At 50.2% G+C, this 69,078-nt stretch overlaps 2 protein-coding genes and 2 long non-coding RNA genes across 13 annotated transcripts; 1 reads left to right on the top strand and 3 right to left on the bottom strand.

Moving 5' to 3' along the window:
* Positions 1–11,523: 11,523 nt before the first annotated feature.
* Positions 11,524–13,433, bottom strand: LOC135303979 (uncharacterized). The gene is made up of 3 exons (XR_010365409.1): positions 13,048–13,433; positions 12,148–12,319; positions 11,524–11,693 (listed from the first exon to the last, which is right to left on the bottom strand). It is a non-coding gene; the product is annotated as an uncharacterized LOC135303979 (long non-coding RNA).
* A 377-nt stretch (positions 13,434–13,810) lies between these two features.
* LOC135303978 (serine/threonine-protein kinase PAK 3-like) lies at positions 13,811–31,144 on the bottom strand. Of its 6 annotated transcripts, XM_064426293.1 has the most exons (13): positions 29,711–29,990; positions 26,904–26,967; positions 26,044–26,092; positions 24,693–24,802; positions 23,748–23,865; positions 22,814–22,913; positions 22,191–22,387; positions 21,726–21,860; positions 19,997–20,199; positions 19,677–19,816; positions 17,342–17,432; positions 16,641–16,961; positions 13,811–13,877 (listed from the first exon to the last, which is right to left on the bottom strand). In XM_064426293.1, the coding sequence occupies exons 4-9, from the start codon at positions 24,734–24,736 to the stop codon at positions 20,155–20,157; spliced, it is 639 nt and encodes a 212-aa protein (XP_064282363.1). In that variant the 5' UTR covers positions 24,737–24,802; positions 26,044–26,092; positions 26,904–26,967; positions 29,711–29,990; the 3' UTR covers positions 13,811–13,877; positions 16,641–16,961; positions 17,342–17,432; positions 19,677–19,816; positions 19,997–20,154. The 6 variants fall into 6 exon arrangements, with proteins under 6 accessions (XP_064282363.1, XP_064282361.1, XP_064282359.1 ...); XM_064426291.1 differs by lacking the exons at positions 26,044–26,092; positions 29,711–29,990 and adding an exon at positions 31,056–31,144; XM_064426289.1 differs by lacking the exon at positions 26,044–26,092 and having other exon boundaries at positions 29,711–29,991.
* Positions 31,145–32,509: 1,365 nt separating this feature from the next.
* On the bottom strand, positions 32,510–35,089 carry LOC135303980 (uncharacterized). The gene is made up of 5 exons (XR_010365410.1): positions 35,002–35,089; positions 34,816–34,914; positions 34,258–34,371; positions 33,464–33,629; positions 32,510–32,934 (listed from the first exon to the last, which is right to left on the bottom strand). It is a non-coding gene; the product is annotated as an uncharacterized LOC135303980 (long non-coding RNA).
* A 10,391-nt stretch (positions 35,090–45,480) lies between these two features.
* On the top strand, positions 45,481–57,954 carry LOC135302231 (uncharacterized). Of its 5 annotated transcripts, none has more exons than XM_064422657.1 (14): positions 45,481–45,549; positions 46,187–46,258; positions 46,565–46,678; positions 47,307–47,472; positions 54,003–54,074; positions 54,176–54,247; positions 54,335–54,439; positions 54,739–54,837; positions 55,006–55,077; positions 55,721–55,807; positions 56,010–56,081; positions 56,168–56,266; positions 56,841–57,006; positions 57,537–57,954. In XM_064422657.1, exons 5-14 carry the CDS (start codon positions 54,041–54,043, stop codon positions 57,637–57,639), a joined length of 909 nt encoding a protein of 302 aa, XP_064278727.1. In that variant the 5' UTR covers positions 45,481–45,549; positions 46,187–46,258; positions 46,565–46,678; positions 47,307–47,472; positions 54,003–54,040; the 3' UTR covers positions 57,640–57,954. The 5 variants fall into 5 exon arrangements, with proteins under 5 accessions (XP_064278727.1, XP_064278725.1, XP_064278729.1 ...); XM_064422655.1 differs by having other exon boundaries at positions 54,170–54,247; XM_064422659.1 differs by lacking the exon at positions 56,168–56,266 and having other exon boundaries at positions 54,170–54,247.
* The last annotated feature ends 11,124 nt before the right edge of the window (positions 57,955–69,078 follow it).

The raw sequence follows: 69,078 nt of genomic DNA, 5'->3' as shown, positions 1-69,078 counted from the left end.
AAACAGCTGTTATAAACAAGAAACCTTAGGGTTACAAACCAATCAAACCAGCAAATAATTGAATCCTTCTGAAGTTTCTGTCAAGACAGAGATTTTCTAAACACAGCACACTTCTTGAATTCTCTGCTGGAGTATTTCTGTAATAATAATAAAAGAACCACAAAACTGGCAATTTGGATAAAAACCCTCAGAAACATCTAAATAGTTAGGAAATAAAAAGACAGGATCTTGAAGAGACACGTGTCTTGCAGGTGATCACACAAAAAAAATAGAAAAACACATGAAAGCCGGCTGCAAACACCACAACAACACACCAACAACAACTCTCATCACAAAAATCTGAAAACTCCCTAACAAGAAGTGCTTGAAGGGGTTAAGACAACCTTCCCAAAGTATTCATCTAGTATTAACAACAATCGCTATCTATCAGCATTACTTACAAAAACCGAAAATAACAAAGGTTATAAACTTAATATAAATAATTCTTAAAACTTTGAATCATTGGGGAATCGACTGATGACCCCACAACAGGATCTGATTCACCTTTCCCAAATGCTTTGTCTTCCAAGACACCTTGAGTAATTAAATCTTTACTAATACTTTCATCTTTACACGACATTTTGTTTCCCAGGGAATAATTTTTTATAATAAAAGCAGTTCCCCCTTTTTTTTTTTAATTTTGTTTTGTTGCTTTTTGTTGGTTTTTTTTTGTTTTTTTGATGAATCCAGGTGGCATTTTGTTACACTGAGATTTCTTACTGATTGACAACAATCATTAACTGAAGGATAACAGGCTGGTAAAGCTGGACAGTTCGCAGAGATATTTTAAAACAAAACTGAGAAAGATGACAGATAATTTCAAACACAAATAATTTCACTTAAAATAAGGACAGTACAAAAACAATTCGCACATTTACATCCATTTATCTAATGCCATCTCTTAATGAATAGAAGAGAGCAAAGACCATAAAGACCATAGTATACAGAAATATTACAGTTTAAATCTTCTCACATGTAGTCCAAACAGAAACTAGGAAGTTTATTTAGATTCTGTTCCCTTAAAAGGTTGTTCCCGCCTCAGGTAAGGGAAAGGCAATGAAGTCATCAAACTTTAAGCCATCAAACCCAAATACTCTACCACTTTTAAAAAAGCAAACACATTTACAAAAAAACCACAAAACGGTAAACTAACTGTAAAGCCTGTGGAACAGTTGGGTGAAGTGCCCCGTGAAACATCTGCTGCATTTTCTGTGGAGTTGCCCTTTTTTTTTTTTTTTTTATGAAAAGCTGGATAAAGCACTGTGTGAATTTTCAGAAGTTTTCCATCCTGATCTTGAAGAAAATTCCTGACCTGTTTTTTCTCAGACACTTGTTTGAATTGCTGCGATGGGCTGGCTGCTGTGGTTGCCAGGCAGCTGTGACAGGGCGGTGCCTTGAGGAATGTCAGCTCCCGCCCCGTCTCCACCTGCTCCAGCACAGCCTCAGCCTGTGCCACCTCGGGGGTGTGGAGAGGAACGCCCTCGCCCGGACCCGCGCAGCCCCGTCTCCTTTGGGCTCCGCTCCGCCTGGATCTCCACTCGGGCTGGTTCCTCCTGGCTCTGCGCCAACACCCACAGCCAGCAGGAGAATGTCCCACACCGCTGGTGCTCTTGTGCGCTTGCAAAAAGTGAAAAAGCCCTCCCAGCTCCAGCTTTCGGGTTTCGTGTTACTGGTGCACGTCCGCGCCGCTATCACTGGCACTGCGCTTGTCGCTGCCGTGTATTCGGCCCCCGCGTCTCACCTTGGCTGGCCCGGCCCTGGCTGGCACTTCCCTCGTGATCTGTGCGCTTTCTCCACGGACAGCTGCCGTGTGAGTTTTTGTCACCGTGCGCGTCACTGGACCCGCGGTGCGCGTAACTGCCGCCGGCACCGAGCATGCCACCACTGCCACACGCGTTCTCGCCGCCGCGTCTGCCCCGGGCTCTCCCGCGGCCCCTGTCGCACTCCTGGTCCCGAACTTATGCCACTCTGTTAATTCATGTACTGTATAAGGATTTTGAGAAACTCCTTGTGCATACCCGTAAGCTAACAACTGTGGGAGCTCGTTCTGCAAATCTATGTCCTTAACCTGATGCTTTTTTAAAAAGCAAGTAAATAAATCATATTCTGCTTGCCTTTCCATTTCCATTTTTGAGAACATCAACGTTTTTGCAGCCCTTCAAGGTCTCGGCAGCACATATTGGCCGGGCTCTTCTATAAGGTCACCCAGGGCACGGCACCTTTCCCTTTTTCAGCAATGCTTATTCGCCGTCCTTGCTGCTGTAGGACCCGAACTCGTTCACCGATCCACCGTGGTTGCCGTTACCGGTTTCACGTCCAGGGTCACCATTTGTGGTAATCGGTGGAAGAAATGCGGCACTCAATATGAGTGATCAGCAAATCTCAAAACTTTATTGATAGGCACATACATTTATATTGGTGCTAATGAGGCCAATACATATTGCAAAAGGCGAGCTCATCATTGGTTAGTTACTTATCAGGTAACTACACCTACCTTAGCATTCTTGTGGCTACTATGTTGCAGCTGTCCACATCTTTTCTTCATATTTCTAACTAACCATCCTCTCCCCCATCCTGATGTTGCACCAAGGGCACAGTGCCCTTGCCAGGTTTGGACACTGACTGCTGGCTCCTATACCCATCTCCTTCATCCTTAACTAACGGTATTATATCAGTGTGACCTTTGTCAGCTAGCCAGCTGTTCACAAAATCCTCCACAGTGGAGGGCTGAAGGGGGAAGCTTTGTCCCTCAGCCTTGAAGTCTTGTTGAGGAGCTGCTTGTGCTCTGGGGGACGCACACCAATGATGTTTATCCAAGCCCTGCAGATTCATTCCTGAGCTTCCTGACTCGCCACAGAGACTTTGAGGCTGTCATGTTGGGGCACAAATTTCAGTCTGGGAACTTCTTGAAATGCTTCAATTACTCTGTTTTTGTTTGGTGTTTTTTTTAGGGGTTTTTTTGTTGTTGTTGTTGTTTGTTTGGTGGGTTTTTTTGTTTTGGTTTGGTTTGGTTTTTTGGGTTTTTTTCCTTGCAGAATTATTGCCATAATCTTTTGCTTCCAGAGAATCTTTTCCATGTCTTTAGGAAACTTCTCTCTGCTAGGCTCCCAGATGAGGCCAATTCCCAGGTTCCTTCCCACACTGAGGTGTAGGCCATGTTTTCCACTCTCCAGCTGGAACAGAAGAAAGCAGAGAGTTTGCTGTTGTGGGAGAGCAGCTTCTCTTTCCTGCCTGCTTTCTCTTTGGGACAGGTCGGTGTGTGCTCATTAGATAAAGGCAGGTTTAAACTCTGGAGGAGTTGTGTTCCAAATTGCTCCCTCCTCGAGCTCTTCTGTGGGCATCCTTGGACAAAAGGCCTCTTGGTGGGAGCTCCCAGTGGCAGGTTAAGGAAGGAGGTTGATATTTCAGGGCTGTGACTGCTGAAAGCAGCTGGTTTCCAGAGGTGTCCAGAGCTGGGAGTGGCTCCTTTTCTCAGCTGCCTGCAGAAAAGGAAGTTGCCAAGTGAGAATTTCCTTTGCAGAGATGGCCATCAGGGATTTTTCCAAGAGAAGGGCTGGCAGAGAGGCAGGTCTGGTGCTAAAGTGGCTGTGTGTTTGTTTTGATAGTGGGGAGGGTCGGAGATGCAGACACAGACACCAGCTGGAGGAATAGTGTCATTTACTGCAATGCAAAAGTGCAAGAAAGAGTCAGAAAAGGAGAAGCCAAGCAATGCACCCCAGCATTATTACAAAAGGTTGCCTCTAGTGGTTAAGAAAGATACATCAGCAGATACCCCAATGCTTTCCCCTTCATCCAGAGCGGCACATCAGCTGGGGGAAGCTGTCCCAGCCAAGCCCTGGAGAGCCACGGCCGGGAACTGGGAAATCCTGCAGAGCCTCCACCTTTGCTGGCCACGAGGCTTCCGAGTGCGCTGTGAGAGCAGCCCGGCTTTGACAGTGCTGGACAGGCAACGTGACAGAGCTTCTTCTGGGGGACATCTGATTTCATTCTCCTCTTGGTTTTCTGCCCGAGCCTGCCCAGGGCTCAAGGAGGAGCCAGGGCCAGGTGTGGCCTTGTCCATTTTCCTAATGCAGAAAGGTGCAGACGTGTTTCCCCAGTGAATGGATGCATTGATCCTTTTGATAGCAATACTTGGTTAAGGAGCAGATACACAGCACATTTGGTTGGAAGGGTCACCTAGAGGGCAGCTTTGGCTCAGGTCCTGTTGTTGAGGCTTCAGGCAGGGTCTGAAGTTCAGGCTTCAGTCCTTCAGTATTTTGTGGTGCAAATCATTGCTGTGCAGAGCTGGAAACAAACAAGTCTGTCTTTAGCACATTTGAGACAGGGAAGAGGATTAGCCCTGCAAGGCCAGGCTAGGGCCAAGAGCAGAAGGCCAGCAGCCTGCATTTGCCCACAGGGAGCCCTCCAGAGCACGAAGCCACTCCTGGCCAGGGGCTGAGGTGCCCGAAGCTGCCTCCCCGCTGTGCAGCTCTGCAGAGCTCGCGCAGCGCCGGGTCCTGGGCAGCTGGACAGCCCGACTGCCCTGGAGCACAGGGAGTGTCCCAGAGAGAAGCTGCTGCCCTTTGCTTTGCAACTGTTTCACAGGGTCCTGTCATTAATCCATAGTGTCTGATATGTTTTCCTTTTGTCTCCCGTATTTAACACAGCTTTTTGATAAAATGGACTGATGTAGCTACTGCTGGTGGTGGTGCTTTTGTCTTCAGGTGAGGGCAGGTGATTTGAGCCAAGGACAGAGTCCACTGTTAACATCCCAGCTTTGCCAAGTCAAGGAAACCTCTCACAATTGGGCTCATGGTGCTGAGCAGTTTTCCTAGTTTTTGGAAAGCTTTGACCTTAAGAAACCCAGCAGATTTTCCTCCATGAGGATACCAGCAGTAGCATGATGCCAATTTTTTCCACCTCTTCTCTGTGTCTTTGTGCTTTTAGGAGTTCCTCAGTGCCCAGCAGGAATGAAAGGACCTGTGATGATGTGATTTGAGAGCTCTGTTGTTCCTTGCCACATGAGTGTTCATGACAAGCTGGACACCCCACTCGTGGCTCTGTTGAGTTAAATTCATCCCAATTCTGTGCAAACAGCAGCCCCGAGGTGCTGAGGAGAGCAAGGACAGTGGGTGGGTGTGCATGCACACAGCCGGGGCTGATTGCTGTGTGGGCAGAAGGTTTTGGACTGCTGTACATCTTCACTCTCCCAAGTTGGAGGAATATATCAAATCTGTACAAAATAAAAACATTTATCAAAATATACCAAAATGTATCACACAACACATATGAATTTATTATATATGTAATTTGTCATCTGTAGACTACATACTATATATTTTAATATAGATACTATAATAAACAGAAAATATAAAATATAGACTTGGTCTTTTTCTCAGCCATTGCCTGTGGGTCATACAGACCATCTCCTGGTGTTACTGCATTTGTGTCTTCTGGTACTACTTATTATAGCATCCATATCCCTGGTAGTTCCTTCAGGGAACTTCACACAAAGGGCTTCCATCATTTCAGTGCTTGTCAGAACTTGTTCCTTCCCGGTTCTCCAGCCTCTTTCTGGATTTTGGAGCATCTCAGCACTTGTGTCCATGGCCCTTCCTTCATCCCCAGCCTGCAGCAGTCACAGTCACTGCTGCCTCCCCCTTGCTGCAGCTCATTTGCCCAAGTGCTGCCAAAGGCAGCGGAGCTGGCTCAGGATCCCTGTTGGCTTCTGGGCTCTGGGATGAGCTTCAGGGGGACACTTGGAGCTCTTCCTGAAGAGCTGCCCGTGGGATGGGGGGTGGATTTGTCCTCCCCAGGTGGCTCCTGCTTGGAGTTCTGCTCTCAGTGTAGCCCCGGAGTTTTCTCAGCAGACCTTGGCAGCGAGTTCTGAGCCAACGTGTGGCTCTGCTGCCATCCCAAATCTGCGCTGCCCTTGCCCAGCCTGAGTGCAGGTGGGGCCTGTGCTGGGCATGGCCGGGGATTTCCATGGCCCAAATCCTGCAGCATTTCCATCTGCTCCTGGCTTTGGGTAGCACAAATCTACAGTTCCTTCAATTGAATCATTACATTTATTGCAGATAGCTACACCTGCACTAGTAATGTACAAATATGCAAAAAACCCTTTAGTTTAAAAATGAAATTTGTTTTAAATTGCTACACTTGTGCTGCCAATGTATAAACATGCAAATATCAATTTAAGTTTAAATCTAATTCTTTTTGAGATAATTGTGCTTTGTAAATATATACAAATATCAACTTCAGTTTAAAAAATTAGTTTATTGCAACTCTACAACTCACTATACACAAATATGAATTGAAGTTTAACAATTAAATTTTTTACATATTACTACAACTGTACAGCCCATATACAAATACAGGAATGTGGGAACTCAGTACATCACTCCGGATGTCCAGAGCTACCGAGACAACCCTTGGGGGGCTCGGAGGCCCTGGAATGTTGCCAAAAGTACCTGGTGGCTTGACTTTGATCCTTTTAAAGAAATGACACCTGAAGGTGAGGAGATGAGAGAATTTCATGTCTGAATGGTGAGGGGATGTTATTCACTTGTTAGAACTTAAGTTAGAATGCACTGTACAGGGGGGTTTTATGTATTGTACAGGGGGGTCTAGAATTCTGTACATGGATCAGGAGTCCCAAGATGGAGGAATTTGGGCGTGCCCTGTCCTTCTTCTTTCTTCTCCTTGGCATCCATGTTCAAGATGATGTTGGCATGTGTGGATTGGTTCATAGAAAGAGTACACTTGCCAACAAGGGCAGAAAGTATTGGGAAGTAAAGGTAAATATCGAATACGTAATTTTCATTATAAAAGAGACAACCGCCTCGTGGGCGAGAGAGAGTGCCTTTGGCTGTCTTGCTGATCTGACCTCGGCTGGACAGACAGAAAATCTTTGTAGATAAGAAATAATAAACTCGACTGAAGACCTAAAAGCAAGAGTCCAGACTCCTTCTTCAAGAGCGCGGCCTACCCAGAACCACTTTTTCCCGTGCTGGGGCAGAGACAAGCAACAGCCGACCCCAGCACAGGAATATCAATATCCCTCTCTAAAGAATCTCAGATCCAGAATGAAATAAATACAATTTTAGAACTATGCAACTCCATATATATTTAAGTAGAAGTAAATACATATATATCCATAAGAATATATAGATGTAAATATGTATTACGTATTTCATTCCATATATGACTTATAATACACACATAACAAACATATCTATAAATATACAAATATCAATGGATCAATAAAAAAATCCATACAACCCCAGCAATAGAACTACACAGCTACAAAAATGTACAAGTATGTAAATATAACTACAGGTGTAAACCCATCAATATCCATGCATCAATATAACAATATACATACACAGATACCTACACAAATATCAGTCAATGTATGTAAATATCCCTACACTTGTAACTATCCAAGTCTAACTCTACCCATCCATAAACAGAACCAGATCAGCAGGGATTGCAGCCCCCCATGTTCCCAGGCTCTCCCTCGGTCTCCTCCTCCCGTGCAGAGCAGCTCTCCTGGACAGGGACAGCAGATGGGACATCTGGGAAGCAAAGGGAACACTGAGTCAGTATGGGGACGTTTCCCTTGGCAGCAGCTGCACTTCCATCAGGGAAGAGGAAATGTCAGAGCCTCCCCAGGAGGATCAGAAGGAAAAGCAGCCGAGCAGGCCAGGCTGTGCTGAGCTGTTCACTTCTTTCAGGCATCCCAGTTGCCCTGGGGGAACTCCCTCATGTCACGTTATTGAACCACCTCTGCACTTACCTAGACTGTGGCCCCCAAATCAAGCAGTATTTCTGTCTCCAGCTGCTTGCACCAATGACAGGGAACGTCCTCTGACAGCGCTGGGGCACAAAGTTACCTTCCACAGCTCATCTGACAGGGCCTTGCTCTTCCTCAGCTTCCTGTCTTTCTCCTTATCTTCCACTTGGAATTTTTACAGCATTTCTTTTTCTTTCCCCTTGATCAGTGCTAAAATGAATATTTCTCTTCTAAGCTTGAGTTTGTTCAGTGATCCTGTCAAGCATTTTCTCAGAAGCCTTTCTCATGGAATTGAGTGTTAATTTCAGCAGTTTTGGTGATTTTCTGTGTGATTTCTGCAAATCTTCTGTTCATTATGGCACCACTTAGGAAGGTACAAAGAGAAAAAGGATGTTTCTGTAAGTCAGTCCACTGGTGGAATATTCATGGGTAGAGAGAGTGATTAGCTGCATTTTACATGTACTCCTAACCTGAAAGTGCAACAGGTAACTTGGGGAGAAATCAAAGCCAGATCTCTCCTTCTACCAGCCTGTATTCAAATGTAAAGTAAGTAGAGCAGGGTGAGAATGTTAGTGCTCCATTAGTGCATCCATAGATTCCTGCTATGCCTGGGAACCTGATGCTCGGAGTCTTCCGCGTTTAGGGGAACTGCATTTCAGCGAACTGCATTTCAGCAAAGAGAGTCCCTGTTCACAGGCACCAAAGGGAAGAGGGTCCCACGGAGAGTTGGCCGAGGAACGACACTCACAGCCCATGTGGCTACATGCTGCTCCCCTTTTTTAAGCAACTTTGGCACATTTATCCTTCTCTAGACACTGTCTCAGGCCACTAATGCTTAATGCTCCTTGGTTCAGTAGCTGCATTCACACATGCATGTTAATTACTGATTGGCTGTCACACCATAAGCATCTTTAGCTAAGGTGTGCCAAATTAGCAGTTCCCACTTGTGTGTGCTTGGCATTTGGTTTCATCTGGGCACAATGCTCCTTCTTCCTTGATGTATCTGTTGGAGGACAGTACATGGTCTGTCTCGTTCTGGGGACAGTACATGGTCTTCAGAGTAACTGTGTAAACTGCAGACCAGATTTTCCAATTCTCACAGGAGAATGCCATGGCCTTGTTCAGCCAGGAACCCTTCTACAGTTTGTGGACCCATTTTCTGTATGGCCAGAGGCTTTTCCTTGCCACAAAAAAACCCCAACAGAAAAACAAAAAAACCCCACAAACTTTCAAATACAAAACCAAACCAAACAAAAAAACAAACAAACAAACAAACAAACAAAAGACCCAAAACAAAACCACCACCCAAAATCAACAATAGCAACAATAGCAAAAAACCCAAACAAACAAACAAACAAACAAAAACCCAAAAAACCAAAACAAAACAAAAAGGTAAAAAAAATAAAAATCAAAAAACCAAAAAACAAACCAACTCAAAGAATTACCTCAAGTAGTAATAAAAGAAAAACTACTAAGATTAGGATTCATTTATTCCTTTTGGAATGTCATCCATAGAGATTCTCATTTCAGAGCTGAAACTGTACAAAAGTTATCTAAAACACTCCCAGTTAAATGGGACCTACTCAGCCCATGGAGGTCATTCCCAGCAGCAAGACTGAGAGAACAAATCAGAGTCTAAAACCAGAAATGAATAAAAGTGGCCAGGAAAACTCACTGAAGTGGCCACCAGTGCTTCCCCTTGCTCTCTTGAGGTGCAGAATTCCAGTGGCTTCTAAAGAAAAAGTGAGCCCATAGGAAATGCTCTATGGAAGGCACTATAAAGTTCCAATGCTTTCTAGAGAAAATCATATGATAGGAAATGATAATTTCAGTCCCTTATCATCTTCTTGGAAAGTGCTCTCATTTTTCCACAAGTCTCTGCTGTGACCAACCCTGGTGACTTTGGATACTCAGGTACATCCTCATCAGCCTGGGGACTGTGTCTTATGTCAGAAAGCACAGCAACAAGCCACCTAAAGAAAAGTGGAAAGGACCATTTGAAGTGTTCCTAAGCACTCCTGCAGCAATAAAAGGGGATGGGATCAGTACATTGATACACCTGTCCCCAAGGGAAGCCAGCCCCAACACATAAGGGACTGGAGGGGAAAATATAGATGAGAATTTGAAGCCTCAATTTGTTAAGCATGGAAATAAAACTTTCTAATGCAGTCTAGAGTGAGTTAGAAGAAATCCCATCAAGGGAAAGATATATCATGAAGGGGTAACCATGAAAAGTCCTCAGTCTCAGCCCAGCCTGGGCAGCAGCACTCTGGCACGCTCTGTCAAGCAGCAGCAGCCAGCAAGCCCAGGGGAGGCAGCCCAGCACAATTCACCCCATGCCCCCCACGGCAGCGTCCCTGGGGCTGCTGCACTGCAGAGCTGGAGGAGCACCCCTGAGCAAGGCAAAAATGGACCCAAGTCTCAGGGTTTAGGAGGTGACATTTTCTTGAACTTGGCTTGAAGGAGAGCAGAAGGGCAACAATGGCTCAGGTGTTCAATCACAAAACACCCCAAGGGCTCTCAGGTACAGGGACTCAACATCATTGGCTTGGAGACAATGGAGGAATTTGTGGAATGCTCTGCAAGGAAGAAAGGGGCATTCATAGCCACCTTTGAGTGTTCCCAAATATTATCCTCCCTCAATCAATTTCATATCCTTTCCCTAAAGACGCTTACAGCCTTGCTGGCAACAGCTCTACCATGTCAGCTGAATGAATACATGGAGGAAACTTAGGAAAAGTCTCAAACATCAAAGTCCCCATAGGTTTGTGCTGGAATCAAGATCTGTGTCTCTCTAGAAAGGCTGCTTGAGACAGATTAGTCTTAAAAATGCTAAGAAATTGACAGCATTTCCATAGGGACACTTGAACTGAATTTCCATTTAAAATCCATTGAAGTACCTTGCCTCCAACATTACTCCAAGTGTTTTAGAAAACTCTTACAGAGATCTGGATCTTTCCTGGCTCACTGACAAGGGGAGGCCATGATCTCCAAGCAGTCCTGAGAGCTGCTTCAGCTGACAGCTTAGAGCAGCCCATGTGCACTCCTCTGCAACCCTCCAAAACAAGGTCATTTGGGGACAGGTTTGTCCAACTTCTAAGCCTTTGACAACTTTGGCAAAGAGTTTGAATTTAACAAGAAAGGTCAAAAACCACCCCTACACTTATCATAAAGAATTTCCATCCACTACCATCTTTTCTTAAAATGAGCTCAACTTCATAGTAGAGGTAGTGGGCTTCCACCCTCTACTGATCAATTTATTTCAGTGGACAAACTTAGGACTTGAAGAAAACAAGTGACCAGAAGAAACCCAATGCAAATGATACAATCAACAAGGAGAGAAGGAATTACCAATAGTGAGATTTCTTTATTGTTAAATTTCAATACTATCATCTTTCAACTTTGACTTAAACTTACTAAACTTCTTTGAACTAATCCTACATTTATAAGAAATCACCTACTGCTCAGTGCTAAGACAACCTACTCTTCTGTACTAATTTAAAGAATCCTAAAAAATCTAATCTTCTAGTTGAAATGAAAAATCCTGATTTCAGAGATCTTCCATGCTGAAGCTGATGTCTGGTGCCAGTACTCCACTCACTGCTGGTCAAATTCAGAAATGCGGCTCTGAATATGGGCCAGCTTCTTGTGGAGGTACTGGCACCCACTCTTCATTTCAGAGTAGCTGGGGCTACCCTGTGAAGGAGAAAGCAAAAGAAAATCAGGGCACGCAAACACTTCTGCAGAGCTTAGAATCTGATGTCCTTTGCTTTAAAAATGCCTTGAGGCAAACTTAGCAGTTGCCATGGCCCTGCAGGTCTGGTGTCACACGTACCTGTTGTAACTGCTGATAATCTGCTAGGATTCGATAATGCAGCATCTGCAGGAAAAACAAAGAAACAAAAATAACAAATCATGAAGAATGTTTCACTGGCACCATAAAATGCACGCTTTGGTAAAACACTAAAAGTACATTCAGTCTGACTCTATAGAGATTTTCTTCTCTGTGAGCCACCACTCTTCTGGGAGCTCTGCAAAATAAATCTCCATCTCCCAGCATCACCCAAGATCTGTAATTAAGCCTCTCAATAGGCAACAGAAGGAGTCCATGCTCTAAGACTCTGCTTGGGACATCTCTCATAGACAACTGTTTCTTCATAGACAGCTCAAACAGGGGCTTTTGGGCAGGGTCTTGCAAAAATCAGACTCAGCCCAAGCAGTGTCTGAGCATATTTGCCAGTTCCACAGTTTCCCTCTGTCTCACTGAGCAGCTCCAGGGAATCCAAAACACTGCTGTGATGAAGCACAGTCTTCGTGGTTTTATCCTTCTTTACCTGATAAGCTTTGGAGCCTGGAGTCAGAGACTTCCATTGCTCCTGAAATTGTCTGAATTTCTTGATGATCTTGTCAATCTTAAAATATAAATTCCAATATTCCTCATATTCTGCATTGAAGTCGTCCTTGTAGTGCTGGCGTTGCTCCAAGGAGACAATTGCTCTGTATTTTCTAAAGGAAAAAATGAGACCATTTTTCTCTGAGTGAACTCTAAGAGAACATTTGAGTGTGTTTCTAATCCATAAAACACACATATAATTTGACACCAAGCACAGTGAAATCTCAAACACAGACACCCAAGCTTTGAGTCAGTGGCTCTGGGCCTGACAGTTTTTGCTTTCAAGCTCATGTGCATCAAGAGAATGTAGTCAGGTAACTCTGGGAATCTGCCACATTTCTATGTGGCCCATTTCTAGTTCAAAATCGCTGACATTGTAGAGGTTTCCTTCATGAGCAGGTGGAGCACATTTAGAAATTATGTGCCCTCATTTCAAATGTCAAAGGAAAAACAAACACAGCAGCTTCAGGAAGAGAAGACATAACTAAATTATAATCTCTTCCTCTGTAGGAAAAACTTAATTGAGTTACATATGACTGCAAAAATTCATCTGCAAAATATTTTTGTAAAGGAATGTATTTATGGAGATGAGTGAATTTTTGAGCTACATTCTTTTCTGCTAATGGTAAAGCAGAGTCAATGATAATATTTGATTCTTCTAGTGGAGAGCAAGTTACATCACTGACCTGGGAACTGAGGCATTTCTAATACACAAAAGGAAACAAAGCCACAAAAGCAAACTCTAGACAAGTCAGAAACTACAAGAAGAATACCCAAAGCACATCAGCTCCTAAGGAGGGAAAAACTCATTAATGCTCAAAGCCACTGATGGGAGTCAAACCTTCTTCATTTCCTTCTCCCTCAAATCAGCAGGTGTGAGGTTTATCAAGCTCATGATACAAATCCAAGATGAAGTGGCAATGAGAATAATAGATGTCACTTGCCAACACTCTCACACCAATGCTTCTGCTCCTCTGGGCCTTAAGGTCTGGTTCTTATTGGATGATAAAAACTCCCTCCACGTTGGAATCAATTCCTTCAAACCACCCTGAGATTAATTTTGACAAGCAGTAAATTGCTAACAAGTTGAAATTCAGTAGTAGGACAGACAACAACTTGTGCCAAGGATGCATGCCAGGCCTGATACACCTGACTAGCAGGATAATTTTGAAAAGAAAACCACAGATGCCTTTCCCCATTTTGGGCGGTCCCGGAGCAATGTGAGCCGGGGCCCTGCTGCGCCTGCTCCAAAGGCCGCAGATGCCCCAGAGCCCCAGAGCTGCAGGAGGCCTGGCTGCCCCTGCCAACACCACTGCCCTGACACAAGCTGCGAGCAGTTTCCAGGGCTTTATACCACACACACACTTCTCCCTCCTCTCCTGCAAATGCCATGAGGGGATGCAGCAGCACTGCTGCAGCTGAGCCTGTGCAGCTGCACTGCAGGAAGGGAGGGCCCGTCTGGGCCTAACCCACCTCGGTGTTCATCTCTGCTCTGAGCCTTGGAGGCCCAACAAAACCTGCTCAAACTCATCCTTTCAGCACAGCAAAGAGATGGACACTGCACCCCACTGAGAGTGGCAAGAGTGAATTGCTATTTGGCTCACCTCAAGTAGTCTGCTTGGTTGCTTGTTGCAGAGCATGTGGAGGCAATGGAAGGATCTTTTCTTGTTCCTGCAGAAAAGCAGAATTTTGACACTCTTCGTCAGGAGATCGTTAAAAGGCCAAAGGATCCCCATTGGACATTCTTGAGAAAAGTCCTTCAGTGCTTTCTTTTCACAATAAATTATTTAGAAGAAGCAGTAACATTTATTAATGGGGCACACACAACCCTCTCCACAGTAGCCTGTCCTGGGGTTTAGAAAGAGGGAATGGCCACTTTATCCTACAGGTTGTGCATTCCCACAGTGTTAGCCCCAGCTATATAATTTGTCATATATAAAGCATGAGGTGTCATCTGCAGAGCCATTCAATTATTGCAGCAACAGATGCAGCTTCACAAAAGACAACAGCTTGAGAGAGACCAACATCGAGGTTCTAACAAGAAATGAAGAAGGAAGCTGAGTTCTTCTCACACCATGTTTTATCCCCAATTCCCTGCCAGTTCCAGGGCCCAAAGTTTGGAGGAGTGCCTGCACTCTTGTCAGCAGGAAAGCCAGTTCCATTCTATTTGGCTTACTGGCACTAAGGCTCCAATGACCTGCAGCCAAAACAGATTAACATGGCAGGATGGGGTTGGAAACAGCTCTGCACTTGTGAATTGCCCTTTGGCTCTTTCCAAAGGCATTTGGGAAGCATTGCACACATAACCTCAAAGCCCTCTTTCCAAAGAAATGTTGAAGAGCTACGATGATAATAAAAAGAGCTGCCATAAGGAAAAGTCAGCAGAAACAGGAAGGAACACTCAGGATCTTGGTAATCTCTGCTTTCCACTTGAGGTTTTGTGCCAAGCATCAAAGACCCACAGGATCCTTTATGTTCCTTGTGAGCTTCCATTGCCCTTATTTACACAAAGTAATCTTGTTCAAACTCAGCCATTCTTGCCAATCTTTAGGCCACCTGAGCTTTAATTTTTGAGGAAAGAGCTGTCATGTGATATTCCATTTGCTTTTGTTGATTTCAGTGTTCAAACTATTACATGGTATAGCAGAAGTATAAAAAGAAGTGTAAATATAGTAATAAAGCTGGACAGAAATACCAATAGTCAGAGCATGTTCAATACAACTTGCCTTTGCTGTGAGCATTTAATTTCCAAAAGTGCAGTTGCTCTCATGGCTCAGTCCACACAAAAGCTTCAGCCTGAGCCCCAATTTGAAACACAGAACAGATTTTTCCTTCACCATCTGGGCAGAATTTTGTTACTGCCTCCTGATAAAAGCTGCTCATGTGTTTATGGATTCAAGCAGAAATCCTTCCAAAGGCTCCCAAGGTTTGCAGGTGCCGTGTGCATGTCCAGAAGAAATGTGGGAAGACCATCTCAAAGCACCTGTCTCTACAAGCACACCAGCACTTGCAAGAGGCATCTGCACACTCTAAACCTGCCTCCACGCCAAACCCAACTTGGAATCTGCAAGGTCAACCTCCAAAAGAGACAAGCCACAGATTTAACAAAGCAACTGAACTCTGCCCTACTGCCTGTGTCCCTGTCATCAGAAATCAAGTGTTCTTTATGCCTTTATGTTTAGCTTTTCAACACTGTTTTCAGTCTGTACTACTTCCACAGCTTTTGAAGAAGGAAATTCTGCAGCTGGGATGGAGAGGAACTCACAGCCCCATTCAAATCCAGATCTCCAGGAAACCACACCCCAGGTTTTGAGCCTTTGGAGTTTCCATGAAAAGGCTGAGTTCAGTGAAAAACCATGCAATCACAGAGATTTGACTGTTTCAGTAAACTAGTCTGAAATCAATGTGTGACAGGTTTGTGCATTCAGCATGCAGTCTTGGAAATCTGCTGATGGAAAAAGCGGTGTCTCAGTCAACGGTCAGTTTACTAGAAATCAAATGGAAAGAAATAACCCATTCCCTGTGGTTTTATAATGCCTGGTTCTTCATTTTAATCAGCTTCTCCCAACAGCAAGCAATTTCACATTTCTTTGTCCTCAACTGGTTTTTGCACTACTTAGAGGGAGAATTTCTAAAACTTAATGTCATTTTAGACAAGGTTCCAGCAGCACAGGTTCTGGGCTTTGCTGTTGTTGTCTTTTAAAGCAAGAGATACAATCTAATCTAATGGCAGGAAAAAAAAAAAAATTCTTGATTTTTCATGACCATACATCAGGGGTAATGGTAGAGCAGTGATGTAGAGCAGTGCCTTTGTGTATCCAGAGCCAGCTTTCAAAGCTCCCTTGTCACAAGGTGCAAGAGCACAATTAACTATTTCCAAACACTGTCAAAGAAGGATGTTTCCATATAATGAACCACCAGAAGAGGAATATGAGAGAAGCACAGATGGCAGGAAGAAAAGCACTAAACCTTGGCCTAGCAGAGATGAAGGTTTGGAATTAGGACACCAGACAGAAACTCCACTGTAGAGAGTGTGGGTAAGGAGAATCACTGCTTCCATGGCTTCTAGCCCAAGACGTGGGGACAGCTGTGACCACCCTGTGGATCCCCCAATCTTGGTCAGTATAAAGGTGGTACCCCCAGAGAGACTTGGGAACCCCCACCACCGAGAAGACCAAGGGTGAGGAAGGACCAGCTGGATGACAGAGGGCCCATGTGGGGATGATATCTTCCTACTGAATGTCTCTCTCTTCCCCTCACCCTGCCTCTCTTCTCTTATTTCTTTCTATCTCCCTACTTTGCATTTCCTGTTCAATAACATTTTTACTCTTGACTGTGGAAAGAGGTGCGCTTGCACCTTAATTGCACCTTAATAACCAAATCTTTACACCACAGTTATGAAAACAGGAGTCAGGGAAACCAGCACATTAATACCTTCATCGAAATCCAAGGGATGCAACTGCTTCAGTCTTCCCAATTCATTTTTCTTCCTGTTTGAATTGGGGATCTCCTCTGCACTCTGGCAGGTGCTGGGATGATGGAACTCTGAAATTTCTCTCGTTTTTGCACCACATGAGTGCAGGGGGAAATGGAGCCAAAACTTGGAAGCATGTCCAAAAAGCAAAGGGATGTGGAAGGCAGAAAGAAGGAAGAAACGTGGCCACCAGCTGCTGCCTGGACATGACTGGGCCAGTGACCAATTGTCCTCTTCTTCCTCATCACAGGACTGATAAATTCAGAAGCCAGAGGCCGTTTCTGCAACAATGACAACATAATTTGTTCATCAACCTAGGAGCAGGGTCAGCTTTTGCTCCCATTCTGAAAAGGCAGCATTTCTGAACTGGCCAAGGTTGAAAACACATCTTTCTTAACTAAAAAGAGCATTCAAACTAGCAAGTAAACTGCAGGTAAATACAGGCTCTATCTCATCCCTCCTTTCTCATCCTAGCACTTAGCAAGTCCTACTTCAAGTCTGGAGCTAAAATGCTTTGAGAGAAAGACATTCCCATTCAGGAGCTCCATCAAAACTTCCCGAAAAGGGAAGGTCCTGCACATTGACATCACAGCTTTTACACCACCAGCAAGTCTGCTAAAATTTACCATACAGTCCAGAAGGTTAAAAATGCACAAAATACCTGAGCAGGTCTTGCTGGAGCGTCTCTCTCAGAAGGTCCCAGAGATGTCACTTGACTGGTGTTGGTGGGGTTCTGAGATGGAGCTGATTTTCTGTATGGATGATCCAATAGTTCATGTTAAAAAGCCTGAATATCAACTGTCATAGTTCTTTCCATGCAAGGAAAACAGACCTTGAGTGTCAGGACTCAAGGAAACAGCATGAAGCTGAATTGAGGGAGCTTAATCAGGATATCATGAAAACATTCATGGCCCAGAGGGTGCTCGAGCATTGCAACAGGCTCCCCAAGCCAGTGGTCACTGCAGAAAGAGCTCAAAAAGCGTTTGGACAACTCTTTGGGCACAGGGTGTGATTCTCGTGGTGTCTGTGCAGGACCAGGATCCTGGCAGGTCCCTGCTACCTCAGCATATTCTAAGAATCTAGGCTTCATTTCCAGGGCTTTTTTTTTCCCGTTCTCTGAACGACTGAATATTAACTTCAAATTCTGTCTGTCTGTGTCAGTGTAGCCAGGCCAATCAGTCTGAAGGGTTTGAAATAGATGTTCCTTCAGACTGAAGGAATTCTCCTTTGGATTCCACTTGGCTACCTATGGGCAGACATTTCAGAAAACAAATCTTCATTATGGTTGCTGCATGCACACTAGAGAAATATGATTGTTCCTGAATTGGGTGTGAGCACGCAATTAGAGCTGAACAATGTCTTTTTGCACAGAGCTGAATTATTCCCTTGCCGCATGAGTTTTAAGCCATATTAATGTTTCACCAATTGGAAACAACCAAGTATCTCCATTCATATCCAGCAAGACTTCCATTGAAAAAAACACATTTAGTGGTTTAGTCACAATATGTAAAGAGAGGGGGTCAGGAAGAGGTGGATGGCCCCTTCTTCCCTGAGAGCCAATTCCCTTTGCCCTGCCCCTTGCTACGGACCCTGTACCCACCCCCGCTTAAACCTTGTGCAGAGGACATGGCTCATATTTGTCTCTGGTTCCCCTTTGGGGCGCTCAAATAAACCTCACTGGAAGTGACCTTATAAAAGTCCTCTCTGCCTCTCTGCAGCTCCTACTATTTGAAGCAACTCAGCTGTACTGCAGAGTCACCAAGGCCTTGGTGTGCTTTCCTCGAGTGCAGGAATCTGTGCAGGGATTAAGGCCAATGCTTAGTATTCCAAGAGTGTTTACCAACTGGGCATTAGCAGTGACAAAGTGCCTGGTACTGGAGGAACATGCAGCAGAGGGGCTGCAGGCTTCCTCCTGAGAATTGCCTGCAGGGCAGTTCTATCTGGAAATGCCATATGGATGTGTCTCTTTGATGCATCTACAACTAAAATATCCAACAGGGATTTAAAAAAAAAAAAAAAAAGTGTGGTCGTTTTCTTCTTTTGGGGCACTTTGAAAACAACTCTTCCTCTCTTATTTGTGCTGTCAACTGATATGCTCCTCCAGGAGGTCAGGCTAACCAAAATGTAGAGTTCTTATCAAACCCAAACTGTAGAAGGAACAGTAGAAGTACTAACAGTCATAAAAACAACACCAGCATTAAACCAGCCACACAGCCAATCAATTTCTTGGAAGTATTTTGTCTTCAATGGCTGGTGACAAGTCAGAGTCTAAAGGGAATCTAGGAAGCCAAGTGTTCTCATCAGTTTGGCCAGACTAGCACACACACCTTCACGGAGGCATTGGCTGGGTTGCAGCCTTCTGCTGCTTGCAAAACAATCCCTGCTTTTGTCTTCACTGCACAGGGAAGCTCAGGCAAAGCCCACCCACTCCCAGCTGCCCTCAAAGGCAAAAGGAATGCCCCAAAGTGCTGCCTGGCTGCCCCTGAGCACAACAGTGGCTTCTGTAGAGATCCACAATGTCTGTCTGACACCAAAGGCAGGAGGAACATGTGCTCCAGGCCATGCTGAGGCACACACACCATGCACTGGTCCATCAGACAGAGAACACTCAGGACGTACTCAGCAGCTTCAGGCACCTCCTCAGCAGCCTGACAGCCAGCCTGCTCCCACAGCTCCAGCCTGGCTCTGCAGGGAGCATTCTGGGGGACCTCCCTCCTTCTGAGACACAGCTCTGCCTTTCCCATTATCTTTGGGCCTGCAGTGCCATTCCTGCCTTCCTCAAACCTGCATTCTGGTAGTCTCTCACCTGACCGCTCCTTTCCCTCATGGCACAAAGGTCTCTCCAGCACTGTTTACCAAGGGCCAGCAGGGAGACAAAGCCACCCAGACTGACAGAGCCCAGAGAAACAGTGCCCATAAGGAGTGCAGAGCAGTCCAAAACAACACACAAGCTCTCTTTTCACACCCTTTGCCTTTTGACTGCCTCAGCTTCGTACCTCTTCTTGGTCACTTGCATGGTGGCAACTTCCTGCTTCATCTCAAGCAGCCTTTTCTCCTGCTCCTTCTCTACCTCTGCCAGGAAGTTTGCCCATGGTGCCAGCAGCTACTGTGCCTCCAAACGCTGCCCTTCCAGCTCCTGGTGAGGGGAGGAAGACACTTTCAATGTAGTCCCAGACAAGCTCCCCAAATAATCAGTGGAAGCTTCTTGCCTCACACCACCCCCCACCAGAAAAATGCACATCAGTAGTGACTCTGTGCCCTCCAGAAATGCTGTCCTAAGCAGAAATTCAGCAGGTGGGAGAAAAGGAGATGGCACCTTCCTTTCCTGCTCTGATGGCTCCCTCTTTCCTAGCCCCTCTCTTCTCTGGATTCCTACGTGCTCTCAGAGGCTCTGTTCTCCAGTGCTGACGTGGTCCTTCTCATTTCCTTTGCTTCCTGCATTCCCTTGCTGCAGGGATGGCAGCAATCAGGCTGTCAGAAGAGGCTTAAGAGAGGCTCTGCTGATTGCAGAAATGGATGCTGCCCAAAGGGAAAAAGAAACAAAACAAACCAAATTAAAAGAGACAAAGGAAAAAGGAACCATTCTTTTCCAAACTGATTTCCTAACAGGGTCGAGCTGGATTCCTCCAGCACCCAGAAATACACAGACATGGGGCTGAGGGCACCAGCAGCACATCTGCCTTCATGTCCAGCATGCTGCTGTCACAGGCAAACACAGCCCAGAACTGCACTAGTCCATTCCTCATGGTGTTGTCACTTGCTGGGATTTTTGTCCTCCTATAACTGTGGGATTGCTGCTTGCTGTCCTAAGGATTTATTCCTTTCAGGAAAGTCAGCAGACTTATTTAAGCTCCTTTTTTCTACAGACATGGGCTCTTTGAGTGTCCAAGAGAGATATATGGCAAAAGGCACTCCTCAAGAGACTCCCAAGAGCTCTGAAAAATGTTGATCCCACGTGTTGATCTCAGGAAAGCTGGACATGCAGGTTTTCAGCAGCAAGCCAGGAGCAAGGACACAAGCAGCAGGGTGCAGATGTGCTCAGCTCTGGCTTGCAGGAAGAGCAGTGTCTGCCTCAGCACACCCCACTCCCTCCTGTGCTGGCTGGCATCTTCCTTCACAGCAGGCACAGCCAAGGAAGTGGCCTGGTCACCAGCTCCTTGTCTGCCACCAAACCTGGCAGCAAAGCCACAGCCATTCTCAGCTACTTGATGGGGCCAGGCAGCACATGGGGCTGGCACAAATCCTGCACAGCTGTGCCTGTTTGGCTGGCAGAAACCTCCAAGGGTGGGCCAGGAGGGACAAGCTGGCTGCCCTCGGATGCTCAGAGTGAGCTCCACCCCAGCCCCCACCTTCCCACAGACCAATCTAAAACCGCTTGGCAGGGACTGCTTTCATTGTGTTCCTCAAGCCCCCGTCCCCAGCATTGCAATACTTCAGTTCCTTTGCTACCAGGCAAACCTGAATACAGCACCTGAGAGCAAAAGAGGGACACAGAAATGACCAGAAGGTGCGAGCTCTCCTCTGAGGAAGGGCTGAGAGACTTGTGCTTGTTTAGCCTGGAGAAGAGCAAGCCCCAAGGAGACTTTTCAATAGTTGTAGGGGCTCCTAAGAAAGCTGGGGACATATCTTTTAGCAGGGCCAATTGCAAGAGGACAAGGGGGAATGGCTTTAAGCTAAAAGACACTCAATTCAGATTGGCTCTGAGGAAGAAACTGTTTGTGAGGAGAGTGCTGGAACACTGGCACAGGCTGCCCAGAGAGCTGGGAGGAGCCCCAAGCCCAGCAACATTCAAGCTCCGGTTGGATGGGACTCTGAGCAACCTGATCTACTTGAAGATGTCCTTGCCAGTGGCTGGAGTTCTGGGCTAGATGACCTTCACTGGGCCCTTCTAACCTCAGCAATCAAGAGCCTACTTGGCTTTCATTTGAAAAGCACCCAAAGCAGAGATTACTCTGTGGGGGGCCCATCTGATTCCCTGGAGTTTGGCCGAGGAGCAAACCCTGGCAGGGAACAGCTGTTTGGCCTGCAGCCGCTTTGCCTTGTACCTGCAGAAGTTCCTTGGCAGAGCCTCGCCTGTCCACATCCATCTGCAGGCAGCAGCCCAGAAATTCACACAAGCCAGGGGGTAGCCTGAGCTGGTGCAGATTTGGAACCCCTTGCTTGCCTATCAGGTAGCTGGCCTGAAGCAAAAGGAAACATGAGACTCTATGTGATTCTTCCATATCCTTCAGGGCTCACCTAGACCCCATCTTTGAAGCTCCAGTCTGCAGTGGCAATTTCTTGCCTACCAGATACTTAGAGATGAGCCTTCTCTCCCAAAGGAAAAAAGGTTCCAGTGCAGCCCCAGCTATTCCAAGCTGCACCAGGTCTTGCCTTGACAGCTGATGTGAGCCCCAGAGACCTTTTTTGAAGTGGCCCTTGCTGGAAGCACTTCAAGCTGTGGGAATGGGATTTTCTCTAATGGACTCGGAGCAGAAGGACACGGCTATCTGAGCACATTTGCACCTTACCTTGTCACTGGTCTCCTGCATATAAGGAGCCTCTCCTGTGGCCATTTCTATTCCCACAATGCCAAGGGACCAGGTGTCCACTTTGGGGCCGTAAGGCTCTCTTCTCACGACCTCGGGTGCCATCCAGTAAGTGGTCCCGACCATCGACCTCCGTTTCCTGTGCTCAGGGCTGAGCACAGCACAGAGGCCAAAATCAGCTGAGGAGGAAAACAAACACTGCTTCAAGTAGGAAACCAAGGAAAAGGGTTCCTCACTCTCAGTCCCAGAATGCAGTGCTGAATCAATCTGGAAAAGCAGCTGGGCTCTCCTTCCTCAGGGCTGCAGCCAAGGACATGGGCAATTGTGCAGGTGACAACCCGCCTATGACTCCTACAAAACCTTGGCTTTTCCTCATTGCCCTGAACGTTTACACTGTAACTCTCTCCCTTTGGAAGGAACACCCACAAACCAAAGTTACTCTGGATACCTGGTTGCTCTCTAGACCACTCAGCACCTTCCAGCTGCGGCCTGGGCTTGCACAGCGCTCCCTGCACTCTCAGCAGCCACTGCTGGCACCCGGCAGCCTCTCCAAAGCAGCCCCACACCGCCTCCCCGCAGCGCTGCGCCTGAGCAGGAATACCCACCCAGCTTGACGGAGCCGTCCCGGCCCAGAAGGATGTTGTCACTTTTGATGTCTCTGTGGATCACCTGCTTGGCATGAAGGAAAGCCAGGCCTTGCAGGCACTGCCAGGGGAAAAAGAAACAGGAGGCCAAAAGTTAGCCTGATCTGATTTCATCACATGCAAAAGGAGGCTGCTCCTGAAGATTCACAGATCTCCAAGGAGCAGTGAGTGCTGGCAGGAGGAAGAGCTTGCTGCTGCAGCACTAGGAGAGCAGGATCTTTCCAAGGGAAGGCATATTCGCTTTGGAGGGGGAAACATCAGTCAGTCGTTGCTCCAGACTGTCCCCTGCAAAGCCAGTCAGAATGAGCGCTGCTGCAGCGGATGCGCTCTCCCCGTCCGGACGACAAACAATGGTTTGCCAAAAGAGGAAAACGTCCCTGCCTTGGATACCAAGGAGATCACTGTCGGGCGGGAGACTGGAGGACAAGGGTTCTACGGCTGCCTCGACAGCAGACTTGGAAGTAGCTCCTTTGTCAGTTTTCAGCAGCAAGCACCATGCTGGGTGCCATGCCATCCTTTGGAGTGGAGACCTGTGGCAGATGAGTCTCTCTTTGGCTTGGCCTCTGGTTTAAAACTCTCACAGCAGCACCTTTGCACTTACAGGCAAAGAAGGCAGTGCAGAAAGGCTCTGGGCAAAGGCTTGGGGAGGCAAAGTGCAGAACAGAAAATAAAAAGGAAAAAGAGACAGAGAGTTCAATGATGGTGGATAAGAGTGAAGAACAGAGTACAGGAAGGGCAGGGACACTGGCAGGCAGTTCAGTCCAGATGCTCTTTCTTCTCTGAAGCAGAAGAGCAACACAGAAAGAAAGCTCTGAACATGGAATCACTCACTTTGCAGTGCTTTCAAAGGACTAGCCTTGTCCAAGCCTTCGCAAGCACAAGCAGGACCCCTTACCTCCCGACACACTGTTGCTATGTGTCCTACAGCCATCCTTCTCACGGTGACCACATCAGCTAAGGAGCCTCCATCCATATATTCCAACACCAGCAGGACAGCCTCATCCACAAGGTAGCTGCAAGAGGAAAGCAAGAGCATGGAGCTGAATGTGCACAGCTAAATTGCTGTGGGGAAGAAAAGACTACAGCTGAGTTTTGTTTCCAGGTCACTGGTAAATGAAGACGGAATCAAATGAAGACACACTCCACCTAGGCTAGCCAGTGCCTGCCATCTGTGCCACCTAAAGGAGGAAGGCACATCCATGGAAAAGGAGACGGCTTAGGTGGCAAGCAGGGGAAAAAGGAGGTTTAGTGAGGAAAAAGATAAATCTGGAAGTGGACACATCCCAGCAGCTGCTTCATCATCTTCAGACACAAATTGCCGCATTCCTTTCAGGAGCAAGGAGACACAGTTTTCACAGCTTTTACTAAAGGCAAGTGGGTGTGCAGCACTGCCAACACCCTTTGGAAAACCTTGCAGAAAGGACAGTCACAAACAGGAAAACAATTTCAGACCTGGCAAATTATGTGTCTCCTAGCCTAGTCTTTTGGCATGCAAGGCTATGGAAAATAGTGGGAACAGCACAAGGTACATAATCTCTGGCATGTTTTCTCCTCCAACACTTAGAAAAAATCACGCCCCAAACCAGCAAAACCACATGCAGCAAGTGAACATACAGGCTGCTGGCTTAGTAAGAGAGCCACGTTTCTGAGATCAATCTTCAAGCTGTTTATGTCAGGAAGCATTCATGGGGACAGAATGCAAACTCCTCCCATGCCTGGTGCAGGAGTGGATTGATGTTCATTGAAAGATCCATTTTCTGCCAGAGGCTAAAGAGCTTTTAAATCTTTGCCTTGCAAGTATGGAAATGAACGTTCCCAGAAAATCACCAGAACTACTTACCTTTCTAAGTAGCTGACAATATTGGCGTTCTTATTTTCTCTCATGAGCAGGATTTCTTTTAATATTCCCTCACAGCCCTGGTGCTGGAGATAAAGTTCCTTTACAGCCACCTACAATGACATCAAAAGCTCTTAGGGACAGACATGACCAGAGCCTCTTTCTCTGGCACTCATGGGCCTGGATGCCTTGTCACCTCGGAAAAAAGGGACTCTAAACCATCAACCACAAAGCGCTAACACCACCCTCTGCACTCGCAGGCTTCTCAAACAGACTTTGTTTAGCACTACTATTATCATTTACACACGCTTTGGAAGCCAAAAGTAATTTTTCTCCTGTGAAGAGATGGCTGCCAATTCAATTGTGTGCCAGAGTAAACACATACAAACATGATGGGGAAAATGCTGTCAAAAAAGAACTGCAAAGCGACTCAAGGTAAAGTTACAATCCCAGCACATCCTCACTTCTTCAGTTTGGCTTTTGCAACTTTGAAGAACAATCTTTAGACTTGAAATTATTGAATGGGTTTAAAAATGAATACCCCTTTCTGTGGTACACTATGGATGTGCCCCAGGTTCTAAGTACAGGGCTCAGGGCTTTCGGACGCCTCCGAAACCTCCCTCCAAGTGCAGTTCCTGAGCACAGCTCTGCAGCTGGATAAGGAACTACCTTCTTTAATTCCTTACTATTAAGGAAGATGGAATGTATTTCCTGAGAGTCAAAAAGAAGAATTCAGGACTTGGAACTTCTAGCCCCAAAGAGCAGCAAGACTCTCCAAGACACCACCATGCCTGGTCAGAACAGAGAGCATCTCTCTAGTGGAACACAGGATCAACACAAGGTTGTATTATTTAAGGCTCTTCATCAACTTCTTCTCATTCATCTGTGCACGTGTCTCTCTCTGTGTGTGTGTGTGTAGGTGTGTGTGTATGTGAACTAGGTTCCCTAGGACTGAAAGGCAAAACTGTGCTCCAGACAAGATCTCTCTTTCTGAAGGGCTTGCATTGTATTTTCCAACTGAATCACGTGATAGAAAACAAAATATCTGTGTCTGATCCTGGGCTTAAGAGGAATTGGGCTGGAATGATGGCCCTTGCCATCAGCTAATCTATGCATATTTATCCAGTAAGTCCAAGCTAGCGTGTCCTCTGAAAGACACCACGGCCATCCTTGCATTCATTCAGGTAGGTAGGAAGGACAAAGTCTGTCCCAAATGCATTTTGCAGCCTGCCTCTAGACAGACTGCTTCTGCAGAACAGCCTCTGCAGCAAAGACAGGCAGGCCAAAGCTCTGGCCACAGATCACATCACAGGGGAAAGCACTCAAGAACTGCAAGATCTGCATGGGCACTCACCGCTTGTCCTGTGGCAGTGTCGAAGGCCTTATAAACAGCTCCAAAGCCCCTAGAATCAGAACAGTGGCAAGAACAGAGAAGTTGTTCAGTGCTGAGGAGCAAAAGGCACCCCAGGCAGGAGCTCTCTGCTGCCTGCAGTGTCTCTAAAACACTGGGCTTTGTCTACTCTTCAGCCAAGGCACAGCAGCCCAGCAGCCCTCTGCCATGCAGAGTGTCCAAGAGAAAAGCTGGCTCCCACAGGAAGAAAAAGGGCTGCTAGAAATCTCCAATGGACACACTAGCTTATGCATGTTGGGGGGTTTTCTTTGCCTTTTCCTTCTTGTGTCTGTGCCTGTGACGTGCCTTTCCAGGCAATGAAACACACAGTGCTGCTGGGCCTTCTCACTGCTCTCTTTTCATCCTACCTGCCAAACTCAGGAAATGCCATACAGCCTTTCTTATTTTCCTGACCACTGAATATTGTTTCCAGAAAAATACTACTAAGGAATGCTACTGAGAGCTGTTATCTGACAGCTGTCTGGTGGGAAACAACACACAAAACCTGCTCTCTCAGCTTTTCCTTCCTTCATGAGTGTGGCCATATTACTTTGAATCATACAAAACCATGTCTCCTGGGAAAATAGGCAAACTGGTGCCCCATCTTGGAGGGACAGGAGGGCTTCCAGGTCCTGCTCCTTGAGGCAGCCAAGACATTGTCAGCATCCAGTTATCTTTGATGATGCGTTGTACTGCCTCAGTAGTGAGACAGGGACAATCTGGAGCCAGGCTCTCAAGATGCTTGCAGCTTGCCTGACTTCCCACATGCTATTGCACCACCAAAATTCCTGGCCCGTGGTTCTGTGGCCCGTGGCTGCACTCACCCACTGCCAAGATGTTCCCATCCAGTGTACTTCTTTTCTGGATCTTCCACACTCACCACACACCCTGAAAGAAACAAAATGCAAGAAGCAAAGTTCAAAACAGAGAGATTGAGCTTGCAGGAGATCTGAAACCCAGCTCCACTCTCTGGGGCTCTGAGCAATTTGTGGTCTTTTGGCTAACGATAACATCAACAACAACAACAACAACAGCAGCCCCAGCAAGACAGGCAGCTCTGCACAGAGTCTGATTCTCCCACACTCCTTTGCAGGGTTGCCTTGACAGGAAACTAAGCCCATGGAAAAACCATCAGAGCAGACAGAAATCAGAAGAGAACAGGCACCAAGGCAAGCGGCTGTCATCTACAAATGGGAAGGAGGGCTGAAAAATCAGCAGCCTTCATTTTCTTGGGAAGAAACACTCTCTTGGGAGATTCAGCACAAGATTACATACTTCCAAAGATTCAATGCACCCTGGGATCTGGGATGAATTTTTATCAACATCTGCTTTTTGCAGACCAGAAAGAATATTGCAAAGTGAATTCCAGGAGAGGAGGGGATGTTCCCTTCCTCTCAGCAGTTTGCCTAAAGAATGCCTTGACATTTTCAGAGAACAGCAGCTCATGCTACATCCAAGAACAATGGCTCTAAGAATTAGAACCCTTTTCATTTAGGAGCAGGCTAAGTTCTGAAGACCACTTTGCCTGTTCCTCATTCAGTGAAGAACTACAAGTGCTGGTCTTCAGCCCGGGCTGCAGCAGCCACTGGCACTGGACTCAGCCCCTTGAACAGCACCCACGTGCCCCATCTTCCCAAAGGGCACAGCCCAGACGGGTCACAAGGACAGCGCCGCTCCTCAGGCGCTGCCGTGACACAGACACCTGCACAAAGGAGATGCTGATCCTCTCACCAGCCCAGGCAAAGCTGCAGCAACGGGGCGGCAGCTGCAACCCCACAGCTGAGGAAGTCTCCAGCCCCTGCAGGCACAGCAGCTGTCAGTGGCAGGGCAGGTATGACAAAAAGCTTGGCAAAGCCCACGAACGGCCACTGACAGCCACTGTCAAGAAGCCAGAGGCACACCCAGCTCTGTTACAAGCTGTTGACCCCACTCAAGACAGAACATGGTTGTCTTTCTCTTCAGACCCACGGAGGAGTCAATCAATCCACCTTTTGTCCCAACAGCTGATGGCAGACACTGAGTAAACTGGGCTCTGCTCTGTGCCTGACCCGTCAGTCCCTGACAGCACTGCACTGGCAGCCCTTACTAGTTGTAAGAAGCAACTCAGCTCTACTGCAGAGTCACCAAGGCCTTGGTGTGCTTTCCTCCAGTGCAGGAATCTGTGCAGGGATTGAGGCCAATGCTTAGTATTCCAAGAGTGTTTATCAGCTGGGCATTAGCAGTGACAAAGTGCCTGGTACTGCAGGAACATGCAGCAGAGGGGCTGCAGGCTTCCTCCTGAGAATTGCCTGCAGGGCAGTTCTATCTGGAAATGCCACATGGATGTGTCTCTTTGATGCATCTTCCTAGGCATACAACTAAAATATCAAACAGGGATTGTCAAAAAAAGTGTGGTGGTTTTCTTCTTTTGGGGCACTTTGAAAACAACTCTTCCTATCTGATACCTCGGGATTGTTCTAAGAATGTAACATTTTAACTTTTAGGGCACATTGAAAAGACCTCTTCCTCTCTTATTTGTGCTATCATTTGATGTTCTCATCCAGAAGGTCAGGCTAACCAATATGTAGAATTCTTATCAAACCCAAACTGTAGAAGGAACAGTAGAAGTACTAACAGTCATAAAAACAACACCAGCATTAAACCAGCCCCACAGACAATCAAGTTCTGGGAAGTATTTTGTCTCCAATGGCTGGTGACAGGTCAGGAGTCTAAAAGGAATCTAGGAAGCCAAATGTTCTCATCAGTTTGGCCAGACTAGCACACACACCTTCACGGAGGCATTGGCTGGGTTGCAGCCTTCTGCTGCTTGCAAAACAATCCCTGCTCTTGTCTTCACTGCACAGGGAAGCTCAGGCAAAGCCCACCCACTCCCAGCTGCCCTCAAAGGCAAAAGGAATGCCCCAAAGTGCTGCCTGGCTGCCCCCAAGCACAACACTGGCTTCTGTAGAGATCCACAATATCTGTCTTGTTGCCATGATAATTTAGGGAAAAAGCCTCTGCTAGGATTTTTCCTGTCCTGAAGAGCTGAGGGCCTCAGGAAAGAAATGTAAACAATGGCTATCTGCTGCTGTGGAATGCCACGGGTGCATCTTCCATTAGTTCATGTAGATTGTTTTCAATCAGTGACCAATCACAGCCACCTGTGCCAAGGCTGTGAGCAGTCACAGGTTTTTGTTATTGATTCCTATTCTATTCTTGTCTTTGTAGCCTTCTGATCTTCTTCTCTCTGTTCTTTTAGTATAGTTGTAATGTAGTATTTTAGTATAATATATAACATAATAAATCAGCCTTCTGATCAAAATGGAGTCAAGCCTCGTGTCCTCGCACCAGGGATCTCAGTCTAAGCAAGAACTGGTGACCCCTGGACGTGTGAAACTGATGGTCACCCCAAGAGTGACCATGGAATCTAGCCTGGAGCTGAAGAAACGAGACCCTGAAGATGGGCAGAGTTCACAGCCAAGGCAAACAGGAGAACCTGTTGGACTTTCCTGGAGATTGTGTCCAGAGACCGCAGAGCAGCAGAGCTGCACAGCTGGATCCACAAGGACACTGTCTAAAGGTACTGTTATTTTTTCCCTTCCTGAAGATCCTGCCATTCGCAAAAGGTGGGAGGAAAGTTGGAAAAATGTACCTTCGGAAGCTCAGGTTCCGTTTACTGCGTCAGAGGAGAAAGTTATTAAACACTGGTGCAGATGGGGACGCAGGGACAGAATTCCTCAATGTGTGTTGGAGAGACGGTGTTATGAGTTCTTCAGATGGGCAAAATTTCATAGATTTATTACAAATGTCGTAGACTCCCTTGATTTAGGTTTTTGGGAGTTCATGGACGCTCTTTTTAGGTGGACAATAGTCCAGCGTGTTTCATCCCCAATGATGCATGCAGTGCACGTACTGATTTATGGCGTTATCTTGAAATGGGGACGGGCTGCAGGGGACATCATGGCTCGGGAGCGCAGTCGCGTTCTGTCCCCGCCAGCTTCGGCATGAGAGAAGCCTCTCAAAGAAGACGAACCGCGAGTTTGCATTCCCCCCGCACTGCCCACAGCTGAGCAAAAGTTTTTCTCCGCTCCCTTGGAGCAAACAGATCTACCTTCCCCCCCCGCTCCTTCTCTTGGGGGGGATGAAAAACCGAGCCCGCCGCTCTCCGGGCCGGCCCCGCCCGCTTCGCCGCGAAATTCTCCGCTTCCCCCACCCCGGGAGGGAGCAGATCCGGCTCCGCCTCAGCCAGCCCCGCGGGAGGCGCCGGACCCCGCGGCTCCGCCTCAGCCGGCTCCGCCCGCGGCCCCGCAGCCGCCCGAGCCAGCTCCGCCGGCTCTGATGACTGCGCCTGCGCCGCGGCACCCGGAACCGCCTCCCGCCGATCCGCCCGTGTTGCCAGGCAGCGCGATCAACAACAGTGATTCCCCGGCTGTGCTGCTGCTCCCGGGAGCTGCAGGAGCTGCCTCCGTGCCTTCTTTCTCTGCATCCCAGCCGGCACCTGAATTCGCAACGGTGCAGGCGGCGCCTGCGCGGGCCGACCCCGCTCCGAGCCCGCCGCCCCCGCCTGTCCCGCCGCTCCCTGCCGATCCAATTGCAGTGCAAGAGCTTGCTGAGAATGGTGCTGAGCCCACGAGACCGCCTCAAAAGTCGACACCAGCGCCCGTGCTGCCTGCACCACCCACCCCAGTTGTCCCGCAGGTTTCCGAAACTCCATCATTCACATCAAACCCTGCGAAAAGCCTATCCTTCCGTAAAAAAAGCATAACCCTCCAGCTGACTGCAGGAGCAGTTCGGCTGGCTGTGTTCAAAATCAATATAGTTTTTAAATCACTTCGCGTATAGTCGAGAGCTTCTCCCTAGAAGTTAAAGTGCCTGCCTTCCCCCGAGCGCCCCTGCGGCGTGGGGGAGTTGGCTCCTGTAACATCTACCTCTAGTTCCCAACCCAGTAGAGATAAAAGTAGTGCCAAAAAGCAAAAAGCAGAAAAAATAACATTTACCTTACAAAAACAAGAGACACAGAGCAAAGCAAGCACTGCTCGCTTGCTCTGGAGACAAGAAACCCTCAAATCTAAAATAACAATTCCTGAGAAAACTTCTCTTCTCCAGCTGCCAGTGTGCACCAGTGCTTCTAAAAAAAAAACATTTCGTCATTTCTACTCTCAAAACACTAGCAGCATAGTCCTACCAAGTTCTGAGCGTGCAGAGCCCGCCTCACAAGCTAGTTCTAAGCCGTTTAACTCATTTCCTTGGGCCGGGGCCATCGCCCCGTCCAGTGCTGAGTTCAAAAACTTTGCTTTCCCCACAAGAACCTAGGCCACCATTCTGTGAGCCAAGTCTGAGTTCTCTGGTCCGCCCACCAGGACCAGAGCCACCCAAGGGTCCTAGAGACACTCTGCTGCTGCTACTCTTCTTCTAATGAAAAAAAAAAATAATAATAATAAAGAAAAGTGGAAAGAGCTAGCAGCTCAAAAGCATTGAAAAGCCAAAAATTAGCCTCAGCCCAAGCGGTTCAATGAAGGGCTGTGGCCAGGGCATTCCAGAAATTTTCTCTGAATTGTTTCATGACTGTCAATGAATTGTTTGCTAATTCTTGTTTTCTTTAGCAGTTCTTTGTTTCAGAATTCTGCAAGCCTGTTTCAGGACCAAAGGGGACTTCCAGAGATGTCAAAAAAGAACATCTTCAGTCCATGGACTCTGTCCTGAAATTCAGCTGCTTGGACTTGAAACAATGAACTTTCCTTGCATGAGTTTTTGCATTTTCTTATTTTTTAAGATTGTTTTAGTGATATGATATAATTAGATGTTTGACAAGTGAAGAATTTCCCTGAATGTTCTACAGGTGAAGAATTTCCCTGACCATTCCACATCAGCAAATGATTGAGATTTTGATTGGCAACAGATGAACCTCAAGAGGTGTTGTTCTCTCTTCTACAAAGCCCTAGTAGAAGAAATTGCAAACATTTCTTTTTCTATTTAATTTAATAATTTAAAAGGGTGAGATGTTGCCATGATAATTTAGGGAAAAAGCCTCTGCTGGGACTTTTCCTGTCCTGAGGAGCTGAGAGCCTCAGGAAAGAAATGTAAACAATGGCTATCTGCTGCTGTGGAATGCCATGGGTGCATCTTCCATTAGTTCGTGTAGATTGTTTTCAATCAGTGACCAATCACAGCCACCTGTGCCAAGGCTGTGAGCAGTCACAAGTTTTTGTTATTGATTCCTATTCTATTCTTGTCTTGGTAGCCTTCTGATCTTCTTCTCTCTGTCCTTTTAGTATAGTTGTAATGTAGTATTTTAGTATAATATATAACATAATAAATCAGCCTTCTGATGAAAATGGAGTCAAGCCTCATGTCCTCGTCCAAAGGGTCGCAGTTTAAACAAGAGAGCCTCACACTGGTTTTGCTTTCAAACTAGGACACAAATCCATCTCTTTATTTGAACACAGGAATGGTCCATTGCCTACCGTGCAAGCAGGAGTTGGAGGGGCGGGGAGGGTGGGGTGGGGTGTCACCTTCAGTGTTGCCTAGAGGGCAAGGCCAGGGGGCTCAGGGGCAGAGGAAGGGATGTGTTGGTGTCAGGAGGTGCTGGAAGCTGTTGGACTGGTCCTGGGGTCCCTAGCGGAACTCGGGTTGGCTGGGATGGGACAGACGGAGAGAAAAAAAGGAATAAAGGAAGCTTGGGAAGGCCCATGGGGAGAGCAGGTGGCAGTGGGATCTACGGGGCAATAAGAGGCTTCCTTGTCGACGATTGTTCTGGGGTCCTCCTCACAGAACACTTGAGAGGGCTGTCCAGGCCGTTCCTGCTGCTGGAGGAGCTGCTCACGCTGTCGGTGTGAGGTGCAGCCACCGTCTTCCAACTCCTGTCCCGAGGTGATCCTGTGCAGAGAGGAGGTGGCCGAGGCCCCAGCTGCCAGTGGCACACAGGGACCCTCGTGCACAGCAGGGCCCAGAGCTGGCAAGGCTCCCCAGCACGGCTGGAGCTGCTGGCACAGCTGGGCCCAGCTGGACAGCTGCCCCTCAAGGCCCCGGCCAGCAGGGCACGGCTCTGGGCAGGGTCCCTGGCCAGGAGCGGGCCCCAGAGCGCCTCTGCCTTTCAAGGGCAACCTCGGCCCTGCTCTTTCTCCTCCCCACCTCCCTCTGCCTCTGCCGCGTGCCCCTGGGGCTGCTCTTGGCCAGGCAGCCTCAGTGGGAGCCAGCTCTGGCTGCAGCCCCAGCGGGGCCCCCAGGACAAGGCCCAGCAATTGAGAGGCCAATGGAAGCACTGGGCAGCAGCAGAACCCTCAGCAGAGTTATTTGGACAATCACAGACTGGCCACAACCCCACTGCAGCCTCAATGGGACTGTTCCCTGTCCACGCTGGACTTTCAATAGAAGCTGTTGGAGGGGGAGAGCACAAAACACTCACTGTTTTCTGTTCCAGGAATACCAGATTCCAATGCAGCACAACATGAAGACAAGCTCCAAATAAAGCATGCCTGCCAGAAACCCTAGCCAGCAGCCTGTTCCCTGACAGAAACCCCTTCCGAGGCCATCCTGGGCATTGGGAACAGGTCTTGTGGTGCCAGCTGCATCTGTGGGAGCGATGGGGAGCGTGAGCCCGTGCTGTGCTGCACTGCTGAGCTGGCAGCACGGTGGATACGGGCAGGACGTTCTCTGTTTCCCCCAGAGCTGGGGCCTGCAGGCACCTTGCCGGCCCTTGGCACAGGCTGTGCCAGCCAACAAAGCCCAGCAGGCCGGGAGGAGAGCCCGGGGTCAGCGCAGCTGCTTGGGCAGTGGCTGCTGCCAGGGACAGGGGCCAAAGCCATCCCTGAGCAGCCACTGCCAGCCCTGGCCCTCCCTGCCCCGTGACAGCTCCCCCAGCCCCAGGGGACAGGCTCAGGCCCTGTCAGGACCCAGCGCAGCCCCTGCCCAGTCGGGAGCCAGGGCTGGCTCTGGCCCTGGGCTGGCGGCAGGGCTCCCGCTCGGGGCTGCTCCTGTGCCTTGGGCCTCTGGGCACTCAGGGCCAGCTCCGCACCAGCTGCAGCGGGAAGGACGTTGCTGCACCAGTCCCGTTTCCCCGGGGCTCTGAACCAGCTCCAGAGGCCTGGAAGCCGAGACGCCTCCAGCTTTGGCTGCTGCCGGGCCGGGCAAGGGCAGGCCCTGGGGGAAGAGCTGCTGCCACACAGCCCCGGCCAGGCCTGAGCCCGGCACAGCAATTACCTGTTGTGCCTGTGCCCGTGTCTGCCATCGCCTTCCTTCCTGCAGCTAGGGCTGCCAATGAGCCACTGCTTCTCTCTGAGTGTTCCTCCTCCTGAACAGCCTTTTGGTCCATCACTTGAAAAAGGAAAAAAGGGACAACTGGATTAAATGGAAATATTCCCCACTGGGGAGGTGGCACCTTCCTGTGGCAATGCTTGTCTAAGTCACAGGTAAAGATCAGGAAACAGCCCAGGTAATTGGGGCTGGGCCAGTGCACTCCCTTGTGCAAACAGCTGCACCTCCTGATCTTCTCAGAGATTGGGAAATGGCAGGGGATCTCAGGCCCACAGTACAGTTGGGGCACCCTATCAGCTAATGCCAAATTCCATCCTGCAGAGGCTGGGGAGGAATTGCAGCAAGGCCAGGCTGGGAAACAGCCCTGCAGGGTGTGAAAGCAGCAGCGGGGCAGCGAGGCTGCCATGGATCCCTTCCTGCTGTGACGGGCACGGCGTGTCCAGATGTGCAGCCAAAGCCCCTGGCTGCTGAGTCCCAGGGGAAGCACGAGGGAAATGCACCCACCTTGTCCTCGGGGTGCTTCCTTCTGTGTTTGTGTCAGGAATTCATCTGACTCATGAGACTTTTTGGCTGCAGTATCTTGGGTCTTTCCTTTTGGAGGACCTTAAGAGAAAGTAGTTCCATTTCCCAGGAATGGATCCCACAAATGCGGGGCTCAGCCTGTGGGGTCAGCAGGGACACACTACTCACCCCTGCCATGGGAGCTGGGTTGGGGCCAAGCATCCAGCCCTGGAGCTGGAGAAGTCCTCCCTGTGGGCACACCTGTAACTCAACAGCCACAGAAGCTTCTGCCATCTCTACTGATCTGCACGGACACCACTGAGCCGCAGCAGCGGTGAGGGGATCGTGCAGGGCAAGGGCACACACGTGCATGGTTCTGTGCTGGCACCTGCAGCGATGCCTCCCTGGCCAAGCTTTGGGCTCTGAGTTGGCAGTTCTCCCAGGGGAAAGGCCTTGACCTACCCTCAGCATCTCCCAGAGGCTCAGTCCTGGATGTGGGGCCTTCACCAGCAGGTTCAGCTGCAAAGAAAGGCAGGACAGAAGAGCTCCTGTGGCACTGCAGGAGATCCTCAGGCTGCAGGCAAGACACAGGCCTGGGGCACAGCCCTGGACCCGGCCCCTTCCCTCTCTGCTCTTCTCCCTGGCTGCACAGAGCACATGGAAGGACACACTGGCATTGCACAGGGGAGGAAGACTGAAAGCTAAATGCTCCTTCGTCCCACTGACAGCGATCCAGTGGGACCACTCAGGGCGCCAGAAGGGAGCAGGGCAAGATTTTCAGAATCCTTCAGCCCTTACATAATGTTAAGGGAAATGGTTTATGACAGAGCTCTTGTCACATTGATCCTAATTATTCTGTCAAGAAAGGCACACGGAGGAATAGCCTCCAGAATCCTCCAGGAATTTCAAGCCATTTTCCAGCAGGGCTTCCAAAAAACCCATGTCACGATTCCAGACTAGAAGGGAGCAGAAATCAGAATGATATCTATGGCATTCTGGGATCCCCTTCTGCCACATGGAACTGGGCACTGCCAGGGATTCAGCTAAGGCCGTGGGAGCCAGATGTGAATGGACATGGCCAAAGCTGCACAGGGGCCTGGGGAGCTCTGGGCTGGCTCCTGGTCACTCTCCACACTCTTTCCCTGCCCTCGGCAACATCCCTGGGAGGGGTGGCTGGAGCAGCGCATGGCCCCGGGCCTCTCTCCTTCACATACAAAAGAAATCCTCACAAAAGCCCTGGGGAAAACTGCAGCAGGCAGTGCCACAGCTGTCGCTCCCTCCCTCTGTCCCTCCTGCGCTCCGCTCCTTCTGCCTCGACACCTCCCACAGCCCAAGGGCAAATAGCCAGGCCCTCTCAGGAAACACTGGAGCCTTGCTCTCCCCTCTCTCCTTTCCCCACCGTGGGCACCCCGTGCAGTCGCTGCCAGGTTTCAGGACATGTCTCCCATGGAGGGACCCCAGCAGGACTGCTCAGTGCCCTGAGCCTGCTCGGGATAATTCCCCTGGGCTGTGCTGCTCTAGTCCAGGCTGTGCCCGCACTGCCAAGCAGCAGAGAGGGCAGCTCAAGCCTCAGCAGGGCTCAGGCCCAGAGGCACAGCAATTACCTCCTGTGCCTGTGCCTGGCATCACCTCCCTTCCTGCAGCAGAGGCTGGCACGGAACCACTGCTTCCTCTGGGGAGTGCTTCCATCTGCACAGGCTCTCCTTTCATTTCTGGAGAATGGAAAAGAAACAGCTGGATCAGATGGAAACATTCCTCACTGGGAATGGGGAAGGTGACAATTTCAGGAGGCATCACTTGTGAAAGGAATGGATGAGGATCAGAAAACAACCAGGATTTTGGGACAACCCAGGGCTGCTTCCTTCCCCAAACAGCCTCAATATCTGATCTGCCTGGACACCAGGAAATTGCAGGGAATCTGAGCGTGGGCATGGACTGTGGTGCAATTAGGGCTGCCTGACAGCTGATGCCAAATGCCTTCCTGCAGAGGCTGGGCTGAAGCTGCAGCCAGGCCAGGCTGGAAAACAGCCCTGCAGGGCGTGAAAGCAGCAGCGGGGCAGCGAGGCTGCCATGGATCCCTTCCCGCGGTGCCGGGCACGGCGTGTCCAGATGTGCAGCCAAAGCCCCCGGCTCCTGTGTGCCAGGGGAAGCATGAGGCAAATGCACCCACCTTGTCCTCTCTGCAGCACTTCCTTCAGCATTTGCCACATAATTTCTAATGGATTCTGGAATTTCTTGTCTGCCATGTCTTTGATCTCTTCTGGTGGAGGACCTTAAGAGAAAGTAGTTCCATTTCCCAGGAATGGATCCCACAAAAGCAGGGCTCAGCCTGAGGGGTCAGCAGGGACACACTACTCACCCCTGCCATGGTTGCCAGGCTTCTGTGTAGGAATCAGCAAAGGAGCTGGAGAAGTCCTCCCTGCAGACACACCTGTAACACAACAGCCACAGACGCTTCTGCCATCTCTGCTGATCTGCACGGGCACCACTGAGCCGCAGGAGCGGTGAGGGGATCGCGCAGGGCGAGGGCACACACGTGCATGGTTCTGTGCTGGCACCTGCAGCGCTGCCTCACTGGCCCAGCTTTGGCCTCTGAGCTGGCAGCTCTCCCAGGGGAAAGGCCTTGACCTACCCTCAGCATCTCCCAGAGCCTCAGTCCTGGATGTGGCTTGGGAAGCTGCACCACCTTCACCAGCAGGTTCAGCTGCAAAGAAAGACAGGACAGAAGACCTCTAAATCCACCAACAGAAACACCAGCCAAACCTCACTAAAAAGTCACCACTACTCCTTGAAGTAAAATAGACTGATGCATGTTAATACCTAAGCTTGTAAGCTGTAAAACCCATTGTTAGGAGAAGTAAAATATTTTATTTTAAACTGTATTATTCATGAGGTTGTTTTAAGTGAACTGAATATTTAAGGTGTGATATGCAAATTTATTTCAAAAAATAAAATATTTTAGTGCTTTTGTTATAACAGACTAAAGAAATAGAAGTAAAAGCTAATGAAACACTGTAAAGAATATATTAGAACAATAATATGATTCGTGAAAAATTGGGAAAAAATTAAGTATATAAGATACAAACCAGATTTAAGTTCCAAGAAACACTAAAAGTAACATTAAATCAGATAGGATATAACAAAAGCCGTTAGATATTTAATAAGGATCAAATTAAAATAAAGGAAAACAGCCAAGTATAGCTGAAAGAAAGAGAAGTGTACAGACTAATTACAACTTCAGAGCTAAAATGTCAAAGAAATAAAACTATAACAATTAGAAATAAGCAGATGCTATCCTAAATCCTGAAAAACAATTTAAAAGGCTCTTATAAATCTTATGAAGTAAATACTGAGAATGAGAAGAATGACACCAGTGACTAGATTCCAAGGTGTAAGCTCTGCTACCAAGAAGATACACATCTTGGCCCTTTGGCTGCAACCCAAAGGGGCTTTGAGAGAGCTAGAGTGTTAAAACTGCAGAGGATTATTGTCACTGTATTAGTCATCCAAGCCCAAAAAGAATGAGCCATATGCACACTCCCAAGTTAGTGCAGTACGCTATAATGTTAACAAATTCAGAATGTGCACTATGAGTAGTAAAAGACACTGCAAAAAAGAAAATGTGAAATATAGCAAAAAGAATAAAATGGCAAAATTTGTAAGCAATATATTAAAACTTTTTGCTCTGCAAGAGCTAGAGAAGAAATAAATCCTGAGAGTAGAATAAAGCAAATTGCTCAAGAATTAGAAAACAAGAACATGAGACAGTTATAAAGACACATTTTAGCAGGCAACATAAGAAAACATGAAAAACTTATTTTACAAATATTACCAGCCTTAAACGACTATGGAGTCAAAATATATCTAAATTACAATAAGCACATGCATTGATATAAAAAAATATAATTGACAATCCAAAGAAAAGAAATTAAAGATTTAGTATAATCTACCTTATGAGAAGAGCTGTTAATTTTATACCCTGACTAGTAGTATGAAAGTGTAGTTGTCAAGTTTTATAAATACTAAACCTAGAATTAGAAAATAAGTAAGCTTTGTCAAAGTGTATCCTAAAAGTACAAATTTAATAAATTAATAGAGAAAGGGAGGGATTCTGATAGATTGTATGCACAAATTCATGCTGAGACTACAGTAATCTCGCCTAATGAAAATCCTAGCATAACAAAGGAGGGTTCCGGGCAATCAACATGCACCAAAATCCTAGCCTGAATATTCGTCCCCAGGAATGCTGATTCCAGAAGATTATTTGTCTGACCAAACCTCTGCAATGTGCATTCGATTTGCATCATCTATAAGATAAATGTGTGCCTCCTAGAATGCATATTGCATTTTCCTCTAACAAAGTGAATCTTTTACCAGTTTTGGGGAAACTCTCAGCAAGAGCAGCAGCAAGAAAGGAAAAAATACATGAATATGCAAAAAGGATAAAAACAACCATAAGAAAGCAGAAAAACTCCTGCACTCCACACCGCCTGGAGCTTGGAAATGAACAAAAAAGACTTTGATAGAGCTGTCCCTTCGTGATGCACAGGGGAGAGAAATGCCCCACCTGTCTCACCTGACGCTGTTAGCCTGGTTCAGGGCCAATCTGATATTTGCTTCTAGATTTTCTACGACTGAATTTTAATTATGGAATAAATTCTCCTTATTAATCAAAAAAAGCTAATTCATTTAAAACATGCGGGACTCCTGGAACCCTCATCAGGCAACCCAAAATATCCCTTTGTGCCTCTTCAGGTCCAGGCTCAGATGATCCCACAGAAGGAAATGTGCCCTCAGCCCAGGGATGATCAGCATGGGCTCCCCCATCCCCTCGGGGCCCCGCTGCTGGGCACAGCAGCCCCTGCCTGGCTCCTGCCTGCCCACACCGTGGCCATCCACGGCTGCTCCTGGGCACGGAGCTCAGCCACTGCTGCTGCCGGGTGGGCTTTGCTGGTGCTACCACCCGACATAACTGTGAAAACTCCAACTCTTTATTTGAATATAAAATGTGGGCCACGCCCTGCCCTGCCAGGCAAGGGCTGCCCACCTTCAGTCCTGGCCGGGGAACAGGACCAGGGGGCTCAGGGGCAGAGGTTCTCATTGAGGAGCGGTGGGTTTTGGGATGGCCTCGTGACACTGCTGCAGCCATGGCAGGGCAGATAGGGGCAGAAGTGGAGAGCTGAGGTCATGGCTCAAATTCTCGCTGCCTGCGTTATTAGGCTGGTCTTCTGGAGATGGAGAGGAGCACCTGTGAAGAGAGGAGGTGGCTGAGGCCCCAGCTGCCAGTGGCACACAGGGACCCTCCTGCATAGCAGGGCCCAGAGCTGATTTGGGAAGTGCTGTGCTGCCCCATTTCTTCAGCCCCACTAGCTGCCCACACCCACAGTGGCACTGGGCCGCCCCCAGAATACTGTCGAATCTGGGCTGTGGCTGCAGGGCACAGCTGCTCTACAACACAGGTGGACTGCCTTGGGGGTAGGACTGCCCTGAGGGTAGGGACAAGGAACAGGGTGAGGTCTGCTCTATGTTTTCCTAAGGTGATTATTCTACAGACCATCAGGGGCAAGCCAACACTGCACTAAAGGCATACACCAACTTACAAACCTGGCAGGGTCCCAGGGGAGGATCCAATCTTTAGCCAATTGGGAGAAACTGAGGGTGGAACACCAGGCGGGGAATACAAGGTTTAAACCAATTGGGGATTACAGGGGAGGGGAAGAACTTAAACAAACCAATGGGGTTCCGAAGGATACAAAATTGATAGGAAAATTTCTAGAGCAAGGGGCAGGCTTGGAGAGGGACTGACATGCAATGGGAGGAGGAACAGTGAACAAAAGGGCAGGTCTTTGGAGAGATGGACAAGTGGGGCAAAACCAACACATGGGGTAAAGGAGCAACCCATTGGTAATAAAATATGCTATAGCAATAGTAAATAAGGGGAGGGGTATAAAACTGACTGCTAGGACCGAATTACAATCAAAGATGAACTGCAGTGCCGAAACTCTGAGTTGAGGTTCAGTTGAGCACTTCCAAATAATTTCCTGGCAGAAACAGATAGCCAGACTTGCCCTTATCACATGCAAACAGAGGGTTCCCCAACAGCAACCCATTCTGAGGCTCTTCTGGGCATGGGAAACACGTGTTGTGGAGTCGGCCGCATCTGTGGGAGTGATGGGAAGCGTGAGCCCGTGCTGTGCTGCACTGCTGAGCTGGCAGCACGGTGGATACGGGCAGGACGGTCTCTGTTTCCCCCAGAGCTGGGGCCTGCAGGCACCTTGCCGGCACTTGGCACAGGCTGTGCCAGCCAACAAAGCCCAGCAGGCCGGGAGGAGAGTCCGGGGGCAGCGCAGCTGCTTGGGCAGTGGCTGCTGCCAGGGACACGGGCCAAAGCCATCCCTGAGCAGCCACTGCCACCCCTGGCCCTCCCTAACAAATTCTAGGTTACATCTGTGAATTGCATGCTACACTTTCCTTCATGTTTTTCCCAATACCAGGAAGTTTCTATATATAGTAAATGCCCTTGAGAATCTCTGATTATTTTCAGGGTTTTTTTTGTTTGTTTTTTGTTTGTTTTTTTTTTTTTTAATTGAGACAGATGAAACAGCCTTATTGGTTTTAGTTTTGGCAGGTCTGTTTTTTATCTCTGCATGATGGTTTACTTATTATCTACATTTAAGCTTGTTTTTATTTATGGGTTTTTTGTTCCCCAAGCAATTATTTTGACAGTCTTTTGTTCACTTCTTACTTAATGTTCCATAGATGAATAGTTTGGACTCTCTTTTTATAGGAATATAAAGATCTGAGAAAGCTCTATTTCTAATTTTGATAACATTCTCTCTCCCCACTCCTAGCTTTCACAATGATCGTTTTTGAAACATCACTGAGGATACGTAGAGTTATTTGGGAAATAACCAATAGGCTTGGCTTAACCTGGGTATTGGATTATTATTTTCAGTGCTATAAACCTACATTGCTTCAAGGTTCACACCACGGTCCTGATTTGTGGCTCACTGCATGGATACCTGTCTGAATTAAAACAATGTTTGTGAGGCAGCTGAAGAGCTTAGACCTCAGAGATTAAAATTCCTGGGAGGAGGAGGTGGAGGAAGAAAGGATAAAATCCTGATTCAAAGGGTTTTTTCTCACTTCTAGTATGCCAGAAGTATGGTAGACTACACCTGTCTTCAGATGTCATTTACTTACAGAACAACTCTCTACAGTGTCAGACTCCAGGAGAAATGACTGAACACTTTGCCTCCCAATGCATCAGCTTTAATTCTAGTGAGAGATAGGCCTTAATTACAGTCCGATTAGAGCAACAAAGCAGTCTTGCCATTGTGTGAGTGGCAAGAGGAATTTGCTTGTGAACAGATGAATATGTCCCACTCAGAAATGAAAAAAATTTGCCCTGACTTGGAAGAAAATAGACAAGGAGCAATGCAGTATTTGGGTTTTATCCAGGGATAAATGGGGCAAGAAGCTGTAACAACTTAACCTGTTTTACAGAACACAAGTACTGATACGGCCAATAATGAACCCACATGAAGGGATCTTCAGGACATTCCTTTATTTCTCTAACCAGGAATGGGAAGCAAAATGCTGGCATTTATCTGAACCGGAAGCCGTGTTCCTCTCCTGTTTCTCCTAGAGCACACTGTGTGTTATTTGCAGACTTCACTGCCCAGCCCATCAATCCTCTCGTGGCCAATTGTTAAATGGCACAAGTACCAAAATACAGGTGCCAGCATAATCAGCCCAGCACTAATGCAGCACTGCTTTGATGGTGCACTGGAGCACAGAATGGCTTGGCTTGGAAGGGACATTTAAAGGCCATCTAGTCCCAATGGCCTGCAGTGTGCAGGGACAGCTTGAACTAGGTCAGGTTGCTCAGAGCAGGAGTTTGAATGTCTGCAGGGATGGATGTCCACCTCTCTGGGCAACCTGTGCCAGGTTTTCATAACAAACAGTGTAAAAAATGTGTTTCTTTCATCTAGTCTGAATTGACCATCTTATAGATTAAAACCATTCCCCCTCGGTTTGGTCACAAAAGACTCTACTAAAAATTCTGTCCCATCTCTTTACAAGCCCCCAGAAGGCACTGAAAGGCAGCAATCAGGTGTCCCTGGAGTCTTCTCTCTTCCCGGCTGAACACTGCTAGCTCTCCCAGCCTGTCTCCAAAGCAGAAGGGCTCCAGCCCTCAGAGCATTTTGTCCCTTCTCTGGACTAGATCCAACAGGTCCATGTCCTTCCTGTCTTGGGGACCCAGAGCAGGATGCAGTACTCTGTCGTGGTAGAGACCGAGACACTACAAAGCAACACAGTCCATTTCCAGAAGGCTTCAAACCCTGTTTTTATTCTAGCCTGCACGCTTTTTCTCCATTTTTACAAAGCTCTTAAGTTTACACTTTATTCATTGGTCACGAGAGACAAGCAAAATGCTCAATGGAAGAGGGATTTGCAGGTTTCTCTTATTTATTCTTTCTTTCTTGGTTTTCATGTCAAAAACATTGGTAGGAAATTCTTTCAGGGGTAAACATGGATCTTGTTATCAAACTTCTCGATGGCTCACAGAAATCACTATAAAACCTCTTCCAGAGTACTCCCAGTAGGGTCTCACCTGAGCAGAGGTGGGGAATCACCTCCTTCAACCTGCTGGGCACTGTCCTTTGGATGCACATGGCTGGCTCATGTCCAGCCTCTCATCTGGCTGCAACACCAAGTCCTTCTCGGCAGGGCTGCTCTGCATCCCTTCATGCCCCAACCAGTGAGATCAGCTGAGCTGGGACTGTGTCACAGCCCTTGGGCAGAGCAGCTGGACAGGATGAGTTCCCTTGCGAAGAAGGCAGATCCAGCTCCAAAAACAATTTGACCCTGGCCATGAGGTCACAGAAGGCTGTGAGATCACAGAGGTGCCAGAGCCCCATGGTTGCACAGCAGCACAAGGAGCCAGCAGTCAGTCCTGGAGCACAACTGTTGCGGCAGCAGCGGCGGTGGCAGCAGCGGTGCTGACATTGGGACAGCGGTGTCGGGACAGCGGTGGCAGCAAGAGCTGCGGGACTGGCAGAGGGCAAGGCACCATGGCCCTTGCTCTGCGCCTCTTCCTCCTGCTCCTCCTGGCCGTGGCCCTGTCTACCAGGGCTGCCCAGGCTGCTCCACTCCAAGTGTGGCGAGCAGGTGAGCCGGCTGCCTGGCTCCCCTTTCCTGGGACAGCGCTCCCTGCTCCCTGGGAAGTGCTGGGGATGGTTTTGCCCAGGGCTTTGGGGAGGGTTTCCTGTGTGGGAGGGAGAGAGCCCCCATGGTCCCTGGGCTCCACCAGCCACCACTCCAGGGATGTTGCACAGGGCCTGCAAAGAGGGTGGAGAGTGACCAGAGCCAGCCCAGAACTCCCCAGGCCCCTGTGCAGCTTTGGCCTTGTCCACTGACATCTGGCAGCCAAGGCCTTACCTGACCCCCTTGCAGTGCCCAGTTCTCTAAGGGAGAGGGGGAATCCCAGCACACCATGGAAATGGGTCTGATCTGATCTGTGCTCGCCTCTAGATGAGCATACTAGGAAGGCTTCTTCAGCAGCTTGGCTTAATGAAGATTTCCAGGGTCTTAACCCTCCAGCAGGTATGTTGTCAATGTTGCTAAAAGAATAATCATTGAGAACCTGGCAGGAAGCAGGTGACAGGAGCTTCTGTGGCTGTTGAATTACAGGTGTGTCTTCAGGAATGACTTTTCAGGCTTCTTTCCTGGTTGCTGCACACAAGCCCCGCTCCCATCGCAGGGGTGAGTAGTGTGTGCCTGCTGACCCCACAGGCTGAGCCCTGGTTCTGTGGGATCCATTCACCTGAAATGCAAATGCTTTTCTTAAGGTCCTCCGAGAGGGAGGAACAAACCTAGAGGAGACAGCAAGTCCCTGGAGGCATCCAAACAGATGGACAGGATCTGGAGTGACCTGGAGAGACAACGTGGTGGGTGCATTTCCCTCATGCTTCCCCTGGGACTCAGCAGCCGGGGGCTTTGGCTGCACATCTGGACACGCCGTGCCCGGCACAGTGGGAAGGGATCCATGGCAGCCCCGCTGCCCCGCTGCTGCTGCTGCTGCTTTCACGCCCTGCAGGGCTGTTTCCCAGCCTGGCCTGGCTGCAGCTTCTGCCCAGCCTCTGCAGGAAGGCATTTGGCATCAGCTGCCAGGGAGCCCAAACTGCACCATGGCCCACCCTGAGATCCCCTGCACTTTCCCAGTCTGTGAGCGCATCTGGAGGGGCAGCTCTTTGGAAGAGACAGGGCCCTGGTCTTTCTCCTTAATCTTATCCATTACTTAGACAAGCATTGCCTCCTGAGGATGCCACATTCCCATTGGGAAACAACCCCACCTGATTCAGCTGTCCTTTTTCCTTTCTGCAGACATGGAAGGAGAGCCTGTGCTGAAGGCTGAGTTTCCCGGAGGAAGCAGTGGCTCCATGGCAGCCTCTGCCCCAGGAAGGGAGGCGCTGCCAGGCACAGGCCCAGGAGGTAATTGCTGTGCCTCTGGGCCTGAGCCCTGCTAAGGCTTAAGCTGCCCTCTCTGCTTCTTGGGAGTGGAGGCACACAGCATTACCTGACCCCCTTGCAGTGCTCGGTTCCCTATACAAGGGGATCCCAGCACAGTATGGAACAGTTCCAATCTGTGCTCCTTTCTAGATTGGGAACGTGACTTGCATCACTGGGAAACACTGTTAAAGCACAGTTTAAGGATGTTGGAGCTTGGTGATGGTAGGTTTTCAGCAACTCTTTGCTAACAGAGCAATCATTGTCCAAGTGTAATCATTGTCCAGAGTAATATTCCTCTGTCATTTCCCTTGAGATCGTCTGAAGTTTGATGAATTGTGGAAATCCTAGCCTCCAAATTTCTACTCTTGTACCCAACAGTGATCCCACAGGATGGCTGTCAGTGGGAGGAAGGAGCATTTAGCTGTCCATCTTCCTCCCCGGTGCAATGCCAGTGTGTCCTTCCGTGTGCTCTGTGCAGCCAGGGAGAAGGGCAGAGAGGGAAGGGGCCGGGCCCAGGGCTGTGCCCCGAGGCTGAGCCTTTGGCAGCTCCTTTGCCAGCCCCAGGGAGCCCGAGCTGCTCCTGCTGCCACTGCCAAGCCCTGGCCCTGCCCGGGGCTGGCTTTAAAGCTGCTGGCAGCTCCAGGGAGTCCTTTCTGCCCCCACAGCCCCCCAAGGGGCCCCTTCCATCCCAGTGTGGGGCCATTGCAGGCACGAGGTCCCCCTGCTCCTGAGTGGAAGGCAGAGCTGAGGGAGTGCTTTGGAGGGCACCAGTCACCCAAGTGCCCTCAATTGCACTCGGGCCTGAGGGAGAACCTTCAACAGTGCCACAGCAGCTCTTCTGTCCTGCCGTTCTTTGCAGCTAACCCGGTTGGTGAAAGTGATCTGGCTTCCCAACCCATGTTCAGGATTGGACCTCTGGGAGATGCTGAGGGTAGGTCAAGGCCTTTCCCCTGGAAGAGTTGCCAGCTCAAGAGCCCAAAGCTTGGCCAAGGAGGCAGCGCTGCAGGTGCCAGCACAGAACCATGCACGTGTGTCCTCTTGCCCTGCGCGATCCCCTCATGATTTCTGCTCAGCCCTGGCAGCGGTCTGGGGAAGGGAGGGCCCTGGCTCTGCCACAAAAGCCCAGATACTTTGTAAATCTTTTCCCAATTTGTGATAAGCATGCTGCCCTGAAGATGCCAGCAAAGGAATGGGGAACTGTTCCATCTGATCCAACTGTCCTTTTTTGTTTCTCAAGTGATGGAGCAAAAGGCAGGGCTGAAGGAGGTGTTTCCCCAAGGAAGCAGTGGCTCATTGGCAGCCCTAGCTGCAGGAAGGAAGGCGATGCCAGACACGGGCACAGGCACAGCAGGTAATTGCTGTGCCGGGCTCAGCCCTCGCCGGGGCTGTGTGGCAGCAGCTCTTCCCCCAGGGCCTGCCCTTGCCCAGCCCGGCAGCAGCCAAAGCTGGAGGCGCCTCGGCTTCCAGACCTCTGGAGCTTGTTCAGAGCCCCAGGGAAACGGGACTGGTGCAGCAACATCCCTCCTGCTGCAGCTGCTGCGGAGCTGGCCCTGAGTGCCCAGAGGCCCAAGGCACAGGAGCAGCCCCGAGCAGGAGCCCTGCCGCCAGCCCAGGGCCAGAGCCAGCCCTGGCTCCCGACTCGGCAGGGGCTGCGCTGGGTCCTGACAGGGCCTGAGCCTGTCCCCTGGGGCTGGGGGAGCTGTCATGGGGCAGGGAGGGCCAGGGCTGGCAGTGGCTGCTCAGGGATGGCTTTGGCCCGTGTCCCTGGCAGCAGCCACTGCCCAAGCAGCTGCGCTGCCCCCGGGCTCTCCTCCCGGCCAGCTGGGCTTTGTTGGCTGGCACAGCCTGTGCCAAGGGCCGGCAAGGTGCCTGCAGGCCCCAGCTCTGGGGGAAACAGAGGACGTCCTGCCCGTATCCAGCGTGCTGCCAGCTCAGCAGTGCAGCACAGCACGGGCTCACGCTCCCCATCGCTCCCACAGATGCAGCTGACCCCACAACACATGTTCCTGATGCCCAGAAAGGCCTCGGAAGGGTCTTCTATATGGGAACAGGCTGCTGGGCAGGGTTAATGGCAGGCCTGCTTTTTTTGGACCTTATTCTCATGTTGTGCTGTGTCAAAATCTGGTGTAACTGGAAGAAGAAATGGTGAGTGGTCATCTTTCCCTGAAAGAGCTTCTTTTGAAAGTCTAATGTAGACAGGAACATTCCCACTGAGGCTGCATTGGAGCTGTGGCCAGTCCATGGTTCTCCAAACAACTCTGCTGAGGGTTGTGCTGCTGCCCAGTGCTTCCATTGGCCTCTCAATTGCTGGGCCTTGTCCTGGGGCCCCGCTGGGGCTGCAGCCAGAGCTGGCTCCCACTGGGGCTGCCTGGCCAAGAGCAGCCCCAGGGGCACGGGGCAGAGGCAGAGGGAGGTGGGGAGGAGAAAGAGCAGGGCCGAGGTTGCCCTTGAAAGGCAGAGGCGCTCTGGGGCCCGCTCCTGGCCAGGGAGCCTGCCCAGAGCCGTGCCCTGCTGGCCGGGGCCTTGAGGGGCAGCTGTCCAGCTGGGCCCAGCTGTGCCAGCAGCTCCAGCCGTGCTGGGGAGCCTTGCCAGCTCTGGGCCCTGCTGTGCACGAGGGTCCCTGTGTGCCACTGGCAGCTGGGGCCTCAGCCATCCTCTCTCTCCACAGCCTCTGGAGCTTCACAAGACCAGCCAAATACCTCCATCAGGGAGAACTTGGCCTGTCATCATGCATCTCAGTGCCAGTGTCCATTGTCCCTTCCAGAGGTGTATTACCAGCTTGTAGCTGGAAGTATACTACAACCACTACCTAGAACAGAACCGTCTCTCCCTGAAGGGACTGGCCTAGCTGCCCATCCAGGACAGGAGGTGCAGCCCTCTAGCCAGGGAATGGATTATTCAAAAAGTTGTATTTACTTGTAAAAATTGAAATGTTTATTAAAAGCCTTATTTGAAATATAACAGGACACTGAATATGGACAATGTTACGTCGCCGGGAGTAGAGGATTTTTCCCACCACGTGCTCATCCACACAATGGAGGTTTCACCTTTTAACTCTTTTGCCCTTCTTAAAGTTCTGTCTATCGACTCCTTCTTTGATGTCCAGTGTGGAGTTTACTTCCTTACATCTCGATTGGAGGTCAGGTGCTGTTGTCGTAGAAAGGTGACCCTCTTAAATATGCCAAACTCAGGTAATCCCAAGATAACAACACAACAGAGGGTAAAACATATCTATAAATGTATAAAACTTCTCTTAACATATATACATGATATTTATCCTTTAATTGTGAGAGTCAACTGTCACTTTACTCATCTATCACAGGCTTGAGTCCAGGTTCAGCTCAGGTGTCTGTGTGCTACCACCAGCACTGGCGGAGCTGCTCGTCTGGGCACAGCCAGGCATGGGCAGGCAGCAGCTGGGCATGGGGCTCATTCGACCAACAGCACTCTCATGTTATCTTTGTCTTTCATTTTGAAACATTTAGATATATTTTTCCTTTGTAACATTGAGAAAAGTTTTTCATAGAATACAGACACCAGATATTTGTTCCCCTTTCTGCCAACAGTTCTGTATTTGACAAAGTAGCTTTACAGTCAGGGAAACCTAGAATCTTCTGACAGTTTGGCAATAAATGTAAAATTGCCTTTAATTCATAATGTTTAGTCTTACACAACCTGGACAAGACTGGCATAGCTCAGGGGAATTATCCCAAGCAGGCTCAGGGCACTGGGGTTCTGAGCAGTCCTGCTGGGGTCCCTCCATGGGGGACACTTCCTGAAACCTGGCAGTGACTGCATGGGGTGCCCATGGTGAGGACAGGACAGAGGAGGGGAGCAAGGCTCCAGTGTGTCCTTAGTGGGCCTGAGCCTGTCCCCTGGGGCTGGGGGAGCTGTCACGGGGCAGGGAGGGCCAGGGGTGGCAGTGGCTGCTCAGGGATGGCTTTGGCCCCTGTCCCTGGCAGCAGCCACTGCCCAAGCAGCTGCGCTGCCCCCGGGCTCTCCTCCCGGCCTGCTGGGCTTTGTTGGCTGGCACAGCCTGTGCCAAGGGCCGGCAAGGTGCCTGCAGGCACCAGCTCTGGGGGAAACAGAGGACGTCCTGCCCGTATCCCGGGAAAAATAGCATGCTGCCAGCTCAGCAGTGCAGCACAGCACGGGCTCACGCTCCCCACGGATCTTGTAGCGGTTCAAAGCAAGACAGGAACACATGCCCTGATTCCACTTTGATGAATCCCAATGATTTTCTGCTTGCAGGATGGGCACAAGCAGTGCATCATAGGAATAGCCAAGACTCTGTTCACTGTGTCACTTGCCATGGCCTCTTTCACAGTTGTATCTTTCTCCCTTCATATGTCCTGCCAAACACCTAAGGGAGAACTGGACCTCTAATTGCGTCGCACATCTCCATGCCCATGCCCGATGTCCCTGTGCCAGCTGCTTTAACAGCTTGTTGCTGTGCAGATGCTGCCTCCAGCCAGACAAGGTCCTCTCCCCCTGAAGGCACTGGCCCTGCTCTCTGGCCCCTACTGAAGGTGGGCAGGGCTTGGCCCAGCTCTTCTCTTGCAATACAGAGATGGAGCTGTCACCCCAGTGTGCGGGTGGTAGCAGCAGCAAAGCCCAGCCAGGATCAGCACTGGCTGAGCTGCGTGCCCAGGGGCAGCTGGGGATGGGCACGGTGTGGGCAGGCAGGAGCCAGGCAGGGGCTGCTGTGACCAGTGGCGGGTCCCTGGGGAGGATGGGGCAGCCCATGCTGAGCGTCCCTGGGCTGAGGGACATTTCCTTGCCTGGGACCATCTGGGCCTGGACCTCCTCCAGTGGCATGCCCAGGAAAAGAGGGAAGCCATCAAGAGCCTGTGAGTTACACAGGGATGGGGTGCAGCTTCCTCCCTCCTTGGTTAGCCGGCGGATTAAAAGAGGCCTCTAGGATTTGTGGCAAACAGGAGTGGGCAAACAGGGCCGTGGCATGTTTCTGAGGGACAATTCACGAGGCAGTGTGCACAGGCAGGGCAAGCAGGCAGGGTTGCAGGTTTTCTTGCTAGGAAGGTTTACTGTGTGTTGTTTGCAGTGTTTCTGTTGGTTGCTTGGTTTTGGGGTTTCTGGTAGTAGTGGTTTTTACACAATCGAAAACTGTAGTTAGTACAAATGCATGTAACTAGATGGAACCCTCCAAAAAGGATGTGTCTGTCCTGACCCATTCCTGTGCAGAGTGTTTGAGCTTAGCAGTGGTTTCAGGGGGCAGTGTGGAGAAAAGCTGCCTGCGGTGTGAACAGGTGAATCATCTCCATTCACTGGTGGCCGAGCTTAGGGAGGAAGTTTAAAGACTGAGGAATATCAGGGAAAGTAAAAGGGAAATAGACTGCTGGAGTTCAGCCCTTCCATCCTTACGGGAGGCCCAGCAAGAGTCACAGGACTCCTATGCTGCCGGGGTCGGCTGTCAGTTGTCTCTGCCCCAGCATGGGAAAAGGTGGTTTTGGGCAGGCCGCGCTCTCGAAGAAGGAGTCTGGAATCTTGCTTTTCGGTCTTGAGTTGCATTTATTGTTCCTTATCTACAAAGTTTTTCTCTCTGTCCAGCCGAGGTCTGATTAGCAAGACAGCCAAGGGCACTCTCTCCCGTCCATGGGGCGGTTGTCTCTTTTATAGTGAAAACTACGTATTAGATATTTACCTTTAATTTCCAATAATTTCTGCCCTTGTTGGCAAGTGCACCTTCTCTATGAACCAATCCACACATGCCAACATCATCCTGAACATGGATGCCAAGGAGAAGAAAGAAGAAGGACAGGGCACGCCCAAATTCCTCTATCTTAGAACTTCTGACCCCCACGTACAGAATTTCAAACCCCCCTGTACAACATACAAAACCCCCCTGTACAGTGCTCCAAAGTTTTTCCCTTCACCCTGTGATTCCTACTACTATGCTACTTAAAGTTTTGTGGCCTGTCATTCTTTATATAAGGTTGGCAATTTGCTCTATGAATTAAGGTTGAATTTCCAGGTGTCTTTGGCTTCCTGCCAGGGTCTCTGAGCCCCTGCCAGGGCTTTGAGACATCCAGGGCATCCAGAGACATCCTCTGGGTTCCGACACTATGCTGCACACTGTCAGGCAAGAGAAGGACACCTGGTAGATGAAGGGGAGTGGAAATGGTCCCTGCACGGGGAGGTTATGATAAAAATTCCTCCCGACCCCCGTCCCCTAGCCAGGGGCCACTTCAGAATAGGTATGAGCCCCTGGATCTAGAGAGTCAGCCAAATGATTAAGAAGAAAATTATCTGCCCAGAGAGCCTCCAAATTATGATTAATCTGTAACATGGATTGCCACCTCTAACATCAAAAAGGAAAGACGGGTAATCGTGGTGGGTGATTCCCTTCTGAGGGGAACAGAGGGCCCCATGTCAACTGGACCCACCCCACAGAGAGGTCTGCTGCCTCCCTGGGGCCCAGGTGCAGGATATTCCTGAGGGACTTCCTGGGCTCATTCAGTCCTCTGATTATTATCCACTGTTGAAACTCCAGGCTGGCAGTGATGAGATTGAGAAGAGTGTCAGGACCATTGAAAGGCACTTTAGGGCACAGGGACAAGTGGTTGATAGGACAGGGACACAAGTACACAAGTAGTTTTTTCCTCTGTCCCTTTGGTGGCTGAGAAGAATGGTGAAAGCAATAGAAGAGCTCATATCATCAACAAGAGGCTCAAGGGTTGGTGTCCTTGGCAGAATTTTGGATTCTTTGATTATGGCGCAGCTTTTATGGCACCTGGCCTGCTGGAACCAGATGGGCTCCATCTCTCTGTTAAGGGCAGAAGGATTTTAGCTCATGAGCTTGCAGAACTTGTTGAGAGGACTTTAAACTCAGTTTGAAGAGGGAACGGGATGCAGCTGGGCTGTCTGGAAGCAGGCCCAAGGGTGGTAAGCCGGAGTTAGGGATGAAATCAGCAGCCCAGCTGAGGTGCATGGATACCAGTGCACACAGCATGGGTAACAAACAGCAAGAGCTGGAGGCCATGGTCCAGCAGCAGAGCTGTGATGTCATTGCCATCACAGAAACGTGGTGGGATGCCTCACATGGCTGGAGCACTACACTGGATGGCTACAAGCTCTTCAGGAGAGACAGGAAAGGGTCTCTTCCAACCTGGTCATTCTGTGAATTCTGTAAAAATTCTTAGCATCTCCAGGGACACAGCCTGACCAGCAATGTCAGTAGGCAAAAAATAAGGTTTCACTGAAGAATGGACCTTTGATGAAACAACATATTTACAGTCAGGGCAGTCCATTCATAGAGATGGAGGCACACTCTGGGGGTACAGCTAAGGCCATGAGGTCACAGCAGGGCTCTGGGGTCACAGCAGGCTGAGATCACAGCAGGCCCTGAGGTCACAGAGGTGCCAGAGGTGCCAGAGCCCCGTGGTTGCACAGCAGCACAAGGAGCCAGCAGTCAGTCCCTGAGCACAACTGTTGCGGCAGCAGCGGCGGTGGCAGCAGCGGTGCTGACGTTGGGACAGTGGTGTCAGGACAGCGGTGGCAGCAAGTGCTGCGGGACTGGCGGAGGACAAGGCACCATGGCCCTTGCTCTGCGCCTCCTACTCCTGCTGCTCCTGGCCGTGGCCCTGCCTGCCAGGGCTGCCCAGGCTGCTCCGCTGCAAGCGCAGCGAGCAGGTGAGCCGGCAGCCTGGCTGCCCTTTCCCGGGACAGCGCTCCCTGCTCCACGGGAAGCGCTGGGGATGGTTTTGCCTGTGGGAGGGAGAGAGTCCTGATGGGCCCTGCGCTGCTCCAGCCACCCCTCCAGGGATGTTGCAAAGGGCCTGCAAAGAGGCTGGAGCGTGACCAGGAGCCAGCCCAGAGCTCCCCAGGCCCCTGTGCAGCTTTGGCCATGTCCATTGACATCTGGCTCCCACAGCCTTACCCAACCCGTGCCCTGTTCTCTCAGGCAGGAGGGCATCCCAGCACACACAGAAATGGTTCTGATTTCTGCTTCCCTTCAGATTGGGATCCCAACTTGCATTATCTAGATGCCCTGTTGGATGACGGCTTCAGAATGTTGGAGAATGCTGGAGGCAAGTTCTGGTGTGCTTTCCCTGACAGGATAATCAATGTCCATGTGGCAAGAGCTCACTCATCCTCCATGTCCTTGAACGTAATCTCATGGCTGAAGAAATATGGACATCTTGCCCTGCTCCCTTCGGCAGTCCTGAGGGATCCCACAGGATCACTGTCAGTGGGAGGAAGGAGCATTTAGCTTTCAAACTTCCTCCCATGTGCAATGCCACTGTGTCCTTCCATGGGCTCTGTAGCAGCTGCCGAGAAGAGCAGAGAGTGAAGGGGCCGGGCCCAGGGCTGTGCCCCGGGGCTGAGCCTTTCACAGCTCCTTTGCTGGCCCCAGGGAGCCTGAGCTGCTCCTGCTGCCACTGCCAAGCCCCGGCCCTGCCCGGGGCTGGCTTTAGAGCTGCTGGCAGCTCCAGGGAGTCCTTTCTGCCACGACTGCCCCGCAAGGGGCTCCTTCCATCCCAGTGTGGGGCCACTGCAGGCATGAGGTCCCCCTGCCCCTGCTCCAGAGAGGAAGGCAGAGCTGAGGGAGTGCCTTGGAGGGCACCAATCACCCAGGTGCACCCACTGCCACTCGGGCCTGAAGGAGAATCTTCAGCAGGGTCACAGGAGCTGTTCTGTCCTGGCTTTCTTTGCAGTTGAACCTGATGATAAAGGCGATCCAGCTTCTAAACCCATGTCTGTGAATGACCGTCTGAGAGATGCTGAGGGTAGGCCAAGGCCTTTCCCCCGGGAGAGCTTCCAGCTCAGTGCCCAAAGCTCAGCCATGGGGGCAGAGATGACAGAAGCTTTTGTGGCTGTTGAGTTTCAGGTGTGTCTGCAGGGAGGACTTTTCAGACTCCTTTGCTGGTTACTGCACGCAGGCCTGGCTCCCATCACAGGGGTGAGTAGTGTGTCCCTGCTGACCTCACAGGCTGAGCCCTGCTCCTGTGGGATCCATTCCTGGGAAATGGAACTATGTTGCTGTAAGGTCCTCCGAGGGGAAAGAACAAAGCTACAGGACACAAGGAATCCCATGAGCCATCTGAACACATGAGGCAAATGCTGAAGGAAATGCAGCAGGCAGGAGGACAAGGTGGGTGCATTTCTCTCATGCTTCCCCTGGGTCTCAGCAGCCAGGAGCTTTGCCTGCACATCTGGACACGCTGTGCCTGGCACCCCGAGATCCCCTGCGATTTCGCAATTTCTGAGCAGATCAGGAGGCGCAGCTGTTTGCAGGAGGGAAGGCCCTAGGCAAAGACCCCAAAGCCCATCTGATTTCCTGAAGCCTATCCATGAGTTTGACAAACCTTGCCTCCTGAAGATGCCACCTCCCCGCTGGGGAGCAGCTCCATTTGATCCAGCTGTCCCTCTTCCTTTCTCCAAAAATTAAAGGAGAGCCTGTGCAGATGGAAGCATTTCCCAGAGGAAGCAGTGCTTCCATGCCAGCCTCTGCTGCAGGAAGGGAGGCGATGCCAGGCACAGGCACAGGAGGTAATTGCTGTGCCTCTGGGCCTGAGCCCTGCTGAGGCTTGAGCTGCCCTCTCTGCTGCTTGGCAATCCTGGCATGCAGCAGGACCTGACCCCCTCGCAGGGTTCAGTTCCCTAGAGAAGGGGATCCCAGCACACCATGGAACGCTTCCCATCTGTGCTCCTTTCTAGATTGGGATCGGGACGTGCATCATTTGGAAATGCTGGTAAACCATGGTTTAAGGTTCTTGGAGCTTGATGAAGGTAGGTTGCCAGCAACCCTTTCCTAACAGAGTAATCACTGTCCAAGTGTAATCATTGTCCAGAGTAATATTCCTCTGTCATTTCCCTTATGATCCTCTGAAGTTTGATGGATTCTGGAAATCCTGGCCTCAAAGTTTCTACTATTGTGCCCAACAGTGATCACGCAGGATCGCTGTCAGTGGGAGAAGGGTGCATTTAGCTTTCATCCTTCCTCCCATGTGCAATGCCAGTGTGTCCTTCCGTGTGCTCTGTGCAGCCAGGGAGAAGGGCAGAGAGGGAAGGGGCCGGGCCCAGGGCTGTGCCCCAGGGCTGAGCCTTTGGCAGCTCCTTTGCCAGCCCTGGGGAGCCCAAGCTGCTCCTGCTGCCACTGCCAAGCCCCGGCCCTGCCTGGGGCTGGCTTTAGAGCTGCTGGCAGCTCCAGGGAGTCCTTTCTGCCCCGACTGCCCCGCAAGGGGCTCCTTCCATCCCAGTGTGGGGCCACTGCAGGCACGAGGTCCCCCTGCCCCTGCTCCTGAGTGGGAGGCAGAGCTGAGGGAGTGCCTTAGAGGGCACCAATCACCCAGGTGCCCTCACTGACACTAGGGCCGGAAGGAGAATCTTCAGCAGGCTCACAGGAGCTGTTCAGTCCCGCCTTTCTTTGCAGCTGAACTTGATGAAGATGATGATGTCGATGAAGATGATCTGGATTCCCAACCCATACCCATTACTGAGCCTCTGGAAGATGCTGAGGGTAGGTCAAGGCTTTCCTCCGTGGGAGAGCTGCCAGTTCAGAGCCCAAAGCTGGGCGAGGGGGGCATTGATGCAGGTGCCAGCACAGAACCATGCACGTGTGTGCCCTCGCCCTGCGCCATCCCCTCACCGCTGCTGCGGCTCAGTGGTGCCCGTGCAGATCAGCAGAGATGGCAGAAGCTTCTGTGGCTGTTGAGTTACAGGTGTGTCTGCAGGGAGGACTTTCCCAGGTCCATTGGTGGATGTTGCACGCAGGACCAGCTCCCGTCGCAGGGGTGAGTAGTGTCTGCCTGATGACCCCACAGGCTGAGCCCTGGTTTTGTGGGACCCATTCCTGGGAAATGGAAATATTTCGGTTAAGGTTCCCTGAGAATGGAGAAAATACCTAGAGGAGACAGTAAGTCCCTGGAGGCACCCAAACCCATGGAGAAGTTGCCGGGTGATCTGGAGAGACGCCGTGGTGGGTGCATTTCTGTCATGCTTCCCCTGGGACTCAGCAGCCGTGGGCTTTGGCTGCACATGTGGACACGCCGTGCCCGGCACAGCGGTAAGTGATCCATGGCAGCCTCGCTGCCCCGCTGCTGCTTTGACGCCCTGCAAGGCTGTTTCGCAGTCTGGCCTGGCTGCAGCTTGTGCCCAGCCTCTGCAGGAAGACATTTGGCATCAGCTGATAGGCAGCCCAAACTGCACCATGGGCCTGAGATCCCATGCGATTTCCCAGTCTCTGGGTAGATGCAGAGAGGCTGCTCTTTGCAGGAGGGAGGGCCCTGGAGCAGCTCCAAAACCCTGGGCATTTTCCTTGTCCTTATCCATGTCTTTGACTAGTATTGCCTGCAGCAGAAGGGCACAGCAAAGAGGAATTACAGCGTGCAGGCTCAGGGGCTCGGGCACTGAGCAGTCCTGAGCCAAGGGGTGGCAAGGTGCCTGCAGGCTCCAGCTCTGGGGGAAACAGAGAACGTCCTGCCCGTATCCACCGTGCTGCCAGCTCAGCAGTGCAGCTCAGCACAGGCTCATGCTCCACATTGCTCCCACAGATGCAGCCGGCATCACAACACATGCTGACAACATCTGGGAAAGCACGAGAAGAGTTTTCTGCTGGGGAACACCTTGTTTGAAGAAGTTGATGGCCATTGTGGCTGGTGCAGCACTTTGCCTGATGATGTGCTGTGCTGCAATCTGGTATTGCTGGAAGAGAAACTGGTGAGTGTTATGCTGATCTCTAGCTCAAACAGCTTCCTTTAAAGGCTGCTCATAGTCAGGGAACATTCCCAGGGAGGCTGCGGTGGAGTTGTGGCCACTCCATGATTGTCCAAATAACTCTGCTGAGGGTTCTGCTGCTGCCCAGTGCTTCCAGTGGCCTCTCAATTGCTGGGCCTTGTCCTGGGGGCCCCGCTGGGGCTGCAGCCAGTGCTGGCTCCCACTGAGGCTGGCTGGCCAAGAGCAGCCCCAGGGGCACGGGGCAGAGGCAGAGGGAGGTGGGGAGGAGAAAGAGCAGGGCCGAGGTTGCCCTTGAAAGGCAGAGGCGCTCTGGGGCCCGCTCCTGGCCAGGGAGCCTGCCCAGAGCCGTGCCCTGCTGGCCGGGGCCTTGAGGGGCAGCTGTCCAGCTGGGCCCAGCTGTGCCAGCAGCTCCAGCCGTGCTGGGGAGCCTTGCCAGCTCTGGGCCCTGCTGTGCACGAGGCTCCCTGTGTGCCACTGGCAGCTGGGGCCTCAGACACCTCCTCTCTCCACAGGCATCACATTGAAGAAAAACTGAAAGCTGCTGGCTGGTCACGAGATCTTTACTGCTGGAAGAGCAACAGCAGCATCTCCGACTCGGACGAGTTTTCGTTTTAGCACCTCCAATCTCTACGGTGACTCGAGGTCGCCTCCTTCCAGGGCTGAAGGCGAAAGTCCCCAGGAAAGGCTGTGGGAAGTGAAGACTGACTGAGAGCTTCCAAAATCAGCTTCAAAAATTTCAAAGTAGTTTTGGAATCTGGAGAAGACAACCTTATTTTCTATTAGCTTTTAATTTTTAGAAATATTTAGAAATAGTTTTTGTAGAGACAAATCCCCCAATGTTTCTTCCCCATTTCCACAATATATCTGTGTTTTTGAAAGTAGTTTTATAGTTCTGGAAAGGTTTTTTGCACTAATACAATAAAAATAAAATAAAATGGCATTTCAGTGGTAATCTTTACTCTGCAAAGAACTAAGACACCCTAAGACACCCAGCCTGCTGCAGAGGCAAAGATCTTTTCCCACGGGAACTTTGTACCTCGTCACAACCAAGTCACGTAAAACCTTTTCCCAGATATTTCCTGGGATTGTTTACCAGATCACCTCTTAGGCTTCAGAGGCAAACGTTGAGCACAGTGGGAATCTCTTCAAGTGACCATCTTTGTTTGGTTGTGCAAGAACTGCCTCAGTTCCAGAGCAGGGGCTTCACTCAGCTTCCTGCTGCCCCCGGGCTCTCCTCCCGGCCTGCTGGGCTTTGTTGGCTGGCACAGCCTGTGCCAAGGGCCGGCAAGGTGCCTGCAGGCCCCAGCTCTGGGGGAAACAGAGAACGTCCTGCCCATATCCACCGTGCTGCCAGCTCAGCAGTGCAGCACAGCACGGGCTCACGCTCCCCATCGCTCCCACAGATGCAGCCGGCACCACAACACGTCTTCCCGATGCCCAGAAGGGAATTGGTTTCTGCCAGGGAACACACTGCTGGCTAGAGTTAATGACAAGCCTAGCTTTTCTATGGCATGCAGGGCATTGGGGGACCCCTGTAAGGATGGCAGTTGGCCGGGGTCCCTCATGAGGCACACCAGCTGGAGGGGGTGTTTTGTAGGTGTTGGGTTTTGCAGGAAGGCATGCAGGGCTTTGTGTCCTTTGTAAGTGGTGCATGGGGCTGGGGTTCCTCGTCAGGTTCTCAGGGGATTTGAGATCTCTTCTGTGGCATACAGGGGACTGGAGACATCTGTAAGGCTGCCAGGGGCATGAGTACCTCGTGATTAACGTGGTGGTTTAGTGCTTGCCATCAAGGACTGGAGAGGAGCTGAGTCCTTCCTAAGGTGGGCAGGAGGCTGGGCTCTTTTGTGAGGCACACAAGGCTGCCCTGGGGTCTCTGCATTGGTGAGCACGGATTCCCTGTGAGGCACACAGGGATATTTTGGGGTCTCTGCTGAGGGGTGCAGGGATCCCTCAGGAGGCACAAAGGAGTCTTGATGGTCTCTACGAAGGTGTGCAGGGATCCCTGATGAGATGTGCAGCGGGGTTTTTCAGTCTCCTCAGCGCAGCAAAGGGCCACTCTGGGTGGAGGCTGTGCAAAGTGGGCAGAAAGCTTCCTGCCAAGTCTTCCGGCTGGCGGGCGGGCGGAGCCCATCCCTGGGGGTCGGGCGGGGCCTCTGGAGCCGCTGCGCCCTTGTCGGGCAGGTCCCGCCCCCGGCGGGGAAGGGCCGCGGCCCCGGGCTCCGCCGGCACTGCCAAGCAGCGGCGGAGGCACAACAAGGGCCCCGCTCCGGCCTGGCCCTGTGCTGCAGCCGAGCACAGCGACAGCCACGGCCGCTCCCTGCGCCACAGGCGGCACCGGGGCTGCAGCTGAGGCCGTGCCTGCTCCCGCTGAGGAAGGAGCTCCTTGCAATGCCCACTTCCCTAAAGCACGTGGGCAAGCCAGCACGGCATGGAGACGCTTCTGAACTGTGCTCCCATGGACACTGGGATTGAGAGATGGATTGACTGGAAGTCCTGGTCCGTCACTGTGTGGAGATCACGCTGCATGCTGGAGGCAACTTCTCCATGTCCCTTTGCTGACAGAACAATCACGGATTAGCAAGTGTGGCCAAGAGCAGCCCCAGGGGCACAGGGCAGAGGCAGAGGGAGGTGGGGAAGAGAAAGAGCAGGGCCGAGGTTGCCCTTGAAAGGCAGAGGCGCTCTGGGGCCCGCTCCTGGCCAGGGACCCTGCCCAGAGCCGTGCCCTGCTGGCCGGGGCCTTGAGGGGCAGCTGTCCAGCTGGGCCCAGCTGTGCCAGCAGCTCCAGCCGTGCTGAGGAGCCTTGCCAGCTCTGGGCCCTGCTGTGCACGAGGCTCCCTGTGTGCCACTGGCAGCTGGGGCCTCAGCCACCTCCTCTCTCCACAGGAGCACCTCGGGACACGAGTTGGAAGACGGTGGCTGCACCTCACAGCCAGACAGCGTGAGCAGCTCCTCCAGCAGCAGGAACGGTCTGGACAGCCCTCTCAAATCTTCTGTGAAGAGGACCCCAGAACAACAGTCTACGAGGGAACCTCCTTTTACCCTGTAGATCCCACTGCCACCTGCTCTCCCCATGGGCCTCCCCGAGCTGCCTTCATCCCTTTTGTTATCTCCATCTGTCCCATCCCAGCCAACCCGAGTTCCTCTAGAGACCCCAGGACCAGCCCAGCACTCTCCAGCCCCTCCTGAGACCAACACATCCCTTCCTCTGCCCCTGAGCCCCCTGGCCTTGCCCTCTAAGCAACACTGAAGGTGACACCCCACCCCACCACCCCACCCCCCCCGCTTGCAGGGTAGGCAATGGCCCCTTCCTCTGTTCAAATAAAGAGATGGATCTGTGTTCTGGTTTGAAAGCAAAACCAGTGAGGGACTCCAAGTCAGAAATACAATTTTTTTGGAAAAGGGGAAAAAAACCCTCAAAACACATGCAATAATACAAAAGAAAAACCACTGACAGGGTCAGAATACAGCCTGACACCCTGCTAGTTGGGGTGGTGGTAGCAGTCCAGATGAAATTGACTTGTGGAAGTGGTGATCCTGTAGAAACAATCTGGTAGCTCTCATCCTCTGGAAAAGCAGTGGGTAAGGGCGGCGGTTCCTCTGGGAATCCAGTGGAAAGACTGCTTGTTGTGTCCCAAAACCCAGATTATATCCAGCTGGGGATGCTTAGCTCCTCCCCCATGGGCAGAGCATCTCACAGTGGGCTGATATCATTCTGCCTCATGCTGTGGGTCCTTGATTAGCCATGAAACAGAAATGGCTCTGGGAGGGAGTTATCTCTGAGTCATGTGGCAAGACATTGATGGGCCCATTAACAGGAGATAAGGAAGAAACAATGCCCCTCCTGGTTTCAGCAGCTCTTCAGGATGGGATTAGAACACATTTTTATATTGTAACCTAGGACATAGTCCACCCCCTATTCTATTACCATCTATACCCAAACTAATATCCTCTTACTATATTTATGTGTATATATATATATATATATATGTATAATATAAAATGAAACTTTACACACAATTGTCGCTTAAAATTAGATTTTCTTGTGGTACACAACGGCTTTCCCCATCCTTCTGCATTACCCATCCAGTGCAACCAGGTCCTTGAGCAAAAAAACCACACAGATGGGTTTGGCCCTGCTTGCAGTGGGATTAATCCAAACAGTCTTTCCTAAAATACCTTTCATGTGTATCACAGGAACTTTGTCTCCATCCCCTGTGTGCAGGGGTTCAGACTGGGCAGCACCAGGATTGATAGGTCCTCAGGTGTTGACCATCCAGATGGCTTTTGCTAAGTTCAGTTCCCAGTTCCTGAAGGTTCCTCCACCAATTGCCTTCAGGATAGTCTTAAGTATTCCTTTGCATGGTTCAACTTTCCCAGCAGCTCGTGCATGTTAGGGAATATGATATGTCCTTTCAATACCATCTTCTCTGGCCCAGGCGTTGATAAGCCTTTTCTTGAAATGAATTCCATTGTCTGACCTAATTCTCTCAGGGGTGCCTTGTCTCCACAGGATTTGCTTTTCCAGGCCCAAGATGGTGTTCCAGGCAGTAGCATGAGGCACAGGGTAGGTTTCCAACCACTCTGTGGTAGGTTCTACCATGGTCAGCATGTAGCGCTTGCCTTGGCGGGTTTGGGGAAGCGTGATGAGGTCAGTTTGCCAGGCTTCCCCATACCTGTACTTCAACCATCGCCCACCGTACCACAGAGGCTTCACCCGCTTGGCCTGTTTGATTGCAGCGCAGCTCTCGCAGTTGTGGATGACCTGTGAGATGTTGTCCATAGTAAGGCCCACCCCTCGGTCAAGGGCCCATCGCTATGTTGCATCTCTCCCCTGACGACCAGAGGCACCGTGGGCCCAACGAGAGAGCTAGGAATGATTCTCCCTTGTGCTGCCAGTCTAGATCCACCTGTGATACTTTCACCTTGGCAGCTTGGTCCACCTGTTTGTTGTTGTGATGCTCTTCATTAGCCCGACTCTCGGGTACATGCACATCCACATGTCGAATCTCACGGTCAGCCTCTCTACTCGGGTGGCAATGTCCTGCCAAATCTTGGTGGCCCAGATGGGTTTCCCTCTGCGCTGCCAGTTGGCCTTTTTCCAGCAATGCAGCCATCCCCACAGAGCATTAGCTGCCATCCATGAATCGGTGTAGAGATAGAGCCTCGGCCACTTCTCTCGTTTGGCAATAGCCAAAGCCAGCTGGACGGCTTTAAGCTCTGCAACCTGACTTGATCCAGCTTGTCTCTCAGTAGCTTGTGCAACTTGTCCTGTGGGGTTCCATGCTGCAGCTTTCCATTTCCAGTTAGTGCCTATAATTCAGCAGGAACCATTACAGAAGAGGGCATATTGTCTGTCAGGCTCCGGTAGCTCAGTATATGGTGGGGCTTCCTTGGCACGTGCCACTTGCTCCTCTTCTTCTTCAGAAGACAATCCAAAAGTCTCCCCTTCAGGCCGGTTTGATAGAATTTCCAGAATGCCAGGGCCATTTGCATTTCCAATCTGGGTGCGCTGCGTGATGAGGGTAATCCATTTGCTCCATGTGGTGTCGGTGGCGTGATGTGTGGAAGGAACATTTCCTTTAAACATCCAGCCCAGCACTGGTAGCTGGGGTGCCAGAAGCAGCTGCGTTTTGGTGCCAGTTACTTCTGAGGCAGCTTGAACTCCTTCATAGGCAGCCAAGATTTCCTTCTCTCTGGGAATGTAGTTTGCTTCAGAGCCTTCATAGCTCCATCTCCAGAGTCCTAGTGGTCAGCCTTGAGTCTCACCAGGCACCTCTACCAAAGACTCCAGGACAAACCATGGTTCCCAGCTGCAGAGTAGAGCACATTCTTCACCTCTGGTCCCATCCTGACTGGGCCAAGGGCTACCGCATGAGCGATTGCCTGCTTAATCTGGGCAAGGGCTTGTTGCTGTTCAGGACACCAGTGGAAATCGTTCTTCTTGTGGGTAACAAGGTAGAGAGGGCTCACAATCTGCCTGTCCTAGGGAATAAGCATTCTCCAAAAGCCTACGGCACCTAGGAAAACTTGTGTTTTCTTCTCCTTGGTAGGTGGAGACAGAGCGGTGATCTTGTTGATTAACAGGATGATAAGGAAGAAACAATGCCCCTCCAGGTTTCAGCAGCTCTTGAGGATGGGAAAAGAATACATGTTTATACTGTAACCTAGGACAAGCGGTCACCCCAGTGTCCAGGTGGCAGCAGCAGCAAAGCCCACCCAGCACCAGCACTGACTGAGCTCCATGCCCAGGAGGAGCCGTGGATGCCCACGGTGTGGGCAGGCAGAAGCCAGGCAGGGGCTGCTGTTGAAATGGAGGTTTTGGGGGGTTCAATTAAGTTAGCAATATATGAACTAAGCATTTAAATTTTAAATTGTAGAATTATGTGTTGAATTTTAACCTTTTACTTAAGAAACCTCTGCCAAGGTACAAAGGGCATAGGAAAATGCAAATTTCTGAAGCTTCTTGCTATGAAGGACAATACCAGTGTCATAAACAGGGCAGGAGAGCTTTCTCCTTTTTAATGCCTTTATTAAAAAAATTCAGCTCAGGTTGTGGGAAACGACAGGTCGCCCGCACCCCCGCTGCTCCCAGGAGTGGCACAGAGGAGGAGGATGATGCACCTGTGCCCGCTGGTATGCAGGCAGAGCTGGGGCTTCCGTCCTCGAGGGAGTAGTGGGAATTCCACTTTTTTGGTCTAACATTCCAGGTCCTCTTTCTAGCTGACATCCTTTCAGGTTAGGGTGAGGAGTAAAAAGGATCTTAGCAGATACTGGATTAAGTTCCTCACCTTTAGACATTACTTAGGTTTCATAATTCCATGTTGGCTTGTTGTTTTTAGTTTTTTTTTCCTGGAAAATTGCAAAATTTGGTGAAATGCATTCTCATCTGCATACTAGCTCTGATGTCACCTCCCCCTGCTACCTTCAGGCTCCTGGGAAGCAGCAGGGGGACAATTGCGCTTGATTTCTAACCATTAACAGGTAATTGAAGAAAAACTATTAACAAGAGGTGATTGCTACATGAAGCTATCAACAACAAACAGTCAACATTTCAACTCTCAGCAACTGGCCCAACCTGTTTAACTTTGCAGCCTTAAAAAAAATGGATAATTTGTTGGGGAGAACACCCCAGGTGTGGAGACACGAGGCTTGACTCCATTTCAGAAGGCTGATTTATTATATTTTCTATTAAAATACTTCGTTAAAACTACACTAAAACAACAGAGAGGAAAAAATGACCAGAAGGCTACAAAGAAGAAGAACAGAATGGAATGCATAACAAAAATCTTGTGACTGCTCACAGGCTCAACACAGTTGGCTGTGATTGGTCATCAAGTGAAAACAATCCACATGGACCAATGGAAGATGCACCTGTTGCATTCCACTGCAGCAGATAGTTATTGTTTACATTTCTTTCCTGAGGCCCTCAGCTCCTCAGGAGGGGAAAAATCCTAGGAAAGGATTTTTAATAAAATATCATAGCTACAGATTACTTTTTTACTCATAACACCAGGAGAAGACCAGGGAATGCAGGTAGCCTAGACTAAGGAGCTCCTCTGTCTCCAAGCTGATCCAACCAACAGACATACTCAGATAAGCACCAGGGGACCACAGTGCATGCACAAAGGAGAAAAGTTCAAAAGTTCAGTCATGAGCAAGACCACAGCCTTTGGCCTCAGAGACCACCAAAGACCCCAGTGTGACCACCACAGGAAACAACGCGTGCCCAGAAGGGCGTGGATCTAATCGCCATGTGAGGGGAGGACAGGCGGGGCCAGGGGTTGAATGTGCATGAAGAGATTGTTTAATGTATTGCATATGGAACATGTTTGTGAACAAAGATGTGGCTCGGACCAGGGCTCGGGGCACAAGTTTTCACGAGAGCCATCTCGCCTGTGCCAGGCCCTGACACGCATACCCACTTCATAACTACATCAGGTTGTGGAGTGTCACTATAGGACATGAAATAAAACAACACAGACATGCATCTCTCCAAGGTAAAAAAGAGGGCAGTTGAATTTCTGACTCCAACATTTACAGATTTCCAAAAGTGACAGTGGATTGGAGGGTGAAAGTGCCACCTCTCCAATGACACTGGGCAAACCAACAGTCCATCAAATTTCTCCTCCTGCAGAAAAGAATGCATAACAATAAGTTATTTGCATAAAATGCGTGAGAAAGTTTGCTACAAGAATGTAAACATCAGAAGGCTTAGAAGAACTTGTCCTAGGGTGAGGTTATGATGCTTGCATCCCCAGTCGTGTGTTCTGTTAATGCTGGATATTACGTACTGTGCCTTCACGACTGGCCCTGAAGAGCAAGGTTTGTTTTGGTTTGTTATCAGCCTGCTCTCCCACGGCTGGCAGGACAGACAGACAGCGCAGTTCATAGTGCAGCTTTTGCTTTTTGCTTTGCTTTCTGTTGCTTGCTTTGCTCTTGCTTCTGCTGTGCTCCCGCTTTGCTTTTGCTTTTTGGCTTCTGCTTGTTAGTCAGTTTAGCTAAGCAGTCCAGATTTTTCCCTGGACTGTTTTTCCTTTCCCTTTTTGGAACCACTCACACCTGCTCCGGACTGGGACCTGGGAAACACCGAGAGTTTGCATCCTGTGGCTGCAGCAGCTATCCCCAGCGCCGGAGAGAGCGACAACAGAGCCACCACTGCCAGGAAAGACTTTCTGAATTTGTCATCCTTTTCAGATCGGTGAAAGCATTGTCATCTGCTATTGTTCATTTTGTGTGCTGGGAGTGTTTTGCCTGTCAAATAAACAGGTTCTTTCCACTTCTCTCCAAGGAATCCTTCCCGACCTGCTGGGGGGAAGGGGCCATGTGGGGTTGCTTTCTGGGGGGGTCCCTTTGGAGGTCTTCTCCCAGATTTACCCTAATCCAGGACAGAACATTAAAAACCAGGGCGACAGTGGAGTCTATTTATTCTGCAGATGGCTTCACTGTGACCAGCGGTGGGGCCCCGAGGGGATGGGGCAGCCCATGCTGAGCGTCCCTGGGCTGAGGGACATTTCCTTCCGTGGGATCATCTGGGCCCAGACCTCCTCCAGTGCCATGGCCAGGAAAAGAGGGAAGCCATCAAGAGTATCTCCAGGGACACAGCCTGACCAGCAATGTCAGCAGGCAAAACAAAGCTCCTCCCTAATTAACACACACTGAATAGGACCCAATTGATGGGCCATCACCAATGCAGGGTGCTGCACAGGGTCTGCTGCTCTCAGCCAGGGCCAGAAGGAAGGGAAGGGAAGGGAAGGGAAGGGAAGGGAAGGGAAGGGAAGGGAAGGGAAGGGAAGGGAAGGGAAGGGAAGGGAAGGGAAGGGAAGGGAAGGGAAGGGAAGGGAAGGGAAGGGAAGGGAAGGGAAGGGAAGGGAAGGGAAGGGAAGGGAAGGGAAGGGAAGGGAAGGGAAGGGAAGGGAAGGGAAGGGAAGGGAAGGGAAGGGAAGGGAAGGGAAGGGAAGGGAAGGGAAGGGAAGGGAAGGGAAGGGAAGGGCTGTGTAGCCTCAGGGTCAGACAGGGCTGGTGAGCAGCCCCAGAGACACAACAACCCAGGTCCAACCAGACTTTATTTCCAGGTCAAAACACTCGGCGTAGCTGGCCTGGACTTCCCTGTAGGGCACGTGGGGTTTTTGGAGTCCCCCTAAGGTGCACGAGGGAGTGGGGTCCCTTGTGAGACACCCAGGAATATTTTAGGTTTCCTCTGAGGCATGGAGAGCACTGGGGTCCACTTCAAGTCATACAAGGCATTTGGAATCCTGTGTGAGGCATGCAGAGGGTTTGGGATCTCTCCCAAGGTGTGCAGGGTGCTGGGATCTCTCCTGAGGCACATGTCACGGTTCTGAGGTCTCATTTCACATGTAGAAAGGGCTGTGGACTCTCGTAAGCGTGCAGGTGCTTTGTGTCCCTCCTGCTGCACGCAGTGGGGCTGGAGTGTCTGCTGAGGCACGCAGGGGACGGGGAGCTCCGGCAGTCCCTCCCGGGCCCGTGCGGCTCGGGGCTGCCGCGGCCCAGGGCCAGCCGCCGTGCCGGGATGGCGGTGGCGAGGCGCCGAGGCGGAGCTGCCCTGCCGGGTCACGCTGCACCGGCACAGCACGGGCGGTGCTGAGCGCCGGGCAGGCGGCACCGCCAGCCCAGGGGCCACAGCCCCGGCCCTGCCTCTTTTGGGGCCGGGCACAGACAGCCCCATGGGACGGGCACCGCTCAGCACCCGAGGGGATGGAACAGATGCCAGAGGAGCCCCAGGTGCCCTGGACAGGGCCCTGGCGTTGCCCGCCAGGCTCCCCCGGGCCTGTGGCCATCCCGGGCAGCAGGGGCTCGCTCTGGGCCGTGCTCTCCCCGGCCAGCGGGGCTCCGGGCCAGCACCCGGCTCCTGCCACTGCCCTGAGAATGCTGAGGGGATTTCGGGGCAGAACTGAACTTGACAGGGACAGAATTCATAGGAGACTTGTTTTGGCCTTTTACAAGGTTAACTGAGAAACAACTTAAAATCCCTGGCTAAATCGTCTGCTTTAACGCGTGGGGATTCCTTCCTAACTCCCGTGGTGCCGGGCCGGGCCGCGTCCCAGCGAGCACCAACACCCAGCAGCTCGATGGATGCAGCACGGCTGGGACCAGGGAAACGAGTCAGTGTCCCTACAGCTGCCCACTCTGCCTGCACGGCTGTCACGCAACAGCAATGTTCCAGAAGGAACAGGCTTTTTTACATCCTCACGACCGTGTGATCTTTGGTCCTGGTGGTGGATCAGAGAGAAAAGCCAAATGTGACAGACTAAACTTGACTGTAGGAGACGGATGCCTCCGCAGAGGGTCTGGGGACTTGTGGTGCCAGCTAGTGGCCTGGCACTCGGACACAGCAGGAAGACCTGAGATTATCACACTTCACCTGGGAGGGTAGAAAAGCTCAGGGGTTCTTTGTTCAAGGTCCTCCAGAGGCACCAGCTGAAGCTGCCACAGTTCCACCTTGATAAAATTGTTTAAAAAGATTCAGAGGTCTGACACTCTGCTGTGGAGGACATTCCACATGTTATATTTGCCAAGTTTTCCAATCAAAAAAACCAAAAAAAACAAACCCAAACAAAATTAAATAAAATAGCAATTTTAATTATGTAACTTAATATATATACAATTGAATAAACTCGAAACACTGACTATATAATTTGGTTTAAATTACGAATAATTTGGTCCTGATAATAGCGTATAAGCAAAACTAACCATGCGGGGTATGCCTGGGGTATGGAGTGCAGGGCTTTTGGACCCCCGTCACCTCACGGACTAGCTTGTGAAGACAAAATTCCCCTTTTTATGCTGTATGTCATTACCATCTCCTCCCATTTTTGATTCGTCACACTTGTATCACCGCCCTCATCATCACCTTTACCACGCATGCTCCACACTTCTTTAAGTAAGTTGTACCACTCTTTGGGGATCTTCTTTGAGGAAGGCCTCTCCTCTTCCTCCATGTCCTGTAGTTCATCTTTTGGATTACACATGCGCACCAAGCTGGTACTGTATAAGCCAATATTGTGTTCTAACATTAAAGATGTGAATCTCATATAATCAACATTTGCCTGGTGTCCAACCAAATTCTCCTCTCTTCCAACTTAATTCAGTCATTGTTATCTCTTCCTTCTTCCTGTTCTGAACAGCTGCAGGAGAACAGTGGGGAGAGGGATAACCCCTCCTCTCCCTTTCTTGCTTGGCATTACACCTTTAACTGTTTTATTATTTCCAAATATAAATTACTGTATCAGTATTGATTACTCTTTCAATGTTGTCAGCATGAATCATACCTATTTACCACACACAGTTCTCATCTTTTGGGCATTTAGGAGCTTTTCACTTTGCTTTGCACCCAAGAAAAATATACCCCCAAATGTGCACAAATAACTCCTTTAGCATGTCCTCCTTTTCAGCTGGCTTTTCCATTGTTCTCTGCTATCTTGTCCTCATCTTTCCACAATTCCTGTGTCTATTCAAGTCCAGCCTGGGACCGTGCACGCATTTGCTTTAGTTCTGTAGTGATTTATGCCCAGCCATCCTGCCAACCACACCCATTTC

Source organism: Passer domesticus, chromosome 6 (genome assembly GCF_036417665.1).
Source record: "Passer domesticus isolate bPasDom1 chromosome 6, bPasDom1.hap1, whole genome shotgun sequence".
In the NCBI taxonomy this organism is placed as follows: Eukaryota; Metazoa; Chordata; class Aves; order Passeriformes; family Passeridae; genus Passer; species Passer domesticus.
Note: the sequence above shows the minus strand (reverse complement) of the source record. Positions and strands in the feature narration are given on the sequence as shown.

Excerpts from the sequence above, each read along its gene's own strand:
- LOC135303978 (XM_064426287.1), bottom strand. The coding sequence starts at position 27,092 with ATGTTATCGTTAGCCAAAAGACCACAAATTGCTCAGAGCCCCAGAGAG. Across the intron at positions 24,803-26,903 it reads TGGGAACATCTTGGCAGTGG|GTGGCTGTAAAGGAACTTTA; the intron begins GTGAGTGCAGCC and ends ATGTCATTGTAG. Across the intron at positions 23,866-24,692 it reads ATTGTCAGCTACTTAGAAAG|CTACCTTGTGGATGAGGCTG; the intron begins GTAAGTAGTTCT and ends TTCCTCTTGCAG.
- LOC135302231 (XM_064422655.1), top strand. The coding sequence starts at position 54,041 with ATGTCTGTGAATGACCGTCTGAGAGATGCTGAGG. Across the intron at positions 54,440-54,738 it reads GCAGCAGGCAGGAGGACAAG|GAGAGCCTGTGCAGATGGAA; the intron begins GTGGGTGCATTT and ends CAAAAATTAAAG. Across the intron at positions 57,007-57,536 it reads TATTGCTGGAAGAGAAACTG|GCATCACATTGAAGAAAAAC; the intron begins GTGAGTGTTATG and ends CTCTCTCCACAG.